This window comes from Leptosomus discolor, chromosome 6 (genome assembly GCF_034619465.1).
Source record: "Leptosomus discolor isolate bLepDis1 chromosome 6, bLepDis1.hap2, whole genome shotgun sequence".
Taxonomy (NCBI): domain Eukaryota; kingdom Metazoa; phylum Chordata; class Aves; order Leptosomiformes; family Leptosomidae; genus Leptosomus; species Leptosomus discolor.
In genome coordinates this window covers 20,488,966-20,561,054 of record NC_141396.1, presented here as the reverse complement: position 1 = coordinate 20,561,054, position 72,089 = coordinate 20,488,966, and the positions used below count along the sequence as shown (strand labels likewise).

Sequence of the window (72,089 nt, the reverse complement as noted above, 5' to 3'; positions counted from 1 at the left end):
GCTGGAAAACAAGCTGGCAGGGCTTGGGCTGTCCCAAGGAGGCAGGTAGAGCAGTGTCTTATTTTCATGACTCCTTGCTTAGCACTGTATTGTTGCGGCACTCCTGGGCACATCCAGGAGCAGACATGTAGGTGTAACGCACCTAGAGAAATGCAGGCCTTGAAAGACTTCAGGTGGGGCACAGAAATATCTACCTGCACGTGTAAGGAACAACATGCAGAGCAGATGAAGGTGTTGTCCTGCTGTGGGACATGTTCTAGTCCTTGTTTCACTGCTTTTGTTCAGCTGATATGACCCTGGGGCTGCTCTGTCCAGCAGATGCTCTGCACTTGTCTGTCCGGTGCCCAGAGATCAAGTTATTGGACTAACTGTGATAAGAATCAAAAAATTGTTTGGTCTATGGCTGCCAGGTAAGAACTGAACCTGCATTGCTCTGCTGGACAAAAGGTACTGTAAACAAACAACTGAAAACTCAATATAGTCATATTGCTCCCATGGGTTATTAATAGGCTCCTTGCTCATTAATGCCAAGAGAATTATAAACCATTTGCTTTCTACAACCAAGCAGTTTGAGGCTTGCATTTTCCTAGTTTAGAGTGCCATGTTTTCATTTCTGTTTATAATCAGTTCCACTTTTTGGTTTCCATGTACCAGGGACTTTTTGCATGTGATCGGCCCATTGACCCCTCGGGGTCTGCATACTGCTTCTCTGGGATTTGCAGCTAAGGTAACAAAGGAAAAAACTGTCTCTTTCAGTAGGGCAGAACTCCATTTCTTTCCCTGGAGAAAGTGTTAAGGGATGGGATCCAAGTCAGAAAAGGCTGAAAACTACTGCTTTTGTGTAAGGCTCTCACATCTGTATTCTCAGCCTTGCCAAGCATACAAAGTTTCAAGTGTATGTGCGTGAAAGATGGAGTTCATTATATATCCATACATTCATTTTCCGTTGACATATTTGTGCGAATTGCATACTTTTTGTCATATAAATTTAGAATTTCAGTCCAAATTGCTGTCTACAAAGTTCAGTGTGATCTGTTATTGCTTTACACTCACTGAAAGGAAGCAGCAGGAATTTTGGGGTTTTTAAATTTCCTGGGAGCAGGATAACAACATCTAAGTGCCACTGGGTTGTGTTTGCTGTGTGATATTCAGTAATTTTCCCCAGAAGTGGTTTTATTTTAATGACAGGCCATCTGATCCCAGAGTCTCATCTGAGCACTGAATTTGCAAATATATGTATTTATTATCATCATATTTGAATAAGCATAATGTCTATCCCAAGATTTGAGTCCTTTCAAAGCTGGAGTCTGTAAAGCACACTCATCGTGACAAATAGTGTTAACCCCAGCTGCTTTTGTGTGAAAGGCCTGTTTTGGATTTTCCAAGCAATCAGCCACCCCTCCTGCACTGGCAGCTACAATTTCCATAGGGGTCTTTCTAGTTGTGATTCAGCCTCTAAGCAGTTCACAAGTTCATGGGCTTACAGAAAGCAGTGCTATACCTGCCTTTCTTCATAGACAGCAGGGATGGGTTTATTTTTAGCACAAGTATTCCAGAAGTACATTCCTTCCGTCTTTAGAAATGTGTGGGAGAGACAAACACACATATACAGGCAGTTTTGCCTACATTAGTGGCAGTGGGTGCCTGAAAACTACTTTTCCACTGTCTGTTTTCATCCCAAATTTCTTTTCTTTCCAGTGTGCACCAGTTCTCTCCAATGTCTCGGTTCATAGGTGCCATGACTCACGATGCACCAGATTTTTGTGCATAAGTGCTCTCATGAGTGCAGGGCATGGGTAGCTGTTGAATGTGTGTAGTTTGGGACCAGAACTTAGCAGAAGTGTCCTGATGTTTGGCAAGACCAGCATTCAGTTTGGGATGAGTTAGGAGAAGTACTTGTGCACCAAAAGCCCAGGTCAGGAGTTTAGGAGAATGGGTTTTGCAAAATCTGCCTGCTGGATTCTAAGGTGAATGATACACCTCTCCCGGGTGGGGAATCCAAGCTGAAGGTTGGTTTGGAGAAAGCAGGTCATTGTCTCTCTGGGGGCTGGTAAGCTTAGGCTGCTTTTGGATCACAGGGAGGATTAGTTCATCACAAGCCTCCTGGTGTCTGGAGATTCTCAGGCAGCAGATACCACATGTTTGTTACCTTGCTCGTGCTGTAGCAATTAGCAGCTCTTTTTAAAATGCGCATGAACACGGGGCTGACATGAAGCCCTGCTCTGCCATGGAAGCAGGAGTTGGGCTGTAATTGAAGGTGATTCTGCTCTTCATTTTGTTGCAGGCTGTGGCTCAAGTCCAGCATGATGCTGAGCCCTAAGAGAGCCCCACGACTTTAGTAAGGAGCTCTGTGCACTCAGCATGGCACAGGATGCAATCTGTTGTTTGTATCTATCTACACTACAAAAACTTAGCTTGTTGACTCCACAGCATATTTCCCCTATTATTCAACATCCTATTGCAGTTAGCCAAATGAAACTCAATGCTGGCATGTGCCTCCCAGGAGGGAGGCTGGTCTTGTTTGCTTTGGAAGAACGGTGGAATGGGGTCCTTACTCCAAGAACGCTGGACACATTTGTCCAGCCCTGATGATGAAATGAGCTATTTATGAAAAAGCACCAGTAGGACAGTAATGTGTTACTCATGTGCATACTTCTTACACAGTATTTTCAATAGTGACCTTAATAAACGTTTTGACTCCCACCTGTAAATATAAAAATGCGGTGCTTTAAGGTTTGAATCACTGGCAGTAGTAAGCCAATCGCACAGCATTACTTTCTGTATTAGTTAACTCTGAAGCATTACCAATGGCAAATCTGAATGTAAAAATAGCTGATGACTGTTTGTTTCATCTGTCTGTTACTTGACACCGCATGGTTATTCCAATACGTATGTTTGCCTCTTCCCCACCATGATCTCCATTTGGTTTCCCCTTGCCTGATAACTATTTAAATACATTTTACTAACTTTGGATTCCTTGCTTACTTCACCTGGCTGGGCAGGTCTGCGAGGGCTCAAGGGTTAGCTACTCCACTTTTATTGTTTTATTTATTTTTCAGTGGTTGTTTCTATTAAGACAACCATGTTCAGAAGGAGAGTCCGAAACACATAAATAATGGGAAGTGCTAATAGTAAGCAGGCTGCTGTAAAATGTGCTGGGGCTTTGACTTAAGTGAAGAAAGCACAGCACTGCACTGTCCCTGATCAGGAAGCTGGAGCACAGAAGGTAAGGGGGAAGCATATGGGTGTTTTTAAAGCAGAGAGAAATGGTGAAGAATGGTGAGGTCTGAGTGTGTGAATGTGTGTGCACTCAAGGATCAGTTGTGTAATTGATCAGACAAGAGAAATCAAACAGCATTTATATCTTTTTTTAAGTGATTAGAGGGGGAAAGTCCTTTCATTTTCAGCTTTTTTCTGCTCTGAAAAATACAGGATTGTGTCTGAAAGCCTGTGTGTGGAAACAGCCATACGTGTAGATTTATATGTAGTGATTACTGTTTATGACGTATAATTTTTTGGTAAAGGTGTATGATCTTTTTAAAAGACCACTAAATTGCTATGAAGCTCCATTTAGTTGCCCTGCACATTGTGCTGTAAGCAACTTTAAGCAAATACACATTGATTTTATCTTCCAGATTATTTCCTGCCTACAGAGAAGATACTTTAAAAAACTTTAGTGATTTGTATAGGGGTTTGAAGGTATTTTTATTTCTTTTTTTGGAACAAATAGGAAGACAATAATTTAAATATTTTATACAGAGCAATTAGTATGCTACAGAGCCTGAAAAACTGAAATAGTTCAAATACCCAGGCACTGCTAAGAGGCCACTATAAATGACTGTGACTATGACTTGTATCCAATTTTAATCAGTGGAAAATTTCTTAAATGGCGTAAGCTTTTCTAAGTCCAGTTGTTGCAGAACTTCTTAATCTGCCATCCCAAGGAACTGCATTTTAGTAGCCTAGCTGCAGAACTCAGCAGCAAAATAAGAACAGAAATAATTAAAATTGAGCTTGAGAAGCCAAGCTGCTTATGCTTTTATAAACAGCCTGTGAACAGGCAATCCAATTAAATCTGAATAAGGAAAAGTTTTCCAGCAGCAGGCCAAAGCAACCGGTTCATGTACAACTTTGTACAGTATCAGCTATAGGGTTCCTCACTAGTCCTCTGCCATTTCAGGGAGCAGAGGCTAGGGAGAAGGAAGGTGAGAAGACATAAGAAGGAGAAACAAGCTTTCTGGACAGGATCAAAGTTTATGGCTCTTTTCCTTTACTTCTTCAAGGAATTGAACATGTAAAAAGTAAATGCCCTTGGTTAAATGCTTGAAGGATAAGTCCTGTGGGAAATACTAACAAATCAAACATTTTCAGTATATTGGAGCCCCAGAACAACTAAATTTCTCCATCCTTCCATGCTTGTCACTAAGAGGGTATTTACATACATATTCACAACTTAGTTACTAAAGCAGTTGTAACAGGCACTCACTAGTGAACTTCAAGGCCACAGCTGGGTAGAGGTATGCAGCTATAATTGCATCCCTGAACCACAAATCAAAAGCACATGGAAATTCCACTCTGTACCTTCTTATTCCTACCTGCTTCTTGCATTACTAGAGCTGTGCAAAAGGCCCATGAAAATGCAAATCCCTCCAAGACCAGGTAAAAAGCCAACTAACTCTTTGAGCCAGATAGGGAGAAAATACCACTCATCTGTATCAGTCTTTCTTTTCTTTAGTCTAGCTGAGTTTATACACAAAGAAAGTTGCTGGCAGAGGCAAATTCTGCAAGTGGTTTTTAGCTGCGGGCTTGTCTGTGCTGGCTTGCCTGCAGCTGGGGTGCCAGGTCACACAGAGCTTTGTCTACTATAAGTGAGAGAGTGAGTCCATTGCTTTTAGAGCTAGCGTACATGGCTTGAGGTAGTGTTGCATTTTGGGACCAGCGATCTATAAGCCAGCTGACAGGTGTGTGGGGAAAAGGAACATAGTGGGGGCTGCATGTGTGCTCTGATAGGGGAACTTTACCGTTGAGAAAAGGTTGTCCCTCTTCAATCGAACATGCGTATGTTTTTGGGTGGGTCAGTGATTGCTTATACATACATATTTATAGGTGTGTGTATATATATATATATTTATGTGTGTGTATTAAGCTTGGTGTTTTGTGACTATGTTACTGCTTGCCAGGTTTTTATGGCTTTCAAGCATGTATGGTCAGATAGACTGCCACTGAGACCCCCGTCCCTTGGCAGTCCTAGAGAAACTGAGGCAGCGTTGAAGCCATAAGAGGACAACCCTTCCCCAGAAGTAAGGTTTCTCTCTGTCTTGGGTTCCCCTGCCAAATTATCCTCTTTGGACAAGCCTAGATAGAATGTATTTAATTACAGTCCTAGGTTTCTTTATCATCCATCTCCTGTGCTCGCAAATAATGATATACAAGAAGGCATTAACTAGTAATGATTAATCTAAATCACCTGTTAACAGTCAGACCAATCTACTTATGAGCTAAGAAGGCCAAATAGTGTTGCATCTTTATTTTCAGTCTCTCACATAGTTACATCCCAGTAGTTTCAGGTATGCTTTCCTTGTTACTTACACACCATGTCTGAGGCTCTTTTGGCAACTGTGATAGAGCTATGACAGTCAGGTACACAAAGGCCACCTAACTCATACTTTCCACTTGGAAAAGATAGAGATGAAAATTCCTACAATTTTTTGAAAAGTTTCAAGAAGAGATGAATGTGGTTTACATTTTGTTGTACCTTAACAAGCAGAGTCAGCAAACAGCAGTATCTGGCAGTTTACAGCTACTGCAGACCCTCAGTCTCAGATGTGCCTTTAATTACCTTTACCTGGATCAGACACAAGGTGTCACATCTTAAGGTCAGCTTGGCTTGTCTATCAGCTTCATTATAGACCCTTGTACAATTCTGCACACTTGTGATGTTTTCTGTTCTGTTGAGATGTATTTTAGGTGTGTCCCTGTCCCCATCCTTTGCATGTTTCAGAGCATAGGGCTCCATTGTGCAGAAATCGGTGTAAGCGTCCAGGACCGTCTGGAATGTTGGTGCAAAAAGAAGCAACAGCATGCTCAGAGGGAACTGGACCCTGCAAGCCACATCCAGGGTTTGTACTGGGACAGAGGGGCAGCGTTCCTGATCGTGATGTTGTTGTTCACTGAGACTCTTTGTTTTGACCAATCTGCTTTGAAGTAGTGGTAGTAGGACTTAGTCTGTTTCTCCAAAACTGAGAAATTGTTCTTTGACCAGGCTTGTGAATTGAATGAAGCCTTAGACAAGTAGCTAGAATCCCCACTTGGGGTAGGGGGAGTAGAATTGAGAAGGGCTGGGGAAGAAGTGGCTAGTGACAGCACTGAGCTGCAGGTGATGCTATTGCCTGCTTGCAGAATTCTGCAGAGGGTCTGGGTGGTCTGGAAGAGCACTGTGATGACAATATCACTGAGGTCACTGAGGGACAGATTCAGCCTGAGTCATTGGCTTGTCTCTTAGGGCACAAGTGCGGATTCTGCTTAAAACTCTTGTCATTTTCCTTTCTGTGTTTTGCATATATACTTTAAGGAATAATCACAAGAAATGCCTTAGCCTGTGATTAACTGTAAAAGAATGAGGAATAGCCTTGGGGGGAACACCATTAAATCATAACAATAAATCAGTCTCTGAAGATGGAGTCTGCATTTCCCAGGGGAAAAAAAAAGCTCCTGTTGCACAGTGAAGAGGGAACTGGAAGGAACGTCCATCTTGCTCAGGAAAAGATCACTGTCTGGCTTTTGCTTCTCAAGAGGAGGAAAATAGTATGTCCTCCAGAGATAACACTGGGTGGCAAGGGCGGGTGGGCTCTTCCCTGCCCTCTCAGAGTTCTCCCATAGGTGCATAGCTGTCCCATGGCCATCTTCCAAACAGCAGGCAGGAGTAAGGCAAGCCACAGCTTTTGTCCTTCAACTGGAATGGCTCTGTTATAATCAGAAATGGTTGAGAAGCAGTTTATCATCAGAGCAAAGATGTTATGTGAAGGGATCGTTGTGCACTTGAATCGTATGCTGTGGCATGTATACAAGTGTGTGTTTCCCTCCTTGCCACACTGCTTGCTTAAGAACTGAGCTCTTTTGACTGCACTTGAAAGCTATAGCAAGGTGCAAGAAATAGCTCTATTCCTGCAGTCTGAGCCAGAAAACCTTGAAAAACAAAGCCTCCACCTTCTCTTCTCCCCTCTGGTACATATACCTACTTGTCTTTGGTAACATAAGACAGGTATTTCAGGATATTGCATGTCCCTAAATCCCACGGAATTCAGTGGGTGAGAAAACCACCTAGAACCTGAAACAATTTTGAACCTAGCATGTACAAATGTCTTGAATTCTTTTTGTTATAGAAAACAAATTCAGCAAAATTGTTGTCCAAACCCTCAAAATATCCAGAAGATATAAAGCAAAGAAGCAGGTGAGGCTACCAGTAAAAGAATAGTACTTGTTTTCTGCAAGCCTGTTATTTCCTGAGACTGTATCCTGTGTGAGTGGGTGTGGGTCAGACTCTTCTTGTCAAGAAGCTTAAACAGTCTAAGTGTAAACTTGACAGTGCAGATGGTATCGGTGCGCTGGGGATGATGAGGAGGGCAGTCTAAGTGGGGGATGGTTTCAGATTCCCCAGACTGGAAAGATAAGTGAGGCATGGCTGGTTGCTAGCTGCAGATTTCCTTGTGTAGGTCGCAGAGAATACACCTGCTTCGCTCTTTTGTCTAACATACTTACAATTTTCCCATGACAGGGGTTAGCACTGTCTGGCATGCTCCTTTACAAGGCTTCCAAGCCATGACATTTGTTTTCTTGTCCATGTATTTTTCTCCCTTTCCCCCTTTGTCATCTCCCATCTCTAGCCATTGTAATGCCATGGTACTCTACAACTTTCCCTCTACTGTGGGAAAACCTCCTTTCTCACACTCTGGAAGTGAAAACTCAGAAGCTTCCATCCTCTAAGCCTTGCTTAAGACTAAATGAAATGAGATGAATACCTGTCTTATCAGCCAATATCCTGTCAGTGCTCAGTGAGTGGCATGTACTAATGCAATGTCAGTTGTCACCTTGAAGGTGAAGAAGGCTTGAGTCTTCATGATCTCAGAGAGATACAGGTATCAAGCACCTGAGACAGAGCTGAGATCTTTGCAGTAAGCCAGTCACCTGCAAATATGGATGGATTTCACTATAAAACACAATGTCTTAGCTACAGCATCACACTCAGTTGAAGTGGGTTTTTTTGCAAAGGCTCAACAAAGGTACAACAAAGTACCATACCCTGTGAAGCACAGTGGGAAGGCACATTTTTGCCTTGACTGACAAAGGTTAAGCTCTTCTTGTGTGACTCAGAAAACATAGATTTGGTTCCCTTCCCTGCCACAGAAGCTCTGTTTGATCTTGGGCAAATCAGTCAGTTGAAGCTGGGCCTTAGCTGCTGATCTGTAAATGAGACAGAAATCCTGCTTGCAGAGGGAGAGTTTGTAAGGGTAAATAGCCACGAGGTGTTCACGTACCATATTACTGGGGAGCTGTATAAATATCTCAGTGTATAATGACTGACCTAGTTACGGACAGTGGCCTTTTCCAGTCAGACATTCAATGCCAAGAAATGCACTGTTTGGGTTCAGTTGCTTAAATGTCACTTGTCTTGCTGACTTCAGGTCATGGGAGGAGCACCCTCTCTTCGCCTTGAGATTCTTGGAGACTTGTACTGTTTGTCAAGTGCTGCACCTGCCCTTTGCTTTTGTTAGTCATGTGCTCTGTGCCTTTGACTTTCTCCATCCTGTCTGCATGTCACTGACTCTTCAAAGGCAGTGGATTGGGCTCAGGTAATGGAAGGAGTGAACAGGAGTTGCAAGAAAGCCTCAGTCCAGCTACAACCCTTTCTGAGAGACATCTCCTTCTTCCAGACTTGACAGGCCTCTTGGCAGTATGGTGCTTTTGGAGGACATTGGGAAAGGCAGTCTGGAGACCAGCTGGAAATAACTGTCGGGTCTTTGCCATTGAACCAGAAAGGGAAAGGTAGAGACACTTGCCATGATTCTCCATAGCTGTTGCAAGCAGTCCCTCTTCCTCCCATTTTTCTTCATGTGAGGTCTTCATCTCCCAGTGCTTGAAGATTTGTGGTCTGAGCTGAAGAGATAAGCTTCCAGCTGGGGCCTGGAAGAGGTTCACATCCTTTGGGGAAAGGGCACAGAGCAGGATACATAACACATGGTCATTAGTTAGGTACACTCCCTCCTTGCATTCACGCTTCCACCAGGTTGCAATGACCTTCCTTGAGCTGGGAGTCTGATGAGTCCCCGGTTCCAGCTCCCATGGCAACAGATGCAGTAGCTTCAGTAGAGCTCACTGGGAGCCTGTGAGCTCTAAAAGACTTTAGCTCTCTTTTCTTCAGGAAAAAAGTGGCATGATTACACAAATAAAATCACAACCATACTCATTTTAACAACATTTCCCCTAGAAAGATCATTGGAATTTTTTTTTAATCATTTGGAATATTTACTTAGGGAAATTTCAAAACAAGATCACACTCTCTATTGCAATACCATCGGAGTATTTTTTGACATAGAAATAAAATGAATGGTTTCAGTTACTGTTAAATAGCATACACCCTCTCTGACTTAATAGTACACTATTTTAACTGATATAGCCTATAGTGTAAAAATAGTGAAATAATCTGAATGATTTTTTTTTGATTCTGAATGAAATTTTGACATTTATAATTTGATTTCTCTTCAGAATCTTTATTCCATGTGAAATTTCAAAAACAATCTAAATGAGAACATCCTCCCACCACACGGGCACACACACACACAAGCACGCTTCCAAAAGATTACATTGTTCACAGGACGGCAATTCAAATTGGCAGCCAGCTCTGCTGATCCAGTCTGGGACTGCATGACATCTACCACACCGCTCTTAGGTCTAGGTATTCTAGTTAATATGGCAGAAGAGAGCAAAACTACTTATCTCAAACACACCGCTATTGTCAATGCTGAGTGATACAGGTTAGAAAATCAGAATTGCCCAGAGGACATGATTTGGTGCCATAGCAATATGATATTGGTTCCAAATCCCTTTCCTTCGCATATTGGCCTGAGTGCCACATGGGGGTGAGGTTTGGCTCTTCAGAGATGTTGGATTTCACTTTACTGTGGTTACAGTTACTTATGTAGCTGTCTGGATAGTGCACCAGTGTTGGCTTAGGAAGTGATGTATTTAGAGTCACCAGTTCTGTTCTCAGTTATTCTACTGACGTCAGTAAAATCACTCTAGATTTATACCAGTGTAACTGAGAACAAAAGTTGGCCCAAAGTCAAGAACAGTCTCTCCTCTGGCCCAGGACAAGCTGTTTGAGACACAATTGCTAGGCCAAATCCTTAAGGGCATTTGACCCAGTCTACACTGGTTTGGTTCAGGTGCATGGTTCCTTCGCCTTGCTTTCCAGTGCAATGATCAACGATCCAATGCTGGAATAGCTGAGGTCACCTTGTTCTATGCTAGTCATTTCTGTCAGCGTTTGGGATCTTCACCCTAAGATGGACAGATCCAATTCTCCACCTTCCATCAGCTGGAGTGGGTATTTGTATTTGAGCAAAGCGTTTCCCCTTTCCCCAATCAGAGAATTCACTTTGGCTGCCCTTTATGACCACAAGTCATAGGTGAAAGTGATCTTGTTGGATGAGGGAAATAGAGGTTCATGCTAATAGCTTTCATCTTACGATCATCTTAATCCAGATGTTGTCTTTCTTGACAGTTCAGGGGAATGTGGCTGGATCTCCACTGTCCCTCCTGCCAGGCAGCTCCCCTCCTTGGTGACGGTGTTGTGATCCTCCCCCAGTCCATATGCCCTGAGGGCTGCTCAGAGATGTGGTGTGCCTGGAGCAGCCCAGGCAGCAAGGCAGATCAGAGAGAGCACTCGGCTCCAATGCAGCCCAATATGACCAGCCCACACATCCTTGGCAGTCCAAGCAGCCCAGCACAAGGGATGCCCCAGTATTGTACTCCAGACTACAGGGGGTTTTCAGTTCTCCTGAACATCCTTGTGGCTCCTTGCCTCTGACAGGGACTCACAGGGTGACCTTTAACTCCCTGACATCTTTTTGTCTGTTTTTCTAAATGTGCAATGAAGGCGGCAATACAGTGGACACTGACCAACAGCAGCACACTCAATAGCTGTTCACATACCGATCACTGCTGCCATGCTGGATTTTCTGGTGAAAATCAAGAGAGGTCACTGAGCCAGCCCTGCTCAGGCTAGTGAGGAGCTGCGATCAGCTGGGAGCATTGTCATGGCCTGATGACACATAGCTGAACAGGCCCGTTGCCGTCCAGCCCTCTCATCTGATTATGAGCTCCTGCGTGCACCATGAACAAACATGTACCTATGCAAAAAAAGTCATCAAGTCTTTAGAGATTCTCCCGTTTCCCATTCCCCATGATAAGAAGCACTAACCATCCTCATGATGAGCCCCTGGAAGCCCAAAGCAGCAGTTGTGTACAAGTAGAGCATGCCACTGAATAAACCTCAGCCAGCAGCCACCATAGGGCTCTAAGTTTATGGCTGGATCTGTGGATGGATGCCATACAGAGAGCACCACATGAAGAAAACAGCTCACAAAGATTAAAAGAAAACAAACCTTCCCTCCATCTCCTTTCTCTTCCCATCCTCAAGGGAAACGTAGTGCTGCTGACTTCAGACTGCTATGCAACTCCCAAGGGTGCTGCCAAAATGCCACCGCAATGTCTCATGGCACAACATTGCAGCCAAATACGAGCCCAAGGTGGGTGGGGGAACCAACTAGCCCTTTATATATTGCAGCAGCAGTGATGTCACACACTCCAGCCAAGTTTGCTGGTTTGCCCACTCCTGTCTAGCGAAAAAAGTTGACATTCAGTCTGTGCCAGGTCAGGAATAGTCTCTGTAATTTAACCTCCTCATCACAACTTGCTAGGCACTTAAGAAAGCCGCTGAAAAAAAGCCTCCTATTTAAGAGAGGGGAGGTTGGTTTCTGATTAAGCTCCTTGAAATCTGTACATTCATGCAAGATCTTTCAGCAGCTCATATCAGATGATGCATACTGCAAACACCTCAGATGTTTCTCAGCATTTCCCAAGCAGTTCCAAATGCCCAGCATTGCTTTCTTCTGTCTTGAAAATACACTAAATTCAGAGATCCTTAAATGTTCGAAGTAGCTGAATCCTGACCTAAGTTCAACTTTGCAGTCCAAAGTGCAAAACTGCACTTTGCTTGCTGACTGCCACGTTTGTCTGAAAAGATAAAGAGATGGGAATTTACCAGGTTTTTAAGCCACCCATGAACACCCGCTTTGCCCAAAGTTCAGAAGCTGCCATCATACCTATACAAGAGATACCTAGATCAGTACAGTGCTGCTGTTTCCATTCAGTCCCAGCAGTGATCTGCACCTTGAACACTTGGTGTAGATACAGCTTTTCCAGCTTGAAACATTACACTGCAAGCCATTATGGCCTGGCAAGACAAGAATCTTCACAAGGGTTTCAGAGACAGAGACAGTTACTATTTTTTTTTTTAAGCAGTGGTGCTGAGTTGTTTTTGTAACAGTGACTCCATCTAGGAAAATAATTGCTGAGATTACATCATGATCTCCGTGTTTATTGTTACCCTACTCACTTTTCAGTAAATGTTCTCAGTTTACAAGGGACAAGATGTTTCTTCAGACCTCTGTCCATGAGATCTGAAAGCCAAGCTTCCTCCTAGTTCAGGCATCACCACCAATAAATAGCGATAAACATTTTGCCACTGGAATTTAGTCAACAGCCCCGTTGATGAGTGAGCCAGAAGAACATAATCACAATCTCCCACAGCTGTGTTGGCTTTGCACAGTTAAGAGTACCACAGAAGCAGTAAAATTGTAATTTAACCTCTGAGCAGAGAGATAACTGAGTACACATCCCTGCAATGAGGATGCCCTTTTACATCTGGCTGCAACCAGACATAGCATTGGGGGGTTTTTCTTTGTTTTTACTTTTTATTTTTTATTCAGACATCTTAAGTGGGCCACAAAAAGCTCTGACTGGTACAGGCTTATCCCTAAACTAATACTAACAACTGTCCTTCCTCAGGTAAGGTGTAGGACACCATCCCAGCAGGTGAGCCCTTGTTGCCACTTTTGCCAGTGTGTTTTGAATACCATGGGGTGACACAAAAATTTCCTTAGAGGAGACCCTTTCTTCAGGAAAATTGACTGTATCTACACCTACGTGCTATTTGCACTACCTCAGGGACAGGCAGTTCTTCTTGTAGGGAATGGATATATTGTTGCAAAGATTAAGCAAACTAGGCTGAACCCTGGAGGTCCTCACAGCAAGAGGACAGCAGCAATGTACGTTCACCATAGCTGAGCTTTCCTTTAGCATCTCGTGACTCTGGTTTATGCATGGAAGCAAAAGGCTGTTTTGTTTACTGCCCCTCACCATCCCAACTGTCTGCCGTTCCACTCCTTTACAACAGGGATGGTGAAAAGGATGGACTTTCAAACCTCAGCTGCATTAGTTCCCAGTTCACCAGACTGATGTCTGTCTATATTTGTTGGCAGTACTAAGTCATATACAGGCGGAGTGGAGACACACGTTTTCCTCTGCAGTCCCTCTGCACAGCAGGGATGTAGACAGCAGCAGGGAAGAAGTCATCCGGCACAAACTCTTTTTAGCCTGGAGATGTCACTCAGCCTTTACAATGAGCAGACTACCAGGAAACCATTGCTCACTCAGCTGTTAGTCCCTGCTGGGGCTACCAGAGAGTGTGTCACGGTTTGAGGTTGGGCCGGCCACTAACGAATTACAGACGCTCTCTACTAACCCCTCTCCCCTCCCAAAAGGGAAAAGGAAAGAGAACAAGAGAGAGAGACTTTACAGTTTGGAAAAGAAAACTAAAAGAGCTTTAATGGAGCAATAACAATAAAAGAAAAGATAATAATAAGAATAAGGAAAAAATGAAATATATACAGTATGTACAAATATATACAAAACCAATACCGAACCCAACTCCCCCCACCCTGATGACAATACGTCACCACCACACCACAGGGCTGGCACTGGGGCAGTCCCAAGCTGGACTCGGCAGCAGACAGGGATGGGATACAGGAGCTGGACTCAGGCACTGGATTCAGGGATGCACGGATCGGGATCGACGACAGAAGAACAGACAGAGTCCTCCTCAGATGTCAGCCATCGAAGAAGAGAGGAAGAGATGAAGAGAGTGAGATCCTCGTGATCTCTCAGCTTTATACTGAATATGACATATATGGGATGGAATACTCTGTTGGTCAGGTTTGGGTCACCTGTCCAGTTCGCTCCTCCCTGTAGGTGCAACCCTTGTCATTCCCAGCACCCCAACATGGAGCACAAGATTTAGCAGTGGCCTTGGTCACCATAAGAACAAGTATAAGCAAGGGCCTCTCTGCATACCATTCCTTGGTACGAACTATAAACACTAGGCCTTATCACTGCTGGGAGCAGTCACTGTCTGGAAAAACAGGCTGCTGTTTCAGAAAATGCCGTTAGTTAGAGGGGACTTAACTGAAAAGTTGAAGCACTAAAACAGAATTAGTTCTGATTTAGCCCAAACCAGGACAGCATGCTGGAGGTTGTGATAGCTGTTTGCTAGGAACCTGACTGCACTCCATGAGCTACCAAACCCTCAAGGTGTCTGGTTATTATCACTCTGGGATGGGTACTTGTCTCTTTTAGTAAGAAATCCTGTAAATCACTCCTAAAATGCTTGTAAAATGTGAATGAACAAAGAAGTGAATGAATACAGCACGAGACAATCGTCAGATCATGCAAACAAATGTCTTTTCAAATTGCAGAGTTCACTAAGATCAAAAAATGCTGAAGGTTGGAAACATCCCAGGACACTACTGCTGTCAAATCTACATCGCTGGACTATTTCTATCTCCTCACTAAAGATGGTCAGAAATGAAGCCAAATACAAGCATGAAAGGGAGTTCTAAAAATGAGAAGCAAAATTACATGGCAGGTATGTACCTGTATTTCCCACTCATATGACAATTAAGAATCAAAACCAAGAGCAGGATGGCCTTTCATTTGTCTTCTCTTTTTTTCTTGCTGCATTATACACAAAAACTCATGTGCAGTGCAGGGAGTGAAACTCGGTTTTGAAAAATCTTTGTACAAAGTCAAATGGAGAAGCTCTATTAAGCTAACTTTATTTCTGGTGTAAATCTATTGTAGTTCTGCATAAGTCATTGGAATTATATGGCTGGAAGGACAGAATCAAGATTCACTATGATACTTTGAGACTAAAAATAGTTTGGCTGAGGTTTTTCAAATAGAAAAGGAAGGTGAGGAATGTTTTCATTTGAAGAAACAACTGTGCCTGAGTAATTCAGCTGATTAAGCCCAGTTCCTCTGACTTTTCATACTTTAATGGCACTGAGTCATCACAGAGAAAAACATGCCCTTTCCAAGATTCTTACTGAGATGGGCCGAAGTGGAATAATGGATTTGGGCAGCTGGGGTGGCTGAAATCTTGATCTGGATTTCAGTTCTACAATGGATCCAAGCTTGAGATGGAGGCAGGTTCCACTTGTATAGAAACTAGAAACTGCTGTAGATGTGAACTGTAGTGTTTTAGCTTATCACAAGCTGGTGATGCAATTGTACTGGGAAACAGAGATACAGATCAGACTTTTAAGGACTGGGTTTTACCTAGCTCTTGAATATACTCTTAAACTGAGTCTCACTGTAGTTTAGTCAATACCCTGCTCAAGGCCTTGAATGTGAGGATAAATACTCATGACTTTACAGAGTAAACTTTAAAGAGTTTTAGTGTATAAATGTCAAGTACAGGTGAAGGGTCTATTTTGCTTTTGCTTGCTCCATCCAAGGATTCCCCCATCCTGTCTTCAGATCGATGTGAAGACAGACAAAAACCACAATGCTGTGGGCCCTGACTGTGCATCGTAATCAGGGATTAATGGAAACCTGTGATATTTTATAATCGTGTTGAATGGGTTACCTTTTGCTCTCAGCATTTGTGGAACTGAAAACAAGTGTTCCCTGTGCTGCTTTTGTGGGTCTGCTGAAGTCCCCTAGGCACTCCTGCCTTCTGCTGGCTAAGCCGATATTAGCAGCCTCTTCAGTTTCAATATACTAACCCGACCATATCTGGATATGGGTGGCTAAAGGATTTCACCCCATCAATATTTGCTTGGAACATGCTAATGCACATGTGGTGCTATTCTGCTTTCTCAAACAAGGGTTCTGCTCAGGGTAATTGTCACAGGAATGCTCCAGCCTGATATAGGAAGGTTCATCTCCATAGACTTCATTTCCTACAGTTATGAGCTAACAAATGAATGAGAATAGAATCTTCTATAATAACTTTATTTTTTACAAAATATTTTAAATTGTAAGTACGATATCTTGCTAAGTAAGTTTTATCAACCTTTCTTTCATTTTGGACACAGTGTGCAATGATGTGAGATTCTTTTTTTAAAGTAAGTTTTCTTCCTTTTTAATATGAATTCCTCCTGGCCAAAAAAAATGGCTAACCTTCTTATCTAAATACATGCACAGCACTTGGAAATGTTTATGGTTGGAGGTATAGAAAAGCAAGTACTTGAAATTTGGCTCTTACATCCTTGTTTAAGAGCCTAAGTAAAGAGGTGAAATTACTTTTTTTAATGACACTTTCCAGAAATTAAACCATCTATCATGAGCTACTTGAATTGACCAAATAACAATTATTTTTCATGCTGTTTATTGTGTTGCTAGCATCTTGTTTAGAATATGTGCAGGAGCAAATTAGCCTGTGACTGATACATCTGGAAAATGCTCTCTGTCTGATAATGTTAATAGAGAAAATGTTAATTCACAATTTTTGGCTTTGCAGAGAAGAAAGTTTCCTTCAGCTATTCTGTAAGATGAATCAATGTGCAGCAGCACCGTCTGGAGGAATTGCTTTGTGCTTGTGAATTGCAAACAGCTGGAATTAGCCCATACAGTAATCTGCCTATTTGACACCTGAAATTAATCCTTTTGCTAATTCATTCTTGACTCCCATGAACAATGCAGGGAAATAAGAAACATACAGAAGGACATAGTGACTCCTCAAGTATTGGGAGTCTCCTGGATGACACAGACAGAGAGGTGAGCAGCCTCACAGACCGAGCTTTCAAAAGTTTGTGTGTGGCAGAACTCGAAGACTCTTACAATGAACCAGATCTTGCCATTTCACCTGATTTTGCCCTCCAGTTCTCTGCTAAATTTCACCCAGGTACATTAAACCATGCCATCAAGAAAAGCAATGTCTGTAACAAGCTACCAGCAAGAAACAATGAACATACAATATGGGCTTCCACATTCCAGCAGTTACCAAAATGTGCACTGGAGGAGAAAATGATTGCTAAAAATAACACCTTTGCCACGGAAAGGAAAAAGCTGAATTTGCCAGTCCCTGGTCCAAGGAACAATAAACATGTTTCAAAAGTCTCCTCATTGATTAAGACGTTTGATAAGACTGCAGACCAAGGGTCAGGAAGTTCCCTGATAGCCATTAAGCAGCCCATCAAGAATAGCTTTCAAAAATGTAAACTAAATCATGGAAATGATATGGCTTGCTGGGGTGACACAGAAAATTTAATCATCCACAAGGAACTTTCTGAATTTTCTGAGGCTAGTCAATGTAGCCACTGTCTCAGTGGCAAATACGAGCCACAGAAAAGACCTAATAAAATAGACCTGACTTACTGTGGCTCTGATGGTTATTATCCTGTGCTGATTGAGATGTCAAAAGTAGCCAAGTCAAACTTTTCCCGTTCTTCTAAAAAGGCTTTAAAAAACAGAAGTGTGAAAGTTAATGAGCCAGCAAAAAAAGGTAATTTTCTTCACAGTGAGAATAGTGCTTTTGAATCATGGAATGTTCATCACAAAAAACTGACTGAAAAGGAGGAATTTGTTGACAGAAATATGAAAAAGGAAGGTCTTACATACCTGGAAGAAGCACCATTTATAAAAGGGTCCCACAAACGTGAACATAAACTGCCACCTGTCAAGACCACTGTTGCGAAGATGCAGGAGAAAGATTTTCAGATGAAGCCAACTGCAGCAGAAGCTGCTTTCAGCATCCCTGTCCCAGCTGTACGTGTACCTCAGGGCCCTCTCCCTTCAGAAACCGAATTTCCTGCTGCTATTCCTCCCACACCCCCCCCTAGGATCCATGCGCACCAGGGTCCTCCTCAGCCACCCCCTGTCCCACAGGCACTTCCTCTTCCACCCCCCACCCAGCAGGGCCGTTCCCCAACATCCCCTACCCCTGAAGCCCCTCCTGTGCCACCACCCCCAATGCCAGCTCAACTTTCCCCCTCTGCCTTGTCCCAGGCCTCCGTTTCACCCCAGTCCATGTCCTACAGGATGATTTCACCCTCACTCATGTCCCAGGCACCCAGCACACCTCCACCAAGACCCCTGGCCACCTTAACTGAAGAGGAGGCCCTCGATCCCCAACTGAGCAATACCTGTCCGCCCTGGAGGAGACAGAGGACTGCAAAAGAGGCAGCAAAGAGGAGACAAACTTCAAAGGAGAAGTTCACAGACAATGATGAGAAGTGCTCATTGTCTGAAAAGCTGACTAGTGCTGAACCTGGTCTGGATGTGACTCCTCTCGCTAAACAGGTAAACTCCACTGGATCAATCAGTCCCTCTTTCAACATCACTGATCTCTTAACACCCATCATACCACCAAAACAGGAGGTGGACACTGTTGAAAGCGAGCTATTCCCGCTGACACCTCCTCCCACTGACAGCACAGCATCGAGAGACCATGAGGGGAGCACATTTGGTGATTACCTATCTCGGGATAGTTACAAATCGAAAGCATCAAGTCTGTTATTCAACTTGAAAGATGTGCGTAAACGTGTTAAAAGCATTTATACCCCTTCTCCCCTGTTAAGAGCCTTGGAGGAGAAAAATAAAACTAGGGAAAATACACAGGAGAGTACAAAAATAAATGCCTCGCTCTTGACTTTACAAGAAAAAAGTAACAAAAATATTGCAGAGAAAGATGAATCGAGTGATTTAACCTCCGTATTGTCTGGCAGTGTTCATAAGAAGAACAATAAAACTGGTTTAACTGGACACTTTACAGACAGTTACCTGACTTTGAGTTCACCCCAGACAACAGCGGATGTTTCATTTTACCAAAATGGAGACAAGTTGCAGCTAGATGATTCAAAACATGAAGATCTGGTTAAAAACACAAGGGATAATGAAAACTTACTCTTGTTCAGACATGAATCAAATGAACGTGATTTAAGACAAGTTCTGCAGTATCCAGCACTGAAACCATTCAGTAAAGTCAATGCAGATACAACAGCTGGGCAGCCCATGCAAAATCCCAGTGTCCAGGGTGAGGAAAATGAGAGACAGGCTGCTATTCAGAATGAAAATTTTGCCTTCAAAACACTCCCAAGCCAACTCTTACCAGTAGAGGATGTCCCTTACAGTGACATCCAAAATGATATGGTGGTACCTGGCCATGAAGCTCAAGGCAAAAGAAGCACTAGTTCTTCAGAGCAATCTTTTGTGTCCACAGTAGAGCAGCCACTTCAGGAGGAGCCATTTCCACCAGTGTCCCTGATGCAGAACGCATGCCTTCAAGAAAGCCAGAGGACTAAGAGTGAAATGGGTGCAGACAGTAAGAAAAGCCACAAGGAGAAAGGGAAAGATGTTGGGGAAGATGAACTGCAATATTATGCTTGTATCAGCTCTAGCACTGGTGCAGCAGAGAAGAGGGAGGGGAAGGTTACAGGGAATGAACAGAGGAACTTGATGAAAGAGAAACTAAGCAGAGAGAAAAGGGAAGAGGCCAACAGCACGGATTCTGCTGCCGACAGTATAAGGGACATGACCTTTCCCAGGTCTGAGGAACCACAAACACCACCATCTTCAAGCTCAACAAAACCCAGTCTGTTTTTGATTAAAGATAACACATTCAGGTCACCTCAGGTAATAAGGACTGTCAAGCTGCCCCTGTTCAGGTCCTTTTCCCTGGATGATACAGTAAGCAGCAGTTATAAGGAAATGGAAAGTAGATTTATGCCCCCAGCAGAGCACAACAAGCAGCATCGAAACATGTTGCATGCACAGGAGGTAGGCCAGTTGGCATCGAGGCACAGAGGGCAGCAGAACGTGAGAGATGGAGCAACTGACAGAGGGAAACAGGGCAGTGAACCTGGATCTACTTCAGCAACACTGGATCCCAGTCTTCTGCAAGAGAGCTTGTCATTAGGGAAGCTGATGGAAGAAGACAAAGAGACTTGTGCTTTGTTAAGTAAATTTGGGAAAATTAATGAGGAAAGTGTCTGCAGAAGGAAAGAAAAGCCCCAGATTAGAAAGGCAAGACACAGCTTAACACAGCCAAATTTAGGTCTGGAAAATGACCAAGCACAAAATAACCACAGCTATCCCACGGAAAGAAAGATAAATTACTTCAAGAATCATCATTTATCTAACCGCAGAGGTGGCTCTTGTGCAAAAAAAATAATCACTAGGGAGACAATTTCCCCTGTGACTGGCTTCATATCAGAGGACCACACATATTCTCCTGTATCCCATGAAGCTGCAGAGGACATCCTACATACAGAAGGTGCACCCATTTTGTTAGACAGTCTTGCAGGCTCTGCTGTTACAAGCCCCAGGTCAGGCAGCACATTGCATTCTCTTGCTGCCAGTTCATCATCAGACAAACCAACCATTTCTGGCCTTAGAGAGACAGAGGATGTTATAAACCCTGCCTTGCTGAACATGGCACTAAAAAGCCAAGCTGATATGTCTGCAGAAGAGGTACTTGATTCAGAACGGAGGAATCTGCTTTCTGATTCTGCCAGGGAAGCTGAGAGACTGGAGCCCAGGGGACCTGGGGAGAGAGCGGCAGGCAAGCCCCCCGCTGTGCCACCGAAAACAGAAAAGGCTCTGCGGCGGGCCAAAAAGCTGGCAAGCAGGAGAAAGAAAATGCAAGAACTGCAGAAAAAAAACCATCAGTCTGAGCATACAGATGCTGCAGGGAGAAAGCCTTTTCATTCTGGACAGACACTAGCATCTCCTTCACCCTTGGGATATTCTCCTCTCCATGCTGCTCCTCACTCAACTTTTACTCCCACAGAAACCAGCACAGGAAGACCCAGTGGTGCATCAGCAGTAAGCCCTTCACCCTCTTCAACCCAGCGTAAACTCCTCCAAGACCCTGACTCTGGTCAATACTATGTAGTCGATTTACCAGCTGAAGTTAATTTAAAGACATTTTATGACCTGGAAACTGGCAAATATGTTCAAGTCTCAGTCCCTTCCACAAAAGGAAACTTATACCAGTCCCCCTCTTCAGAAATTATTAATTCTCCCTATGCCTCCTACCCTAGAGTGCTGCCTTTACCAGCTTCATCTGTAGCAGTGCTGAAGTCACCTTCTCAGCTCTCTGAAACTACCTGGTTAGTGCCAAGTGAACCAGGAGAACCAGCTGAACTACCTGAAGATGGCCAGCAGGACTACAGATACACTGAAGCTGTGGGTACTCAGCCCTATATTGAACCAGCCTCTTACTCCTACAGACAAGACACTGAAGAAACTCAAGTTCGCTTAGAAAAGGACATGAGCCCAACCCCAGATACTGACATAGTGTCCCTCACTGATTTAGATGATTTTGCTGCTGAAGGAGTATCTTGAAAACTGAAGTAACAAAGTATGCCAGCTAGTGTTTTTAAGAACTGTTTGGACAGACACATGCACACAAAAGCACATGCAGATTTGATGTTTGTACAACACTTTATGTCTGAATCTCACTGTGGTTTGAGTGGGAAGGAAATTGAAAGCTGACCACATTTAAAGATGCGAGGTGATAATCACTCTAAAGAAGAGTGAAAATGAGTAAGCACCAAATTATCAGTGAGTGGAGGGGGCAATGCCAGCTAAACAAATAAATACAACGGTATGAAGCCACTTCTTGCTACTGCTGCTGCTTTGCCATTACAGTGGCTGGGATTGCCAAAGCAAGTGTCCTTTTGCCCAGATACGTTGCATGATATATGACACAAAGTAAAACGTATGAGACCATCCTGTCCATCCTACAAGACCTAGGACAGATGCTGCATCTACTGAACTTTCCTCACTCACTGCCTGTGAACTATATTGACAGGTAGAAAACATATGGCTACCAATATGCCATAAACCCAAGATTAATTTTTTGCACACATTGATTGCCCAGATGTTATTGACAAGAAGATTGTATACTGGATGCACAATACAACAGCCATGTCAAAAAACCTTTAAACAACCAGAATACAGTTGCAGCTGCTCTAGACTTCCTATACACTTTTGCAGTGTCCACTAACATGCTGCTGGATTCTTTGTATTTCTTGATAATCTCCAGATAGGTACCCTAGAATCAGAGGTTATTTATAATGCAGCTTAAAACTTCAACTTATCTTGAAGAATGAAATCCCATAACAGTATTTAATTTGTTAGGATAAGAAGATATTTGCTTGTTATAATTGAAATGTTTTTTGTTTTGTTTTGTTTTCAAGCTCCCACTGAAATACAGCCCTAACTTTTAAAATACGAAGGACATACCTGATTTTCGTCTTCTGAGTTCTGTGATTTGGAAAAAAAAAAAAAAAAGATACAAATACAAAACATCCAAAGTATCAATTTCTAGAAAAGCGTTTCTTCGGGTTATGACTTTTCTTTGAAAAATCTATATCAAAATATCACTCATCCTTGCATGACCTCTTTTTTTATCATCATAGACAATGAGGGAATGTTGGTGAAAAGATGGAAAAATTTGATGTAATGTGCCTGCTTATAAATATCTATATTTGGAGTATTGATTTAACTTTTTCTCTGTCTCATTTTCATACTGTTTTCCCCAATTAAAACTGAAGTGCAGGAGCTCTAAGGAAGGATTTTACCAGTGACTTTCAGCCTGATTCACATCTTATGCTATTTTTGCAGGATTGTTTTCAGTAAAGCAACTGTTGACTTCCTGAAAAGAAATGGAAGAATCAGACCTTTTTCTAATAAATACAGTGTGGAAATGGGACACAGGCACTGCTCCACTCCCCCAGCTTTAATATTTACGATAGGGGGTTTCTTCAGTAAATTCCTAATTTCCCAGGACGTAGGCTGCTCTCAGGACACAGACCAAGACTTGGTGGTTTGACTCCTTCCCTAACCTGAACTCAGCTCCCAGCCTTTCTCCATCCCTGACAAAAGCCGTATGTTCAGAACCTGTCCCGATCCCATCAGAGACTTCCTTTCATCAGTGCTATTTGCTAGAACATTTCCGTTAGAAGGGCTGGAGAAACACTAAGGTCATCTCTTCATTGATTTCGATGGGGTTTGGACTTAGCCTTTAATGATTTTTCTAAGGTTCATGTCACCTGTTATACAGAGTTGTTCCAGATTTGCCATTTTGTGATTTGGCAGGCACAGTTGCAGCAGAGGTGTGGGGTGGAAATGGGAAAGCTTGTACTGGTTTCGTTTGGGTTTTAGGCACGTTCAGCCAGATGCCTGTATTTGAATAACATTTATTGTTCAGTCTCCACCCTTAAAAGTTTTCAACACCTGACTGGGTAAAGCCCTGAACAACCTTGGCTGGCCTCAGAGATGACCCTCATTGAGCAGCAGTTTCATTTAGAGACCTCCTGAGATCTCTTGGACCCTGAATTATCCTATGATCCTACTCTGCAAACATCAAAATTTTTAAACCAAATTTGACTTGGAACTCAGAAAATGCAGTCTCCCCTGGCAAAGGGCTCATTTTGAAAGAAACAAAAAAGAATTTGACAATCAAGAGTGTTTCAGGAACAAGGATCAAATTTCAAGTTGTTAAATTAAGGGATGATTCCTATTATGAATATTTTTCCTTTTTTTTGCTAAACAGACATGATGCCATTCATGTTGCACTTCTCTGTTGCTGTCACTATATACAGCATAATACCTATCCAGTACAGAGCAGAATGTCATCTACAGGTTAAAATAGAAAAATAGATCTATTAAAGTTTTCCATGGTAGATTTAGACGTTTAATCTGAAAGCCTAGCAGAGCGCACAAGCCATTTTTTGGTTTGATATTATGAATTTAAATACCCTTAACATCCACAAGTCAAGAAGCAGGCAGGCTCTCAGAGGGCAGGATAAAAGCTTGCTTTCCAAGGAAAGCCTGTGGATACAAAGTATCTGTGTGCAGATATAAAAGAATTAGTAATTTGATAAACAAAATATACAACTGCATTAAAAAAAAAAAATCCCTTTTCCTTGGTTAACTGTCATTTGTTTTGTAGATGTACACACTTCTCCTTCAGCACCCTTTTTTTGAGGGCCTTAAACTCTTACTGTGGAGAATGGGATCCTCCAATACACTGTTTCTAGGTATGGGAGGAAAGCAGAGTGTATTTTTCACTCTACTGTGAAGGTAAACTGAAATGCAGGAATCTGAAATGGAGCCAGTCCTAACTTGGATATCAAATACATTTCAAGTAGGACTTCTTTATTTTGGCCAATCCTTTCTGCTAGCTTAAGGGAACTGCATTCTCGGTGGACTGTGACTCTAAACATACACATGTCCCAGAGGGAATTTTGATCTAGAGAGTTTGTAGCTAAATGAAACAAACAGAACTGGGGAGTTTTGAAAGCAAATGTGAAAGTAGTTCACAACATGTATACAGAATTTTCCCTAAAGCACTTTGCCACAGGGTGTGAATGATATTATAAAAGTGTTGCTCCAGTTTGCAGCCCAGTATTGACTCATTTGAGTACAAACCCATCAGCAAACCTGCCTCTGGCCTAGACCATGCTGTTGGCCAGCTTCTTGCTAGGCCATGGGAATGTATGTGTGTGTACAAACACACACATACGCACATAAGCAACTCTATATAAATATTATATATATATGTAAATATTCCTATAAAACTGCCATTTGCATATCAATATAAAGCAGCACTAACGCCTGTGATGGTGAACACAAAATGTTTGTGCACTAAAAGGAAGCCAAATGACATCTTTTCAAATTACAAATATTTTTCTTTCCTTACCCTTTTCTGTTTGTGTTTGTTGTTTTTTTTTTTCTGTTATGGCAGTGGGAAACTAGGGTGGGAGAGGTCATTATTAGGCAAAATGAGAGCTGTGAGTTGAATTCTTTCTTTGGGGGAGGGAGGGGGCTATGGGAGACGTGCAATAGTCATGCAAGCTGTTGTAGGAAAGCACTGTTTCGTGATGCAAACAACAGTAGCATTAAATCATAGGTTACAGAGGTTTTGAGGCAAACTAAGCTGAATTCTGTCTTGCCAGGAGATGGTGGTTAAGATTAAAGAACACAAAAAGCTCTGCACGCACAGAAGCACAGCAGACTGAAGGGAACAGAGTGCCATTGCTTGCACTGCTCCCTTCCTCTGCACACTGCCTTTTTTGCATGTCGCATTTCTTGGTGCCCTGAGGCTTGTTTACAGTGGTGGTTCTTCCTTGGCTGAGGCCAAATCTGTCTTACCTAGTCCTTGGCTTTAGGGCAAGAACCACCTCCCTTTGAACCTTCTTCTCCTTCTGGGGCAACTGCAGTGCCTTACACTCCAGTTGTCACAGTGCAGATTTGGATTGGCATCCCGCAGCCATGGCTCAGTCCCAAGAGCTCGAATTCCCTTGTGCAAAATACTGGATTTGTTCTAGAGAGTGCAGTTTAATTGAAATAGCCTACATGCGTGGATTTTTATCAACTCCTCCTAGGGTGTTCAGTGCCTTCCTAAGTCATCTGTCCAAGAAAATGTGTGTCATCAGCATATTCCATCGATGCAACTGTATTTACAAAGAAGTAGTTATTTATTAATTAATAAACAAAATAAATGGGACTTGTTTTATAATACTGGAATGACTTCTAGCCAGCTTTTTCATCATAATTATATCTCATTGCCAGCAGTTTGCCAGCAGAATAAGTCAACAATATGGAAGTGCGTTTTTGTGTGTGCATGTATGTGGTACACAATTAAAAGATCTAGGACATGAGTGGATGCAGGGCTTCGTCCCCCTTCCTCCAGCTCCTAAAGAGAGAGAGCAGGAAGCTGGGCAGAAACACCTTTGGCCCAGGACTCCTGTGATCATTCCACCCCTTCCTGCTGTGTGAGGGCAGTGGTCTGGCCAGAGGACCCTGGGGATGTGGTGCCAGCACCCAGTCCAGCAGCACTGGAAGAGAATCACCTTCTTGCCACCACCCAGAGGACATCAGGGCTTTTTCATTCCCCCTGCCACCCACCTGGAGGAAGTAATCAGGTGTGTAACTTGTCTTTTTCATCGCTAACTAGTCCTGCAGACTGTATGTAGTCTCCAAGGTCTTGTCAGTGATGATTTTACATTTCGCCTCAGTTTCTGTTATTGTCTATTGCACTAGGAAACACAGTGGAGGCTCTTCTAAAAGTTCTTTTGGCTCACTCCTTGTCCAGACTAGCAATTTCATTTACATCTTCTTTGCTTTGATCCCTGAATAGCCATGCAGTCCTTGCTGACAGTGAAAGTGTTACTGTGGCTTGAGTATAACAGAGCATAAACAGAAAAGTTGGCTAGTTATGTTTTTACCAGAAATACATTACAGATTTGCATGTCTGCATTTGGGGGATAAACTCTTTCCTTTCTGAGTAAATAAAGAACTCTACGTTTGATTCTCTTTCTTACTGAAAAGCAGCATCAGAGCTAGTGATATTATACATGATGGATTACACGGACTCTAGTGAATACATACAAATATGTAATTTGGAGCAACTGGTGTACATAAGTCATTTTTATTAACGAAACTCTGTTTCAGAGCCTTATAGGAGATAGATAGAAAGAACAAGGAACACTTGAGTAAATTGAACTTCAATGTGGTGGGTTTTTTGTGAAATGCTCATTATAACAACAGAGGTCAATGATTAATTTATTTTGTCTTTAGGATGATTATTCTGGTCTTACGATCTTACATTCGCCACTGTACCCCGATATTAAAGATAATATTGTAATTATGGGGTTTAAATGGGTAGGGAACAGCTGAAAATGGCCTGTGGTCTTCCCTTGCTGCTTTTTGATACTCACAAAGTTTTCATGATGCTGATTTTTTACATTAGATAGTCAGGTCTTCAGTACTCTATGGCCAATTAGAGACTTGTTTCTAATATGCTATTGAACATACTTAGAAAGCAGCATTTCAATAGTGCAGAAGAGAAATCATTTATGTCCAAATTGCCTAAAGCTCTGTGTTTTTATTAAAGCAGATTTAACTCAAGCCTTTGGGGAAGCAGCTTGCAGTGCTAAAATATAAGCATTTTCCCATGTTAAAGTCCATATTGAATAAATCAAGACCTGAGGTACTTTGAAAGGAAAGGGGAAAGAGTCTGAGAAGCAGGGACAATCTTTGAAATCCCTCTAGCAGTGGAAAGAAGTTGAACTCCAGCAAAAAGTGAAAAATGTTCAAAACTGGAGGTATGCTTTGAAAAGCCAGGGCTAGGCTAACTCTTCCCTATGCTGGCTGGGACTCTCTTGTCCTGGAGCTCCCCGGTGCATTCACACTCCTGCCCACTGGTATTCAGTGTCAGAGCCTCATTGTCTCACAACTGCCCCTCAAGTTGCTTAAAACTGGCATAGGGAATGGCAGCATTCAGAGCAGACAAAAATGTGCCCCCTGCTTGTTGCTGTGTCAGAAATGCTAGTGTTGTCACCAACAACATGAAGCATTTCAGGTAAACTAAGGTGACTTCCTTCAGGATCTTCATTACATTGACAGGCCACAGATGGCAGATAGACTCTGAGATAAACAGCGATCCTTCTTTCTATTCCCAGCACTTATAAGCTGAAGAGGATGCATACTGGATCTGGCCCAGGAGAGACCCTTTCTTTGATTGCACTGAGATTGCTGAAAGTCTGTTGGCAGAATCAGTTTCTGATGGCAAGTGCTGCTTGCCTGGATGAGGTCTCCTGAGATTATGTCCCTTACCAAGGAATGTGGATGAAAACATTTCAGAATTATTCCATGCCAAAACTGGCTGTAGCTTTGTGAAATTTCCAAAGGAAAAAGTCAGAAAGAAATTAAAGGAGAATGTCAGTATGCATCATAATATAAGACAGTGTTGTTCTTGTTAATACATCCATACATGGATGTATGCCTATATAAAGATGCATCCATGTACGTCTACATGTCTATGTATAACTATAGATATAGTATTAATGTTCTTTTGAGGTGTCTGGACATGATCTAAACCATGACCTTGAACAGTCCTTTTCATCTCCCACCTGTCGGTCTGCATGTCCTGTTATTTGCAGGATCTGCCTCAAGGGAGATACATTTTTCCCCGGGATTCCCATGTTCCACTACCCCAGGGGGATGAATGTTTGCCTCTTTCCATATTCTTGCCAGGACTAAAGGGTGTACCTGGGATGCCCTCATACCTCCATCTCTCCTGCTGGAGAAGCGAGTGGTCACCCTCACACAGACTCCTCTAGCTAAAGGTGGTGCAGTTGGTGAGTCCTGAGCAGTCCCCCACGCTGGGCCAGATGGGGCTGTAAAGGGAGATGGAGAAACCCTTTTGCTTAATACTCCATGAAACCACTGCATTATCAACCTGAGACAACAAACATTTCTCCTGGCAACAGGATCAGTCCCAACAGTCCAACTGAGCAACATAACTGACCCTAGCACTGATCCTAATAACAGTAAACTTCTTACCTTAGCAACCAGATGAGCCCTAACATAAACCAAGCAGGATCAAATACCAGCTGGAGTACTGGCCCAAAAACCTACTGACACAGCCAAGTTACACGACTGCACCTTAGCAGGAATTTTCCAACAATACAGCTTCTCCACTGAAAAAAAATTCTGCTTTGACAACAGTGAAATTACTGGTAGAAAAAAAGCACACCTGGGTTGGTTTTTTTCAACTGCTGTCTTCTGAGTTGGGAAATTTGCTGAAAAGTTATTAAGAAGCCCTCACTTGCTTACATGTAGGTATAAGTAAACAGTCCTAAACCTTTTCTTTTGGACTGAAACAACTTTTTAAAGAAATCATTCATTAAAAAACATGTATTAAGAAACTAAAGCTAAAGTTTTCAAATATCTCAAAATGTTTCCTATAGTCCAAGTTGGTTTATTACCTTGTAGTTTGCTGGGCTGAATATTGTTTTGACTTCTTTTTTTCAGTGTTTGTTCTTTGGGTTGGTTTTTTTTTTTTTGTCCACTTTGGAATGAGGAAGAGATCTCACCATCACAAAGATAGCTATATGAGAGGAAAACAGTTTCTGGTCCAGTCATAAACAAGTGCTCCTAGCGCTGCTGCTACGAATGAGCCACTGTGAAGCTTCCTCTTGTGCTGGACTGTCCGTACCTCTTAATACAGCTGCCATGCAACCAGCTCTGTGCTGACAGATGTGTTATCAACACTGGGGGGGTGGCACTGTTCTCACTGCTAATTAACTGTGTTTTCAACTGGTAGAGGAACCTGGTTGTAGTTTTATATCCTTCTGGGCATCCAAGACATATTTAATGGTGTGCGACATCTGCATCCCTAGAGTATACTAAGAAAGATTATCTCATCATGCTCAGTATGACACTAACCACATGGTTTACACTTATCAATTTTTATGCCTGTCATCTGAAAAACCCAGACAACAGCCTGGTCCTTGAAAAGCTTCCAGCCACATTCATGCTGTGAGAGTGGCACTAATGTAAGAGCAACAGTATACTCATACTGTGCTTGAAGCACTCCTTTAGGGGGCACAGCTTTATCCGTAAAACTGGGTTTTGTACCACGGCAGTAAGACCACCCTGTAAATAAATCTGACCCAAGTGGTAAAACCAAGGTTTTATACGTGTGACTGCATCTGTACTATGGGCTTTTGCTGGGACAGCATTGTCAAAGTCGCGTACACCTCATAAGGCTGAGCAGGAGGAAGCCTGTGATGCCCAGAGGCCATAGATAAAACCACACAGATCCCAACGTGTGATTTTTATTCCAGCTAATCCTAGATCCAGGCTGAATCCAAACTAAACCCTCGCTCATTCTTGATTCCCCCAAACTAATGCTCACATTGCTGTGTATACATATTAAGTAACACAGCACACAGAAGACATCATCTTCCGTACCATGCTGGGCTGTTTGAAGACTTTTCTGTCCCTCACTGCTTATTGCTGTCTCTGCTGGCAGAAGTACTTCAGAAGGTCTTCCTGGTCTGCCTGTAGTGAGCCCAAAATGCTCCCACCTGCTGACAGAAATGTGAGGAGCTGAGCTCAGGAAAGTGAGGGTCCCAGGGCAGAGGGCAGGGGGAGAGGGTAAAGGAAGGCAATGTGCTTAAAAGATGTCATAATTTAGAAAAGTAACATCTGGTCAATGTCAAGTCCTCTTTGTAGCAGGTGCTAAGGTTTGCTTTCCTATGGGCCTTGCTAAACTGTTGCCCAGATATATATACCTTGACATGCAGGAGCTATTTCAGTTGGGCACATGTAGTTTCCAGAGACACAGACTATGAAATCAAGGCTAAATCACCTGCCCATGTTGTCACAGTAGGAACAAGGTGTCTTTAGTATCTTGGCTCCTCCTTTCCTGGCTCATTAATGTAATTCTAAAATGTAAGTAATAACAATGACTCTCATTTATTCACTCCTTTCCTGTTTTCACAGTTTCTGACAAACAGTGTATTGCAGAACAGAAGAGCACCAGTGACACTAAAATAATTTTAATGTGTACCTGGTTCATTGAGCCGGTGCAAAGGCATAACCCTTTATTCACTGGATTATTGTTTTAAAAGTTTGATTTGATATGAACTGGGTAGAAATTGGAAGACTTCCAGAGTTTCCCATAAACACGGGGCTTCCCAGCCACACAGCTCTCTAGACACTTGACATTTGTACAGAGCAGCAAACCTATGACGTTTTAACAAAACAAATTGAATCCAACCAACGCTATCTCAAAAGAAAATTTCAGCCCAGATCTAGTGATCCCTATGTGTGGGGCAAAGAGTGTCACTTGCATCTTCAGCTGTACTGCTCCTCATCTCAGGTGACGTGTAGACAAGGCAGTGTGGCAACGAGCAGTAGGGTGACACAGAAGCACTGAGGAGTCCCAGATGGCTCATGAGCCCTCACGAGCAAGCCTCCCAAAGCCATGGAGGCTGGTTCAATTAGTTACTAAAAAAGCAGACCCTTTAGCAAAAAATACCTCCCTTTGGTATGTCTGCACTGAAAAAAACAGTTACGTAGGGCTCAGGGTGTCTGGGCACAGTGCAAAGGGATCACTAGTAAGAAAACACTGAGTAAGAAACCCTCCTCCTTCCTTTCCTTCCAGCTTGGACCCAGGGTGTGAGCTCTGTCCCACAGCCATAAGGTAGGGATAAAACATTGTGCAGTGAGTCCTGGGCTTCACTGACAAAGAAATGGTTCTGTGGGGTGAATGAAGCTGACTCACCTTTTAGGTCCTGAGCCCTATGAAGGGAAACCCTACCAGAAAGAGATGAAGCTGCAGTTTGCATGCACACACACACACACACACGCGACAAACGAATGCCTGGCTGCTTGTTGTCTGTGTTAGTCGTCTGAACAACAAGCTGCAACATTGATCTGGATTGCTCACAGGTTCAGCCCCATAGGAGAATTATTCATGTATTTGGCTTTCTGAGGGGGATTTTGAAACTTTCCTTTCTGACCCCTATCGGATGGTCATTGTGAAATCCTTCCTGGAGGACCTCTGGCTCAGTCCCAGTTAGGTTTAGCTCTAAACACAAGTAATGATACAGAGGAGAAACAGGATCAGCTCTTTTCTCCTGTACATCTTCCTTCCCTGCTAGCAGCCAATTTCTTGTGCAATGCTACAGAAATACTTCTAATAAAAACAAACAAGTCCCAGGGATGCTCCTATCCCTTGCTGTGCCAAGGACTGGTGATCACATCAGCATCTTGGTTCTCAAGCGTCTGCCAAAACTTGATGGCTTCAGCCAGCACAACAGAGCAAGTGTGAGCCAGCTGTGGTATAACAGGCAGAGTTTAGGTTCCTGGGGAGTCTTCTTTGTAGAGATGGGCTTCTTCATTTAATGGGCTTTGGATCTTATTTAACACACCAGCTCATGTACAGTGCGGGTGTAAAGAAACTGTGTGCATATAACAAAAACCTCAGCCTATTCAATACCTAGGGGAGTCCTAATAAATTTGCCACTATAGCAAGTGTTAGTCTTTAGGGCCAATACTGAATGCTGGAGTTTAATAAACAAAAATTCTGAAGCAGAAGAACCAAAAGGTAACCCAGTTCAGCTGACAAAGCAAATATGATTTAATTATAAATCAAGTTTTCTCCTGGTCTTGACCAGTCCCAAGGACCAGTGTCTCAGACTGGTTGTGTCTGGGCTGCCATCTGATGGCTGCTCTCAGGGTGCATTTTCTGACCATACTATCAGGAGTCTTACAACCTGGGCTGAAGGGCACTGCTCAGAGTATACAGGAAGCTGCATACCAGAATAGACCTTGGCAGCTAATGAGCCATATATGTCCAGGCCATCCGTGGGAGAGAAGATGGGTAGACCAGTCATGAACAATGACATACTTCCAGGTGTCCACCTGTATATAACATTAATGTCACAATACCCTGGCTTGTGCTGGGGCATAAAAAGCAGGGCAATAACAACCACCCTGCCATTAGACCAGCCCAGAGAAGTGGATATTTCCTCTGTACAAACAGAGCTATTGCAGTCTAAGGTGCTCCTGGAGACTAAATGGCAATTTAGCTAAACTGTTAGCTGCCCGAGATCAGAAACAGCTTCAACGCTGCTGTCACCTTTTATGAGAAAATAGATATGCAAGGAAACTTGAGGGCCCATCAGAACAGAGTTGGGGTGGGCATTAGATCTGGAAGAGATTCAGCCTGCAGAAAAGAGCTGCCTTTTGTTGCTTTGCATGTGAGAACTCTTCTTGGCTAGAATGACACCAGTGGTGGTGGTTTTTTCCTTCTCTGTTTCATGTTATGGATGTTCCAGCAGCACTGCAAAAGTACTGACTACAGAAAGTAGTCATCAAAGTTAAATATTGGAAGAGTTATACAGGCCAATACTTTAAATCCTGGTGAGTTTTAACTATTACAAGTTTACCACAGGAGAATTTTCAGCTCCAAAAAATGATGCTCAGATTTCTGAGACAGCAAACTAGCACCTACTTGTCTTGTGGCAGAGAGCTTAGGAAGGCAAGAAGAATATTGACATTTTATTCTCAAATAAGGCTGGGTTTGCTATACGTCAATGAAATTCTCATTCTCATGGGCCAGATCTATGTAAAGGTTTCTTTGGTTGGTATGAGGAAAAGATCATGTTTTGCGGTAATATGGTCACCTGAAGTCAATATTTCAGTACAGTGCAAAGGAAGTTTTTAAATGGAAAGGATAAAGCATTGTTTATTGTACTCTACTGCTCTTTTATTTATGGCAGGAGTGTCAAACTCTTCAGTGGAGAAGTCTGAATTATGTACTCAGAGCTCAGGTATCAATTGAGGGCTTCTCACTTCCCCCGCTTCACACACTGCTTCTACCGCACAAACAGCCAGGCACAACATGATCTTTATCGAGTAACAGCTCTTTTAGAGGGAGAATGTGCCACAGCAGCACACCACAAGCACTTCATCTCCATGCCCTGCTCCCTCGTGGTCCACCCAGCAGCAAACTACTTCCTCCCACACTGTGCTGGCTTCTTCCTACTGCAGTGAAGCTGAAAGCTTAAGTGTACAGCATAAGTGCAAACTTCTCAGAAACACAGCACTACCAGCAGGCTTTTCTCCCTGGCCCTGACACGGCATGGGGTTGTTCTCTGGGAGGTGCAAAGAAAGTCAGCCCAAACTCACCAAGGGCAGCAACCTGTGGGGAACACAGAGGGGAAGGCACCGACTGCAAGGCGGAAGAGTTTCATGGTAAACCAAGATCTTTTTCTGCATGCACATGGCCTTCAGCATCATTGTAAATAATACTCTTAATAAAGAGCCAATTAGCCTAACAATCTCATTACTAACCAGCATACAGTGTGGGAAGGACTAGCCTACGGCGTAACTGAGTGAAGGTGCACTCTCAGCTTCACGTTTCCTGCTATAACGTGCGTATAAGGAGGCCTAAATAGATGTGCAACAGATAAAAAGCATGGAGAGCTGAGAGAATAGCATGCAAACCTATAAAGAAGGTCCCATGGCCTGGAGCTTTGCATCAAATCCCATTAACAAAACTCAATAACCCCACACAAACCCTGGGTACTGACTCCCCAGCTGGCCTTGCCATAGCCTCCTCAGTGCTGGGCTTGGCGCTGGGGTAGGGCTCTGCACAGAGCAGAAGGGACTGTGGCATGGGGACAACATAAGCTGAGAGCTGGCACCAGAGCTGGAGGCAGGACCACAGATTTTCCGCAGCATGGTGAGTGAGGGTGTTGGGAGCTGGTCTGAAAAGGGAAGGTGGGGATGGGGAATCTGGGCATCGTGAATGTCTGTGATTTCTTGAGAAAAGAGCCCAGGATTGGAGATGTTTTGTCAAAATCGTGCAAGTGACATTTGCACAGAGGCCATTGTGGCTCACGCTAGTGTGGAAATTCACAGAGAATCACTGCATGGGATCTAGTGACAACACAGCAAGCTGTTAAATAGAACATCTTTGTCTTACATCCATACATCAAACCATGGGCTTCCATTTTCCCTTTACAGAACTGAAAGAATATCACGCAGGCTAATTTTGGAATCGCTCACATGTAAATCATCCTCTTGGGCTTGGGCCTTTCACACTGGGGTTCAGCCTGAGTGACTTTTTATAGCCGAGTTATAAACTTTTAAATGCCAGATTTAATCAGACCTACTGAGATGGCCATTAAAGGAATAGTTTAAATGGCATAGCCCTGATATATGATAGCACAGGAAGAAGGTAGGTGGCTCATCTGCAGTCGGCAGTCTATCTGGAAAGGAGCAGGGTCTGGTGGCTAGAAGCAGGCACTGAGACACAGATCTCTTGAGTTTTGCTCTTGCCCTTGTGCTACTGCTCAGTGACCTCGAGCAGGTTCCCTTGGGCTGCACTGCCCTGAGCAGACAGGTGTCAGACCAGAAATTGAAAGGATAATGTGTCTCACCATGCCCTGATTTCCCTAACATGCTAATGAGGGTGTAAATATGTATCTGCTTCCTCTAGGGAAGTCACAAAAATTGCTGGTGAATTGGCCTAGAGTTAAATGTGGTGTTGTGCAGACTCAAAACACACAAACATGAAAGCTTCATTTATGGCTGACTTAGAGCAACCACCCACAAAATCATACAGAATAATTATAATCACAGACACATCAGACAGTGAAGACTCTAAAAGACTTTGGGCTCAGACTTAAGGGGGACTAATGCTGCTTTACTCCTAACAGGAGACTCTGCAAAACTCTGAGCCTCCTAATTTTGCAAGCTGTGAGATACCCAGCAGGTTCCAGCTGTGAATCTGAGAGCCTCCCTGACTCTGCAACATCTTTGTGGTCTAAGCAGAACTGGACAGTCATCAATACGAGAAGAGATGCTTGGACAGAGAAATTGATCTGAATGAAAACAGTACAGGAACTTTTCAGGGTCTTCTTTCTAAATTTATTCAAGTATTAAACAAACAGAAACTACAGCATGCATCAGATACTTTTCTTTATTGTACAACAAAACTATGGACTTGTTTGTAATTGCAGCATTTCCAGCAACATCAGGCAGACTTGTCGATGTTATCCAGTTTTGCACAGTCACTAGAGTGTCGCATCATGAATTATTAAATCAGTGCTTCGTGGTAATACATAATTTCTTATCAATTATTCATGCTAATGTGCGTGTAGTTTACTTAATTGTGTTATTGACGATCAAAAGTAATTTCCTGAAAATCCTCAAGGACAGAAAATTTAATCAGCATAACTACTTTTCAGATGCAATGCTGTTAAGTATTCTTAATTTGCTCAACAATTCACTTATTTATGTACCTTTCTGGAGGAAATACGAGTTTAATCAAACAATTAGATTGAAGAGTTAGTGTACAGAAGGGCTGAAGTTCAACTGAATGCAAGGTAATTACATTGAAATGAAGTCAGCCCTGCCTCTTCGGAGTGGATTTTTTTTTTCGTTTCTTTTTTTGAGGGGGGGGGGGGGGGGGCACAAAAAAATTGTGATTGGGAAGATCACTAAGAAAACAGTGATTCTCCCTTCTCCAGCCACTCTCCACAAGAAAGCACACAGCGATCGATTTTATTTTGATGGAAGAAAAAAAGTTGTTGCTGTTGTTTAAACTAAGCCATAATTTGCAGCCAGGGAAGCCACCTCCACCCACAGTCCAGCAGAGCCGCTCCTGAAGCTGAAACACAAAGGCAGATCACAGACTACTGCATGTTCCGCTCCACCCCCACAATTAGGACAGTTCAGAATTGCCAAAAGAAACACACAGTGTGGCAAAAGTAAAGCTAAATGACTCCATTTCATTGTAGGCCCTGTCAGACTTTTCTTTGTACTTGAATCCAAGGACAGACCCAGCAATGCCCCTCCCTGATAGCTTATGTCCAGAAGACACAAACCCAACCCTGAGGGAATGCCTGGTACCCTTCACTCCTGGAGCAATGAAGGTGCTTGGCGCTGCCGAGCCACCCCCTGAAGACCAGAGGTTCCACCCTTTGAATGGGTGCTGACACCAAGCACTGCCTCAGGGAAAGGAAATGTGTGTGCTAGGAAGCATGGGAGGGTCCTGCAAGCCCCAGAGAAGTCCTGGGTTCTGTGTAATTCGTGAGCTGAGATCCCTTAGGTGGGGGAGAGAAAATTTTGCTGCCAACCTTACTCAGGACTGCCTTTCCAAGCACACCCCCAGGCTCAGATCCTGTGAGAAGCCGAACACAACCCCATGTAAAAGCATGTGCTCAGCGCATTGCAGGAGGTCCTCAGCACAACGTGCAGGACCAGAACTGACAGAAAACCTTCCACCTGCCTCCACGTTACTTGGTCAAGTCTCAGAGCAGTGGTTTCACCCTGTTCTCCAGGGCCATCTGCGGACAAGCATAAGGAGTCTGCAAAAGGCACCTGAGAAAAGCAAGTCCATGTCACTACATTAAATCTGCATGTGCATTTCCCATGGAAAAAATGTGGGGCACCCCAGACTAAAATGTCTGCTCTAGAGCACCAGATCTTAGTCTGCTTTGCTTTGGGGAGTTTTGGGTCAGAGATAAGACTATATTTCCTGAGGCATCAATTTCTCCTTTGCACTGTGCCCGCTCTGTAATAATTAAGACACTTTCATATCTAGATTCATTACAACAAGCCTTCAGTAAATGGAATAGTCTGATTTCGGTTGGCATAAAGGAATATCCTTCCAAGCTTTATTTCCTCTTTATTAAAAACAAAACATGCAAGGACATATTTGCAGTGTTGCAATGCAGGATTATTTGTTTTCCAGTCTTTGTTTCCAAGAGAATGATGCTAAAATACCCCCAGCTTTGTGCAGATCTAGACACAACTGCACTCTCCATTAAATACCAGCATTACTGTTTGAAGCTATGAATGCTGCTCTGGAGTCATGTGTCTTTTACATCTAACCCAGGGAATGGCAAGAGTAACAGACTAATGTTCACATAGAGACTAATGCAAGGATTTTATTCACAGGTAAACTGATCTCAGGAATTTCCCAGTAATCTACCCCATGGAAAGTTTCACTTTTGGGGAAAAGAAGGGAGAAGGAAAAAACTACAAAGTGTTTTGTTCTATTTTCTGCTTCTCTTACACCTAGCTTGCCTGGGATAGATTTGGTTGCAGTCAAAATCCATCAGAAAACAGCAGGCCAAATTGGTGTATACCTACATATTCCTTCACCTCTGCTGTGCTTAGTGGGGTAAATGATGCCTGGATGCTTCTCCTGCCCCAGACCTCACATCTGGAAGCGCTGCCCTGCTGCCAGCCCTCCATCTCACAGGGATGAGAAGCTGAGATGTGCAGGAGCAAGCCAGGATCCTGGGCATTCCGGTGTCCCTGGGATGGGGAGGCGGGGCTAAAAACAGTGTCACGAACGTTTCCAAACACAGATAGTGCCAATAAATCAGAGGAATGAACCTACAGCATCAGAAGAAAAGCAAGGGTGCATGAAAGGCAGCCAGAGAGGCCACTCAGATTTGTCGGGTCCCTGGTGGCCCCATGACTACCTGGGGCATGGCCACACTGCAGTTCACCCTGCGGCAGACTCCTGGCAGCAAGTCCCTGCCCTGAGCTGAGGGGCTGGCGCTGGTCCAGTCTCATAAGTTCTTCTCCCCTTCCATGTGCTCCTTGGCTGGAGAGGGCTGCTTGTCCTGGCTGCCCTCGGGGCTGGGTTTGGTGGGAGGAGTGGGGCTGTTGCTGGTGGTGGGCAGGAGGTTGGCAGACTGGAGCACAGCCTCCGAGTGCTCCCGGGCCTTCATGCGCAGCGCAGCCACGCTGGCGGTGCGGTTGCTTTGGCAGCCGTAGGTGGGAAGGAAGGAGAGGCCCATGGGGTCTGGAACGCAGCACGAGCACAGCGGGCTCCCTGGGGAGGAAGGAGACAAGGCACCATCACTGATGGGGAAGGTCATGGGCACTGTCTGACTGTTCCCTCCATGGTCAATCTGGAGAGGGCAGAGATGGGGTTGGGGTCTCGAATGGCAACACTCCCTCCCCTATTGACCTGTAGTGGCTACATAGATGTTCTCCAGATCAGGGCTAGAAAAGCCAGATCCTGTTCTACTGAGACCCACTGTGAAGAATCTTACACTGTGAGTCATACAGGGTGACAACTGGAGTGATCGAGGGCAAGCAGAGTCAGAAGCAAGCAGTGAAGTTTAGATCACACATGAGACTTCCCCACAAGCAGGCTGAGCTCATCCCCTGTTCTTATGCCAAGCTGCTGCTGGAGGTGTCCCCTGCCCTCCACCTGCACACTGAAGCCTGACCAATTTGGGCAGCTGTATTTGTTGGGTGAGTGTGGGGGTCCCATCACTTATCTGCACCTGAAAGATTACTGCAGAGAGAAAGGTGAAAATATTCTTGTTATTACGCAGGCACTAACGACTTTCTCCTATCTCACTCTAAGATGAGATAGGCTTTTCCTTGGCCAGGCCCCTTCCAACTATTGGCATCATGTCTACCTGCAAGGGTCTGTTCTACCTTCACCCACCCAATGTCAGTGCCGCTTAAAGACGACACCTCGAGGAGAATGGCCTCCAGAAGTGATCCAAGGCCACCTAAAGCTGCTGTTGCTGACGTAGCCTGAGAGTCCCATCAGGAGAGACGGAGCAAACCATCTCTACCCTGGCATCTGAGACAGATGGGCTGTTCCAAGAAGGCAATAAAACCCTGGAGAGAGGATGAAATGGGTATTCCTCTCCCTTTAAGCCAAAAGGCTCCCCTGAAACCCACTGATGGAGACAGTCCTCATTCCACCAGCTGTCTTCCTGAGCTGGACCACTGCAGGCTCTTCATCTGGCTTATCTCTGACAATGCTGGGACTTGGGCCGGTTCCCAAACAAGCACACCTGAAAGTGTAGGTTGACTGTTGGGCAGGACATGCAGTCCATCCAAAAAGCCACCTTGGTACCTAGCTTAGATGCATCTATTAAATGAAGGAGAATATGTCAGAGGAGTAGGGAGGGGAGGCAGGGTGGGATGGCTGAGCTACTACTTTAATTCACTCTCTGGTGAGAAACATTCAGTGACACAATTTTCTCAGGGGTCTCAGAAGCCACACAAACTCCACATCCTCTTCCATGTCCCTGGTAAAATCCTGTCCCTTGCTGGTACACTGCCTCCCAACAAGAAACAGACCAGCCACACACATCCTGACACAATGCAAGGTTTTCCTCTGATCTTTCCAAGCCAAGGGCTTGCTTTAATTTCTGCAGCTAAATTTGAGTTACATGGCTCATGACTAAGTGATGGAACTAATAACCTGCAGGGAGCAGGTAGTCTTTCTTTTACACTTCTGCTCTCAGTAGTAACAGGTCAGCACCCGTCTGCCAGGGATGAAGGCAGATAGTTGTTTGGTTTTGGTTTTAGGATGTTGGCAAGACTTCTCTACAGTAATTGTCAGAGATTAGCAGCTTGCAGGTAACATTCATAAAAAAGTACTCTTTGCATTTTAAAAACCAGAATCTACAAGTGACAAGTTATTAATGTAACTGGAAAGTCTTCTTTTGTCTTGTAATACTCCTGTGATAGAGCATATGATCAGTACTTGACTAAAATCCTCCACTTTTTGCTTTTAGCACTAGGAAGGTCAATCTTGAATTTTGTGGCTGCATCAAGCAGGTCACAAGGAGGGTTTATAACAAAATCCACTCAGTAATGCAACTTACAGGTTTTGCCACCACCATTTTTTGCCCTGTTGAATCACAGCCATTTCAGGGGTTCTGGACAGCCACTGTTTTAACAAGAGGGAGAAAAGGAAGATTGGCACTACAGAGTCCCTACCATTTGCAGCAGGTCTTTAGCTGCAGAAGCCACACAGAAGTCTCTTTTTCAGTACTATTAAGCCCACTATTTTAAGGTTTAGCTCCAAAATGGGGGAGCATTGAGGCCTGCCTGTGCATCAGCTGTCTTTGCACTGCTGCTTTCCACACAAACTGAGACTTTCGAGCGCAGCTCTTCAGCTTCCGGGCCAAGGGGAGGGCTGGCCCGTCTGCGGTACCTAGTGCAGGACTGAGCACAAACATTGTCTGCTTAGTGGGAGATAGGGAGAAGTGGAAAAGAGTCTTCCCCTTTTCAAAAGAACAGGAATCACCTCCACCCTCTAAGAATAATTTTCATTTCATTGTTAGAGAGGGATAAAATATTTATCAGTCTTCAGTACCAATCTAAGCTCGTTGCTTAATAATTAGACCTGATATTACCTAGCGGTTCTGCAACCTGAGGGTACAGTTACCTATGGTGGAAACTAGGCTATGTCTAGCAATAATTCACCCATAAACCATTCCTTTCGTTTTCACTGAGGTTAAAACACTTGCAAACAACAGCTCACACATGAAAAAAAATAGGAAGTAACAAGTACCATTTGCTCCAGGGTTCAGCTAATATACCGGAGAGTTGGATTTAGACTTTTTTTTTTAATATAGGTTGTAAGGAAGGTTGAATCTATCTTACAATTGCTTGTGTCTGCGGGTGAAATCTATCGGACTTTGCTGGCACAAAAGCTGAGACAAATGATGGGAGACTCAGGAGCCCAAGGTCCCCACCTGCCTGTCAGTCAGTCCACGATGGACAGGGATGTGGCTTTCACCAAGAAAGAGACACCCACATATAGCAGACATCAATGGTTTTTTGCAACTCATTGCAGTAACCCTGAGTCCACAGCGGGTAAGGAAGGAATCATTCCTACATATTTTGCATTCTCAGAAGAATTTAGTCAACTAGCTCCCATCAAAATCGGTGAGCGTTCAGCTGTTAGCCCCAGATCTTGATCCAGCTTCCACTAATGTCTATGATAGTTTGATATTGCTTTAATAACATTTGGATCAAGTTGCTACAGTACAGACAGGGTACCACTTTCTTTCTTTCTTTCAGGAACTTACTGCCTCCTGTACACAAAATTAAAATATACAATTAGATTTCCATTAACTTACAGCAAATTCTGCTGAATTGATCTGAACCTCCTTGTATACCTATATGAGATCATACTTTAAATGCTCAGCCTGAACATAAATACTTAATGTAATAAATACAGTCTGAAACATTTGATCCACTTGGCAGTTTAATTGATCTGCTACAGAGACTGACAGGAAAAATTAAATTAGTTCTGTCTTGTCTCTGCCAACATCACATTTCAATTGTAACAATATCTGATCTACAGTTTTTGTTGCAAATCCTTTTCTGCAGTTCCAAGGTACGGTTTCAGCTGAGAAGAGTGGGGCGGGAGTGGGGCCCATATATGTAAGTATTTAGAATATGTACTTTGCATTTCAACTCAACAGTTTAAAGAATTTAATAGATAGTCTTTCCAAAAGGCAAAACCCCAGTTGCTTTCCTCTTGCAGTATTTGTGCATATCAGCTTTTGACGTGGACAGCTGAACAACAACCTAACATGGAGAGAAGCAAGGAAAAATTCCCCTTTAAAATCCTCACCTGTCAATGCATGCTGTTTAGTTTTCAAAGAAAATATTATGTTTGATTTAAGTATTATTGTCTTCTGATAGTAGTCACATTCATTTGTTTGAGTTCTAAATCCTCATAAACTCTGAAATCACTTTCACAAGGATTGGAAGGTCAACAACAACCTAAAGTTCATAGTGTAATTTACCAGTGAGAGCTGATTCAAAAGGAGCTCCCTCTTGCTCTTCGTAAATGACACCGACAGTCTGTCTATTAAAGGCTGAGGCACAAGCAGGAAAAACAAAAGCGGCTTTAGTCAAACCTTCTTGAGCTCTGAATCAGGAGTTTCAGAAGAATAAGAAAAACATGAACTTAAAGCCTGAAATGGAGATGCACCAGATGTTCCCAGTATGATTTAGGGTAGCCTCAAGGCTGCTAAAGTTGTGCTAGATGGTTCCTCCCCTTCTAGTGCCTAAGGTGGTTAAGTGTGGAAGGCAGCCTGTGCTGCCCAGAGCCTGGAAGAGCACTTCAGAGCTGACAGCAGAGTCCAAATGTTATAATTTCACATCTCCTTGGCTTGTGAACCCTATATGCCCAATGCAAACAACAAAGAGCTGATGATCTAGCTCAGTTGCTCTAGCAGAAGCCTTTTTGTGTAAATAACAACACTTGCACCGGAGGTTTTGATTCTCCTTTATTTGTGCCATGAGTACTGTTCTAAAAAAAATAATTCAGAAGCCAGGACCTTGCCTCTTTCAACAGAAAAGCTGACAGTGAAGCCAACAAAAGCTGAGAGAATGGAACCAGTCCTCTGAATACTGTCAGCTCAGCAACCATTTACCACTCTTCCCTTTCACATCAAAAACATGATCTAACCCTAAATCCTGATGACACGTGTCACTCCAAGAGGGGTCAATAGGAACCCCTGCACAGCTAAGGTCGACTAACCTAGTCAAGATTAGTCCTAGAGGAACAAGGCAGCACCCATTTCCTTCCCATGGCTCTTAGGGCTCCTGCATATTCCCTAATATTTGTGATAAAGACCAAAAAAATCTACCTGCAAGGTAGTGCAGTGCTAGAGTCGGGGACCTGTGATACAGGAATCAAAGTTATTTGCTCAAGGTCTGTGCATCTGCAGCAAACTAAATATCTTAAATTCTCTAAAGTCACAGTGGCAGGTAAACTAGGGAAAATGCCAAACAGAAACACTTCATGTATTTGCTATATTACATGAGAAAAGTCAGTATGTCCATAAGAAAGAATGACAGAGAAAATAAAGGACACCAAGAGTTCTGATTCCCATTCCTCAGTGTTATTGTAAGCAGCGGTTGCTTCAATTCAGCAAACACCAGCTCAAGGGTAAGTTAGGTCCTTGAACACTTTTTTTCTCAGCCTTGGCAATGGGAATTGCCCTATGGAATTGGGCAAATTCTCTTCGACTTTCCATAATAGAAATTGAAATATAATGGATGGGCAGTTCTAGTTGGTGTGTTTTCTTTCCTGAATACTGCAATTAAGCCTCCCTGAGATGAACAACAGCAACCACAGCAGCAACAAACTATAAAAGAGCCCAATCAATGGTGCCCTGGAATATCCACTTTGATGTGCATAATGAAATCCTGCTTCTCCATCAGTGGTGTGGAGGTGCCGTGAAAACCAACCAAGCTGTAACTTGCACAGACCAGAGCTGTGGGTGAATTATGAAAGTAATTCCCTGGCAAGTGTAATCATTTCTCTTCCCATACACCGCATTCGTCACGGGGTCTGGGGAAACTTCAGCGGAATGTAACAGACACGCTCTTGGCCTCAGCCACCAGAATGGTAGAACACTTTCACTAAAAAACGGAGATTTTTGTTTACACCCATTAATAACATCTTCTACATTAATGAATTGCATTCATGCTGTCGTCCATTAAGAAGCTACTTTGAGGTCTCTCTTTGCACAGAGCACTAGTTTCTCCTGATGACTCTATTGTTATACAGCCCATAAATAAAACAAGTATTTTCCCTTCATATTTGAGGTCTGCAATTAAATCTACTAAATGGACTGCAGATGCATGGTTTACAGTAAGTGATTCATCTTGGAAGATCATGGAAATGTCGAAATCACCACAATGAAGTAGCATAGTTGTCAAATTAGGACAATTTCAGAGAGTAACGAACACCAGAAATTTCATCTATGTGAGCCAACCTTTTTCCTGACTATGGCCAGCAGTGAAGAACTAAAACCCTGAAGTAGGAAACCCTGTATACCACAGAAATTATTATCTTATGCTAATTTTTTTAATAAGAAATTGTATTTCCTGAAAGAATAGTACGTAATGAGGTGATATGGTAGTTAACAGATGCTTGCTGCTAAGTTCAGCATTGGATGTGCTAAACTTCAAAGAGAGAAGGAAAGGAAAAGGTCTGTTGTATTACTGAATAAAGAATATTTGATAGAAACAGAGAAAAACTGTCCAGTGGTAATATACTCTTCTCTGGAACTGTATATGCTCTGAATTACAGTTCTGATTGCTATTGCATAGCCAGCCTGCCTTCTTCACAGGTCATCCTGCAGCGGTAATACCATCCAGTTGAGGAAAAAAAAAATTCTGTTTCAAAGACAGCGGGGTTCATCAGACATAGTGCTTAGGGAGAATACCTTTGTTCTCATTCACCAGAGCAGATGTAGTCTCATGCTCCAACAATATCCCCCACTTACCTAGAAATGGCATATGTGGGGTTCAGATGAGCATTGCTTGTTGAAGACTTTCAGAGTCACACGAATCACAAGGCAAGCCTACAGTGCACTGCACAGTCTTTTCAAAAGCAAAGTTGCAGGCTCAGTGCCTGCCCCATGCTAGGCTGAGATTTCTCGTCTCTACCAGACCAACTTCATCATGAACTATTACAACCTTATACTACAAAACAGATCCAGGAACCATGTGCCCTACACGCTTTATGCAGCCTTGGAAATCTGGGTCTGGAGCCAAGCAATGAAAGTAAGAGAAGGAGGAAGAGAGGTATTAGCTTCTTCACAGAAGATAGAGAAGTCTCAGGTGGCAGAATGAAAATGGTCCCTGAGAGCGTAAAATAATTATTAATTAGTTACATCACCATCATCACTTGTTATTCACTGTATTGATTTTAATTGTCTCCTTCTAAACCATCAGTCAAATATTACTCACTGACACCAACGAAATGTTGGCTTACAAGCCCAACAAAGCATGTCTTGTCTCCTTCCTCAAAAGAATAAGAAAACAACCTAGACTTCCCAGTAGTATCAGGTGTGCTGAGAATGCCCATTTGTCTGCAGGCAGTTTTTACGGACTTACTGAAGAATATGATTCACTTTACTGGCCAGGATTATCCTCCCAATGGTAGGAATACATATCTATTCACAGGATCCACATAAAGGAGCTGCATTTAATTTGACATTTGCATAGAATAAAGCAGGGTCATGCACCCGTTCGTAGTGAAATGGTGCTTTGATTCTGGAGCAACTAATTTGCTTTCAAAAGCACAAAGAATTCCTGGTAGTTTCAAAGCATGGACAGCACAAGAGAGATACCAGGAAGAGCTTTGATCATTTCACTCTTCGATAAAACTTGCAAAATCTTAGAAAACCTCACCACTTGCTGAATTTCACCTTATTCAAGCAATCCAAAAAAGAAACAGCTCAGAATTTTATTCACTGTGCTGAGTTTGAAGGGATTTCCTGTGGCATAAAGTCCCATGTCCTTGGAATCACTGTGGCAGAGTCCTGTCAGCATTTCTGCTGCAAAATGTGACTAGGTTCTCAAAGGAGAGGCTTAAGTCACTTCGTTAAGACACATAAGGACACAGACTTATGCTCACCCAAATGTAGGGTCAGTTCTTTGACAGACCTGAAGTGTACAAATCAGCTCCTAGCTCAAAGGGGGAAATGAGAAGGGACAGTCAAACAAACTGAATTGAGCAAGATGAAGAAGGTCATACAAAGGTTTTGTGAACACTGTCTCTCCCCTTGTCCTTTCCTTCTTTTCCATAACCAGTATGTCTTCCTCCAGACTGACATGTGAGCTTAGTTGTGCTCTCGAACACACTGGTTTAGATGAACCATCATTCACCTGGTGTTTCCACACCAAAGAAAAACAAAATGTGAATCAGGCCTGTGATGCTTTCGGTCCACTCAGAACCTCTAAAGATTGTCCTGCTCATCATCACCAGTTCACGAGACTGAAGCTCAAGGTCTGCTGTGCACAGCCCCTACCCCAGCGCAAGTGAATTGCTCTTTTCTCCAAATTGCCCTGTTTCTCCAACAGGGAAAGAGGAACTTGTGGAGATGAGCCAAGGAAAGAGAAGACAATACTCCATATATAAATACCACAAGAAAGATGCTACAATTATTCTCTACTTGTATAAATCAAATTTGCCACTTTATAGAACAAATTCTTCCCCCTTAATCTCAAAGCCAAAATTTGAACATTACTGAGACTAACTGCAGCAGAAAAAGTTCTCCCTTCAAATCAGCAGCTCACTCTACCAGTACCTTGCAAGTATAACAATATGCTGACAAGCATAAGGAGCTCCTCAAAGCTCCTGGTAGGTGGATATGCAGATATGCAAACCTGCAACTGGATTTCTTAAAATCAAAATAAACTACGTTATCTTGCACATATCCGGAGATTTCTACTGCCAAGCAGGAAATACACACCAGGCATCTCAGCAATGAACTGCATGTGTAGCTGACAACATTCATGAAGAGAATATGCATGCATCTGATAACTGGTCATCCCCATACAAATTATAAAAAAGTCTATATTTACATTTAGGACCAATTTTTCAGGGACACTGACTTTTAGCCTGGACAGCAGTCTATCTAATAAGTATCTCTGCAAGAGATTCAGGAACAGGATATTTCCTGCCCCCAGGCTGTAAAATTGCTATCAAGCAAAAAGGAGCAAATTATTAATTTCTCAATTTAGTGGCCAAGCTGTAAAATCACAGAAAAGAATAGCTGGAAATCTTCCAAATAAGTAAAACTTAAAAAAAAAAAAAATGAGCCACTCATGACAATTTTTTTACATTCACTCATTTCATTTTGCTTGGCCTTTGTTTATTGGGGTTCTTTTTCTTAAAATTTAGCTACATCTAAACACGAAACAAGTGAGAACAACATATTGATGCATTTAATTATGAAAATGCTTAAATGTAAATTTTAAGAAAATTTAAGAAAATCTTCCATCGAAAATTATTCACTGAACACAACCCCATTTCCACACCTTTCAAACTGCCCGGTTTATTTATCAATGAACAATCTTTTTGCCTGAAGAATTTCACCTCTATCTACTCCAGAGAGGCTGTTTCTGCCCAATGGAAGAAGCTGGAAGTCTCTGCCCCAAGACTTCGTAGGGCAGAGAGCAGAGACCAAGACATCTCATGCAGTCCAACAGCTGCTGCCTGCTTACAGGGGTTAGGTTGACAGTCATCCTTTAAGTTTCAGGGCTCAGGTCACACCTATGTGGCTTTTCTTGATTGAAAATCACAAGTCCTTATCAAAATAGCAGTAGCTGTATGGTGTGTCTGGTTTCAACTTTTTTGGAAAGACAGGAGGGAAGGGGAGCAGGGAGCAGGAGAGTGGACTTAATGCAAAACTCAGCAGTTCCAAGCATTTGCTTCGGGAATATATGTTGGCAATGCTGATTTAACTGGAGATACTCACAAAGAGCATGAGGTATGCCAGTGAACAAAATGAGAGGTATTAGAGGACATTTATGTTCACAGTAGAGGGTCTTAAACTGGGAAACTTTCTTCAAAAATTATTGCACCACATTGGGGCACGGAGCAAATGTACGTGCCACTTTGTGCTTGGCAGTGCTATAAGGCTTTACATCCTATAAATCTATAAATTGAATTCATCCTGCTTACACCCTTAGTCTTGTAAATTGTTAGACTAGGAACAGCTAATGGATCAGCTGGTGATTTATTTTTAAAAGAGCATACTGCTGCTTTTTGGGAACTGAAAAGGATATGGATACTGGATATACTCTTCCTGAAGCCTGAGTCCCAAGTAATGAGGAATTACTTTGCATCCTCCCCTGTCCCCATGCACACACTTTATTAAAGGGGACCTACTGTTCAAGAAGAGAAAGGTCTGGCATTGTACAGAGATGTTCTGCAAATAAACCGCATGCGAAGAGTGGATGAGGCATCAGTAACGGTGCCAGATAATGTATAATGCAAAAGGATGTGTATAACTAATTTATTATTATAAATCTGACTCTTTAAAAAAAGGCATATGCAAAGAAAACTTTAAAGAAGCAAACCCTACCTGCCTTGCTCCTTGAGACAAACCCTAATCTCACTAAAACTAACTGTCTGAGTGAAAGGAAGGATCATCGCCACAAATGATGCTACAGCAGAAGACTCACTCCTGTACCTGCAGCATCGGTCAGTGCAATTACTGCCAATCATAACTGAAAGAAGGATCCATCACTTCCCAAAGGCTTCCCGACTGCCTCAAGTGGGACCACGCCACTCATCTTGAAAGCGCCACTCTTTGAGCTTATGCCTGAAGTTAAACAAAGTCACTCACCTTTTAGAGAGGCGACATGGGATAAAGCTTGCGCATAGGTGGCTGTGTTGAGAAGAGTTCCCGGCAGGCAGGAAGGGAAGAAAGGTCCTGTAGGACCCACTGCTCGACTCAGGCTGATGGAGAAGAGAAAACAACTTCCTTACAAAACCAGAACTAGCTGATTCCAAAGAGAGCATTTGTGCATGCTCACAAACACGTTGGTGTCTCAGCTCCAGCCAGATGGGACCAAGTCTGGATAACAGTAGCCTGCTGCAGCCACCAGCTTCTTAGCATGCCCACAGGGAGCAGTGAGTTGCACAAAAGACAGTTCATCTCCTAACGATTTGGGCTGTATCTAAAGATGATACTGTGTATGTCGAGGCTTAGCAGCAGGCAAGTCTGTATGTATGTACATATGATGCATGCTAGCCCCAAAGAGAGGCAGCTGATAACATGTATTACTCTTACCTCTGCTGGATCTCCAGACCCTCTTTTTTATTCCTGGTTTGTTCTGCTGGAGAAGGGGAATTTAAATTCCTCGCAGGAGCAGCCACCTCAGCCATTGTTTCCTTAGAGCCTTCTTGGTCAGGAGCACCTCTCTCTGTTTTCCTCCATTTAGCTCTTCGATTTTGGAACCACACCTGGAGCAGGAGAGCAATCCAGGCTGAATACTGTGTTTAGCCGCATGCAAAGCAAGGGAACTGTAAATTCTTATTCTAGTGAAATCAGTCATTTAGAAGCTTGGCTAAAACTTCCTCTTATTTTGTGTCCCCATTGTTATTCTAGTTGAGCTTTAGGATTACATTTGTATCTGGAATATTTCTGTGTCTGGAAAAGAAGGCAGGAATGTCTAAAGACATTCAAAAGGCATGTTAAAGATAATTTAAAAAGAAAATGTAAAAAGAGTTTTGGTGTTACTGTGCCAGTTAGCAAAACATTTAAACATGTGCTTGCCTTTATGCACACATTTAATTCTCACTGATTTCTATGTTTTAACACATCTAAAAGCCTTTTCTATAGGGATGAACTTAAATACGTATCTAAGCACACTGATGAAACCGTATATAAGTCTTTAAATGAGCTCCTGCTAGAATCAGTCAGAAATTAAAAGGTATGTATTAGTCCATCTTATCCAGCCGATTTCCTGGAGAGAACTGATATTTGCTGTTATTCCTTTGATGTATTTGTCCAGTCTGCATTTAGAGGACTCAAAAGGTGGTAGATACTAATTTTGGAAGATCATTCTGCAGTTTAATTCCCTGTAATGCAATATAAATATTCATGTTCTTGATTTTATCCCCCAACTTTTAGTCCGAACACTTTTTTTTTGCCGTTTACCTTGGAGCTGATGCTCTGAAAGGACCTTATGTGAGGTGGAAAATACCAAGCCTCTCTTGAGGTCAGGAAATTCACATTTTAATACATGACTTCAAGTATAGGCAAGATTGTTATTATTATTATTCTCCTCCTACAGCTCCATTTTAGTTAGCTGCCTTTTAATTGCATGTATCAGCAAACGTTGAATAATGATTTTATCTATATTCTAAATTTAGAGCAGTTAAATGCAAAGCAAAATGCAGACACTTTCTTGTGCCTTAATTGAATGAAGGTCACAGCTATAACAACATTTAATTGAGCTATTTTTCATTATCATATTTTAATGACTTTGCACTGACAGTTCGCCTGCTTCTGAGGAAAGAGCATGATGAAGTCGTTTATTTCCCTATTTAGTTATTGTTTGACAACATCATCTTCGATTAAGACTCTGCTTTATAGCACATTAATCATATTTGAATGAGCAAGGGGTATAAATGTAAACATATCTCCCATCCTCTGTGTTTCCCCATGTCCCTGCATGAAAGCAGGCTAAACAAATGCTTGCATCTATTGTCTGTTTGCATAATAGCCAACAACAAGGCTAAACACCAGTCCTCAGCAGTCTAATTGTCACCACCCCTATCTCACCCTTGCACCTTTCAGGAAGAAGTTATGATCTTCCACTTCTGAATGCTCAATAATTGTCCCATTTATCTCAATTTGCAGTTCAGTCTTTAGGCACCAATAGCTGAAATGGTATTTTTTGTTATTTTTTTTAAGCTAGTACCTACAATGCAGTGGCAAAAGGAGATTTTCATTTCCAAATAATAATCAGTTTAATTTACCCGCATATGACCAATGATTCATGTTCAGATTTAATAATCAGGATCGCATAATCTGATTATAGGAGAAATAATTTGTTTACAATCCCCAATTTACTGCGGTGAATTCCATTATCTCTCTTCAGCCATTGGGTTTTAAGAGATACTAACATGACCCTAGGGAACAAAAGGCAAGCTATTATATTTCCTACAATTAGATCTTTGCATAGTCTTAACCCCAAGCACCTAAATAAAAAAAAAATACAAAAACGGTGTGCAGAACAGCCCCATAAATAAAATTAATACATAATCGTGTTCAAAAAATGGTTTGCAACTCTGTGGTAGATGCCTGCAGTTATAGAGATCCATCTCTGACAACTGCAGTATTGCTGTTCTTAGCAGAGCTTGTAGACACACAAAGTTAATCCTTGGATATGGAAAAACAAACACCTGGATCAGAAAAAAAAAAAAAAAAAAAGGAAAAAAGTGGAGAGAAAGAAGGAAGGAAGGAAAAGAGTAGGGGTGGAAAGAGAGTAATCTTAGCCAATAGTATTTATCAGATCATATTGAAGGTGTGGGAATTGCTCTGCAGGCTCTTTAGCTGTCTAAATTAAGTGTTTAGAAAGAAGGTGAAAAGGAGAAAAGTTGAAGAGATGCAGAAGATGTCTTCCTGGCAGCTGGGCTCCCTGCAGTTTGCTAACCCCAACCCCATTGCTCGACAGTGGTCATAGTTACTTTGGAGAATCACGTCTCAGCCTTTTTCTCTACACACACCCCCCCCCTCCAAAAGCAAGGAAATGGATGTGCATTGATGTAATTTAGTACCTTGGAGACGCGGACAAATTAGTGTAGAACATTATCACTAGTTAATTATGAATGACCGATTAATCAACCTAATCTAATATTCCACATTATGTTGATGTTATTAAAGTGCATCATGAAAATGACAGATCGTCTTCATTTGCGCTCTTTGGCCAAATGTGCACTCTGCAGTCATGATGTCAAAAAAAAAAAAAAAAAAAAGTTTGGCAGTTTGAATACCCAAGAGTTAAATAATTCCCCAGAATGTTTACCTGCACCCTGGCTTCCGTGAGGTTGATTTTCATCGCCAGCTCTTCTCTAGTGAACACATCGGGGTAGTGGGTTTGAGCGAAAACGGCTTCCAGTGCCTCGAGCTGGTGGAGGGGAAGAGAGCAAACATCTGTCAGGGGCAGAGCACAGCTCGGGGCGCGGGCCGGGCCGGGGAGCCGCCGCCTCGGGGGGCGTCTGTCCGGCTGCCCCAGGACAGCGGGCCGGGCAGGGAGCCGGGCGGTGCAGGGCGGGGAGCGGGCAGGGGGCGACAGGTGTGCAGGGCAGGTGGCAGAGAGGAGAAGGCTCCTACCTGCTGCAGGGTGAAGGTGGTGCGGTTGCGGCGCTGCTTCCTTCGCAGGAACCCGTCGTCGAAGTCGCCGGCGGAGTGACCTCCGAAGGGGGCCGCGCCTGCGGGCGGAGAGCCGCGTCAGGGGCCGCGGGGCGCGGAGCCGCAGCCCCCGCAGGGCCCGGGGCCGGGAAGGACCGGGAGCCGGGGTGGTGGCTTGGAGCCGTTCGGGAGCGGCACAGAGCGGGCAGAGAGTGCTGCCCCGTCTCCGCGGGGCGCGGAGCCCCGAGCACCTCGGAAGCACCGAGGGAGCCGCCCGGGCAGGGGGTAGCCCATCGGGCTGGGGGGCCCTGCCGACCTGAGCTCATCCCGCTATGGGTGAGGGGCAGCGCGCGGCGGGAAAGGGTCTTTTTTCGGGCCATTCGTGTTTTAAATGGGCGGAAAGAAGAGGCTTTGATCTAGGCGCGGTGAGGGCAGCTCCAGCTTATAAGCCCTGCCTGCCTGCCGGGGGAGCAAGGGGAAGCCCCGGTGCTTGAAAGGGACAGGACTGGGGCCGTTGGCATTTTCTCCCCGCGCTTCCACACATCCCCCGTGTGCTCGCCCTCATCCCTTGGGGGCGAACCGCGAACACGGGGCTTCGTGCTGCGCCGAGCCGCACCGCTGCCCCCACCGCTCCGCTCGTGGGGCTCGGACACGGCTGCACCGCCGGGCCGCGGCAGCGGGGCTGCAGGAGGGAGCCCCTGCCTTTCCCGACGAGTGGTGTCGAGGGGCCCGAGAAGGAGAACAGGGAACTGGGAGTGTGTCCGTGATCGGAGACCGGGAGTGGGCAGACGGCCCGCCGGGATGCAAACCACCTGCCCCGGAGCAGACCCCAGCTTTCGCGGCTCGCTCCGTTAGGCGTCACCGGTGCACGACTGAATGCCTCGCTCCCTTTCTATTCGCTGACAAAATAAGGTAAAAAATCCCCAACCAAAACCTAAACCAAACCAAACAAACAAACAAAAACAAACAGATTAAAAAAAAAAAAAAAAAAAAAAACACGGAACAGAAAACTGCCCAAACCCACAGAAGGGTTGCTGAGTGTCTCCAGGACCCAACTCACAGACCTGCCCGGTGGAGCGCCTCGGTCCGGGCCGGCCCCACCTCGGAGCACAAGGGCTGGAGGTTGCCGCTCATCTCGCAGCATCATTTGGAAGATAAACACGGCCCCCAGCCCGCTTCTCACCCAAGCGGACGGGTGGATGAGGCCCTGGGAGACACTCATCAGAGAGTAAAATGCTGTCCTGATGACCCCCAGAGCCCAGTTACTTTACCCCGGCACAGCTGGGCCTCCCCAGGTGCCCGAACCCACCGAAAACGCTGGCCGGAAAGGGCTCTTCTGTTGCCGCTTCCTCAGTTTGGTGATGGGTGGGTGGTTTGAGGTGTTTGTTGTTTTTTTTGTTTTTTGTTTTTTTTTTTTGACGGAGTGGGTATGTCTGTATTTTAGTTTTTTTTTCCTTGAGATGATTTATGCAGTTTTCACCCTTTAGCAGGGCAGACTGGTTGCCCCTCCGCCCCGCTTCTGCCCACGCCGAGAGACCCCGGGGCCGGCCCCGGCACGGCGCCCTCCGTCCGCAGCCCCCGTCGCTGGGAGAGGCCGCGGCCCGCGGGGACCCCTCCCTGGCTCGGGCGGCCAAAACCCGGCATCAACCCCAAACCGCCACCGGAGAAACAAACAAGCAAGCAAACAAACAAACAAGAGCACGTTTCCAAAGCTGTCTGCCAGAAACTAACGAACAAAGCCTCTCCGGCGCTCGGTAGCACAGGCGGGGCCCGCAGGCAGGCTGGCGGGGCGCGGAGGGACCCCCGGCACTGCCCTGCCCAGCCCCGCTACCCCAGCCGGGCCGGAGACAACTTTGGGGAGGGAGTTTCCCAACCGGCGACCCGCAGACCAGCTTGGGTCCGCTGACCTCGGGTCAGCCGTGCTTAAAGCGGGGGTGACCCTTCTCCAGAGCACGATGAAACCACTGGATCAGCTCTTTCTGGCAGCGCTACAGCAGAGCAAGCCCTTTGCTCGCTGGGCAATGCCCGTGCAAGGAGCGGGGTGGGCGGGCAGGGGGATTTTAGGGGAACGGGCCGATTCCCCCGCCGTGCAGCCGCGGCGAGCGCCGGCAGTGCCCGGGCACGGCAGAACAGCCCGCCCGGGGCTGAAGTTGCGCGGCAGAGGGGTGCTCCGGGGATGCTTCCCGCACTACGAGCGCTGGAGAGGGCCCTGGGCATATGCGGGTGTACACAGGGAAATCCCGAAGGTTGCCATATTTTTCAAAAAGGAAACAAATAAACAAAATTTAAAAAAATAAACAAAACGCCCTGATCTATAACAAAAAGGAGAAATCCTCCCAAATATTAATTTTCGAGGGGGGGTTGTTTGTTTGTTTGGGGTTTTTTTTTCAGTCTTGACCCGTCTTTCCCCATCCTCCCGCAGAATGTTTGTAAAATAGCATTAAAGATTTATGCGGTCCCTTTGGCTGGAGGGAGGAGGCGTGACCACGTCCTGAAAGTGTCCCGATTACAGCCATGACACCAACATCTGTGCTGGGAGGGGAGAAGAGCATCTCTTTGGTAGCCTGAGGCTCAACTGCGGGATCGCTATCCACAGAGGGGAGGCAGGTGGCAAAATGAAGGGGGTGGGGGTGTAAAAACAAGGCCTTTCCAACAGGAATCAAATTAAAAAAAAAAAAAAAATCATGCAATCCTTCTTTCCGTCCTGTGACAAGAGAGGAAAGCTGGGCGAGGGGAGGGGGGATAGGGTTGTGTTTTCTCTAGGAAAAAGATGATGCGCTTTTATATTCATCTGTCTCTATAGATCTGTTTTATCTCAGCACGTATCTATACCCCGACAGTGTCGGAGCAAGTCAGACCCCGGTTTCCCCTCCATCCTCCAGAGCACACCCACACACACCTCGAAGCTGAGCTCTTGTACTTACACGTCTCTGTGCGGTAACACTCACCCTCTAGCTGCGGGGGGCAGTGGAAGTAGAACATGGCCCTGCGGCTGGGTTGGGGCCCGCTGCCCGCCGCTGCGAGGCCGACGGCGGCCGGGGCCGGGGCCAGTCCGTGGGGCGCGGGGCTTCCGCGCGCCCCCTGCACCGACACAGCGGCACCAGCTCCCCAGCCGGGCACTGCCACGCACCGCCGAGGTGACTCCTGCCGACCTGAAGACCAAGAGAGAAGGAAAGAACGGAATAGGTGAATAACCAGAATAAAGCACCTAGAGAAACTCATTGATAACCCTAGATCCCATCCCAGAGGACGCAGAGAAAGTAGTGCCTAACCCTGTGCAACGAACTGAAAAAGCCAAAGGCAAAAAACTCCATGGTAGGCGCACAGTAATCAGAATCAGTAAAACTTTGTTGCTTCTCTTCTCTTCTTTTTCTCCCCCCCCGCCCCCCTCCCCGCCCAGAATTGTAGATTATCTACCTCTTGTTTATCCATCCACCCACCCATCCATCTATACATTCATCTATCTGTCCATCCATTCATCCATCCATTCGTCTAATCATCCATTTATACAGTCATCTATCTATCTATCTATCTATCTATCTATCTATCTATCCATCTGATTATCTCTGATATCTGAATATCAAATATTCCTTTCCGGAGCAAATAATTACATAAGGGAAAAAAATGCTTATAGCTAAGAATGAACCATTTTTTTGTAAAAGAATCTAAATTATTCTGCCTAAATGAAACAGCAATAAAATCTAAAAGCTGTCTTCTTTTTAAAGCATCCAACACACTGGGAGCTGTGTTCGGGTTGGAAACCAACGTCCTCGGCAAGAAAAAAACAGCTATTCAAATTCATATGCAGTCATATAAAAAAATCCGGAAGGCAAATAAAAATAGTAATCCATACCTAAACCGAAGTAAAAATCACCAGTAAGTTTTGGGGGTATTTTGCACTGGAATAAGGCGCTGTGAGTTGTTGGCTGCAGAGACAGAAGGGCTCTGTGGAGTTCTGGAAGTGGCCAGATGTCTTTATATCTGTCTACAGCATGCTCTGCCTCTCAGCACTTGCCTTTATAATCTCACGCATAATTGGCCTTAATCTGATTATTTCCAGCGCTGTCTACAGTGAGTAACTTGGATAGGTCTATTGGGCCCTACAAATAGCCCACGTGGTGTGCAGAGCGGGGAGGGGGGGGAAGGATGAAAAGAAAAACCCCGTCATTTCTCAGCAAACACCAGGAATGTGAACAGCAGCAACAAAATCCCATTATTTTCTGAGCTTCGGCGCTCCGGGGCTCAGCGGCCCCCGGCGCCACCCCCTCCCTCCCATACACACACCCGGGTGCCCCGGCTGCGGAGGTGGGGGGGCCCTGCCGGGCCGGGCCGGGCCGGGCCGGGCCGTGCCGGGCAAGCCCTGCCCCGCTGCCCGGACGCCGGCGCTGACAAAGAGCCGGCTAATTGCCGCCGGCTGGGTTTTGGGGGGCCGCTCTGTATACGCCTTGCCTTTCCAAGCGATCGTACCGCGGCAAAGTTTGATTTTGTTCACAGCGAGGGGTCTCTGGATTTATGCTCGCTTCCCGTCTGCAAATGATATGCGGCGGGACCCTTTGCAATTACTTTTAAAATGCATCCGAGACACAGGCTCAGCGGAGAGAGATGGCCCTTGCCTCAGCCCGGGTGAAAATTAGACTTTAAAGTACCCAGATGAAATTTTCAAGTCAGGGACGCGGGATTGGATCAAATCACATAAACTGCAAAAAAAGCAAGTATAATGGCGCATAATTGGTTCTGTAATAGCATTACACAAGGATAATAGCCTGTTATGGCCCCCTGCACATTAAGTGCTTCCCTGGCGTAAAGCCTTTATGATATTAAAGGGGGAATATAATGATATTTTGGTTATTAAATGCGTGTAATTAATTTATGCACCACTGAAAATAAAGTTGGTATTATGACCCACTCAAGATGCATCAGAAGATGTAAGTCAGACAACTGTTGATAAGTTCTGGTGTCTATGTTTCGTCTAGACTGCTGATTTTATTTTGGAACAATTGCTTCTCCGGCAGACTACACAAATTTAATATTTTATAAACATTGTAATGTTCTGTGCAGGAAGGGCGAGCAAATCTACACAGGCTCTCTTAGATCTGATGGGAGTTTAAAAACATAGTACTTTCATACCAGAGCAAAGGAGATGGATACGGATGATACAAGTGTGGAAATAGATAGAAATTTTGAAGAGACAATGTCTTTGGAAAGTTATTCTGCATATATGATCTCATTAAATAAACACCAACAAGCCTTAGAAATATCACCTGCTCTGTTTTTCACACTAGGCATAGATGTGGAAATTCCCCTAATGTATATTCAAGCTGAAGTTCAGTCCTGTATAGCATTATTTTAGCAAAGCAAGGCAAAATTAATTGCACCACAGATCCAAATTGATCTAATCATATACATTCACATAAAATTTTAGGATACTAGTGATAGATTTAGAAAGCTGCATTCAAACATGTTTATACACATACATATATATATATTTAGATGTATACAGATACATAAACGTTTTCAGCGATATCTCTGTTTGACAGCAGATATTGACTTACCATCCAGGCAAGTCTCTGAACAGCAAAGTATACTAGAAATTCAGATGGCTTTTACAGCACCGTGCAAGAATGCAAGACTGATGTTCTGAATCCAGCCACACTCCTTAAAACAGCAGCACAAGCTTTACGTCAACTAACCTTAAAAAGAAGAACTTAACCCAGAGGTGCTGGCTGGATCTTCCCTGCCAGCCTCTTCATCCAGAGCTTTAAAATCCACGCAGGGCCAGTACTGCAGGATCCCTTTATACAGAGCCAGATGTGCCTTTTCCTTTTTCTCTGACGTCGGGAAGAGAGGAGTGAGAGAGAGTGTTTTGTCATAAAATCCCCTAATAAAATAATAATAACTTCATTATGGCGCTCTCAGGCCTTGCTGTAGTCAGGGGGCTGCATTTCTGTTTTGGCTCCAAGACTCACTTTCCCCAGCAGTTTGAAGCCCGCAAGTTCAGCGTATTGCAGGAGGTAGAGAGGGTGAAATGGAGCACGGGGAAGCACTCCAAGTCGCTGCTTTTTAAATAGAAGCAGAAGGACCCTGAGCCGGGCGAGACTCAACTTTCTCCCAAGGAGCAGCAGCTGCAAAACAAGGAGATAACTAAGCAATATATAATCCCCCACCCCTCGCCAGTTCCGTGCCTGTTTAATTTTAATGTACGAAACGTGAGGTTGACATAATTAAAAGTTAGCTCTTCGGAGTCGCGGGTGCCATTCTGGGGCGGCCGCAGCCCCGGGGCGGCGGCAGCGGCGCGGCGCGTTTCAGCACCACGGAGAGCGCCCGCCGCGCCGCGACCCCCGCACCGTACAGCATCCCGCCCTCCCGCACTGCACCGCACCCCCTGCACCGCACCCCCACCGCACCGCAACCCCCGCCACACCGCAACCCTCCGCACCCCTCCGCACCACAACCCCCTGCACCGCACCGCAAACCCCCTCACCGCACCGCACGCCCCCGCCCCGCCCGGCCCGCTGGGGTGCAGGGGTGTTAGTTCCTTCCCCGGGGGAAGGCTGTTGTCAGGGCTGTTTCTGGGTCTCTCCGTGTCCCCCTTCTGTAGACGCTTTCCTACGAAGCTGGGACCATGGAATAAAAAAACCTGTAAATAGCTTTGGATCATGGCTGGTATTTCTCTGGTAGTTCCTCTCACCGGCCTACCAAGGGCAAGCACTAAAACCAAGCTGTATCATGCAATAACATACAGAGGCAAGATACAATCTTTCAGAAAAAAATCCCTTTTTATGCAAAGTCCTTAAAGTCCCTCTCACATACACCACTTCTTCTTCTTCTTCTTCCATTACTATTAGTAACATCAATATTATTTACTAGGTCTGCAAGGAAAAGTCCAAGTAAATATAATTCTAGATAGACGTTTTGCTGACTGTGTCTGCCTTAAAGCAGAACTGTTCCTGTGCTGCACACACAAATACACCTCTTCTCATTTTTCTCCCATGACAATAAAAGCTAGGACTGAACTGATGAGCAAAATCACTGAATGGATGTTTTCCTTGAGAGTGCTCAGCTTTGAGGGGATCATCTGTAAAACTCAAGAAAGTCTAAATGGCTCAAGTTTGATGAAATGGCTCTCTTGCCTTTCCATGTCCAAACACTTCCTTTCCCATGATTCTCAATACCTGACCACAAAAAAACCCAGGCTAGCAGCTAAAAGGTTATTTTACCCTAATTCATGTGCAGTAAAATGTATTTTCCAATTAACCAAATTTGCCGATTTGTCCCGCTTGGACACTCTTATAATTTATAATGTAAAAGTGTTCTTTCTTTATCTAAAGACCAAGGTGACTGCTTTTAATTTTCTGTAACCTCTTTACACTTGATGTTCACCAGACTCATAATGTTAATTGGCTTCATATACGGATCATCAGTTTAATGAAGGAATAAATCCTATGTTGCTTTATGTCCCTCTGTTTTAACAATGATTGCTTTAATGAAGAATGTGACGTGTTTGAAATCAAAGCTGCAGGGTTTTTTTATGGTAACGGAAATGCCTATTTAAAGCTAAAACCATGAGGTTTCCCTATTTCAAAAACTTTTAAGTAATTTTCCATGGAAAACACTGACACATTCTTCAGCAAATAACTTTTTCTTTGTAATTGTGAGCAGAGACTGAGAATAACACAGTTTTGCAATATAAATGTCCCAATTAGGTTATGAAAATATCACTGAGCTGACTTTGTACCACTCAGTTTTCATTCAGAGTTTAAGTAAAACCCCTAGTGAGCTAAAAGGACTTATGCCTGCCTAAATAAGGAGTATTTTCGGGTAACTAATACATCTCCTTGTCAGTCTGTATTTTCATTGTTCACGGATAGATGGAGAAAATTATAGGGGAGAAAGTATTGTCAGTTCACACACAAAAGCTCTGTATCGTTGTAATCTATTTCTCCCTGTGGGGATTTTAGGATTTCGGGAGCAAGGGTAAAATGTAATGAAACATGGGCTTGTAGAGGTAGGTGACTGCAAATCAGAGCATCAATTAGGTCAAGCTGGAAAGCAGCAATTAGACCCAACTGCACATGCCAGTTATACTAGCTACAGCATGTTTAAAATGTACAAAGCAAATGCATTCTGGTAATTGAACTTTTACGTTCCTAGTCCCACTTATAATGAAAGTAAGCCTATTTTTTTTTTTTTTCTCTAATGGGGACTGCATATACTGGATTTTTTTTTTTTTTTTTCTCATTTGAGAGCTGCTGTCTGGACTGAAATTACATGACCCTTAGATATGAGAACACACAACATAGAAGAGGAAAGTCTCTAACCGGAGCCTGGGCCAGGGCTGAGCAACCAATGGATTTGGACAGAAATTTCATGACATGGCAGAGGAAGCACATGAGCATGGAAGGATATTACCTTAAATTACATACCACTGAGAAGTCGTTCAGTGTGCCAGGCCTGATCCCATGGCCTCCTGGGTTTATGCCCCCACAAGTATTACACTCATTCAACCCAGGTCGTACCAAGCTTCAAGTAGATACACGCGCATCTTCTCCCCCGTCCACCATACAGTGTTGTGTCTAAGAGAACTATGTGTTTCCTTTCAGAGTTGGCGAGGACTACAGTCCTATGGCCAGGACTGTATGAACACACAGAAGACAGCCCATAAACCATACTTTGCCTTCCCTCTCCACAGAAAACAACAATGTACGTTGTGGCATCTCTACTGGCACAGAGGATTAGTCTGCCAGGAGTCTTACTGAAAGCAACAGTTCTCTACCTGGAGCTATGCCTTTACCAAACCTATGCCTGGTCCCTGTGCTGATTACCATTTGAAGTGACTCAGAGTGCAGGCTGGGACTATGCCAGGATTTGCTGAGGCAAAACAACACTAGTTTTCAGGGGGATTGTCTGGGTTTTTTAGTGAAGATGTCACATAAATGTGTTTCTTCCCAGATGTGCTCTTTCCCATTGAGTTTTCTGACCAAGATCTGTGAGAAAAGACCAAGGGAGCAGCTATAAGAGTAAGAAAAAGCAGTAGCATTACCTGAAGTTAGGAAAATGAGATACAGAAAGACTAATCAATTTACTCAAGTTGTCCATAATGGACAACTACTGCAGAACAGAGCAGTAAACTCAACCTGTGTAAATTAACATCTTAAACATTTGATCTTGCCTTTGGATAAAAGCTTTTTCCAGAAGCAGCTGCTCTGGCTTAGCAGAATCCAATGTTTTCAAAAATTGAACAGATCTCATATAAAGGTGGATTATATGATTATTGACATTATTTACCCAGGTCAAAGGCAGAAAAGTGATTTCCTATTGCCTACAAGGTACCCAGAGCTACTAGAAGATTGAGAGCTGTGGAGGTCAAAGTTGAAATTGGAAAGACACATGGTACCTCAGATTCAGGTTTGCACTTTCTTTGGGTGGTCCTTATTCTTCCACGGACTTACCAGTTTATTTGGAATTTTTCGAATGCTTGGAAGTCTGCAGGAACTGGCCTTTGCAATATATATCAGTTTATCCCTCCTTTGTTCTGACAGAACATATTTGGGAACAATACCATATTTTCAGAAACAGCTGCCGAGTTTTAGGTTCCTGATCCATGTAGAGCCACTAAAATAATGACCTGCTTTTCAAGATGTTGACTATTGTCTGGGTCTTTGGAAATCCTGAGAACAGCTCACAATTTCCAGAGGCATGGTCTCTTGACTTCTCTGCAACTCCTTGTGTTAATAAGACAGGGTAATTTTCTTTCTGGCAGAATAAACTTGTCTCAGATCTCTAGCTGAACACAGAGATGGTCCAACAGCATGTTTACACTAGCTGCATAGGTATTTTGATGCTGTCATGGTCTTGTTCTTTGCCAAGTATGATGAAGTCAAATCTTTATCTTAGTATCAACAAGGCAAACTTTTGTCCTTATTCTGTGAAAAAGCACAAAGAAAGGATTAAAACCTTCCTTTCTCCCTTTTTTCTTCTTCTTATGATGGGTGTTGACATAGTTTGTGTAACACCTCCTCAGTCCTTCAGCCCACCCTTCTGACCATGTTTAAGTTCATCCCATCCCTGCTCCACCTCTTAATATTTGAATCAGTGGGAAACTAGGACTAGGTCTTCTCCACTTAAATCTCTCTGGAGTTATTTCCAAGGAACTGGATGCCCTGTGCAAATGAAAGGCATTACTGATACACTGATAATGGCGTTCACTGATGTTCAGAGATTTGTTGATTCAGAGATGAGATGGAACCATTTAAACAAACTGAATATTACATGAATGAAGGAAAGGAGGAAATTGCAATTCATTCTTTGGGCTTAAGAACAATGCAGCGTAAGGTCATGCAAAATTTAAAGGCAGGGTCCTAAAGCATTCTAAAAAAAAATTCAGCTTCAGAGATCATTCATATAGTCTTTCAGACTTCACAAACTCCAGCATCATGAACCTTATCTTTCCTAACATATTTTCTTAAAACAGAATCACAAAGCCCTTCCTCCACCCTTTCCTATGCCCTCTGTCCCATATTCTTACCGTACAATACAGATCCTATCACTGTCTCACGCACCTTGGAGAATGTGGTGCAATAAATCTGGAAGGCTTGAGACAAGACTGGAAACAGGAACAGGTTATCACACATCATGGAACTTGTAAGGTCACTTTCCTATCAAGTAAGAGGCACAAGCTACCCTGTGGGCTTCTGTGTAGAGAGAGGGCACACAGGGGTTACCATGGAGTGTTGATCTCATCACAGCATGTGGTGAAGAAGGAAAGGCTGGGCTGTCTTGAGAAGCACAAAGTTCTGGGCAGCTGACCGACTCCTTGTACCTAAGGCTGGCCTTGCTTGAGAAACAAGTAATATATTCATGAGCTGTCATCTAAGAAACAGCAGAATGGCTGTGGTCATGCAGTTCATCAGTTTGCTTATGCTGCCTCGATGGATGGGATCAGAGAACCCTGCTGGCATTCTCTGGAGTTCATTTAGGGTTTGAATGTTCAAACCTTCATTTTATTTTTTTTTTAATAGGTTTATTTTCTTAGCCTGTCCTTGTGCAAGTTACATTTATGCTTTCAAAGTTTACATTCACATTTTATATGTGCATCTGAGTTGCAATCACAAGTCTCAGAACACATATCTCTTGCTGCCTAGAATGACAATGAACTTGTTCAGAATGTTTTATTTTCTTTTTAAAGATTAAATGTTCAGCTTTGAACACTGAAGCTGTTCACAGAAGAAAATACCCTAAAACGCCCTTTTGACATTTTGTTTGAAAATAATAAAAGTTTTCAAAATGTCCAAAAGGTACTTGCAATGCAGAAAACCCTAAAATAATTTCAAATTACAAAAGTAAAATTATATTGTTGAAATTAGAATAAAGGATTATGAAACTATGAAAAAAAATTTTAGTAAAATTTTTCTTTTAGCTTTGTGGCATGCAAAAATTTGAAAGCTCATTTGCCTGCTTGACCCTGAAAATTCTCATGCAATGGGGAAAATTATTTCTGCTGATTCCTGCACAGTACCTACTGCAGGAAAGCAGTGAAGCTGAAAGGTGTTGAGTCACAGAGGCTGTTGGTGTTCTGGTGTGTGACCATGCTCTCTCCTGTCCATTTACCAAAGGCTGCTGTGACTTTAGTGGCTGTGGACCCACCCTAAGCATAGCACATCAGCTGTGGCAGCAGCCTCCAGGTCAGGGAGCTGGTGGGCAGCTGGAAATGGCAAGTGTGCTGCAGCCTTTGATTTCCATCCACCTGTACACGAATTTTTTGCTCCCAAAGCTCTCAGGCCAGTTTGAAAATGTCACTTAGTGACTGCCTATCATCACTATTCTGCCACGGGGAAGCTAGTCTTGTGGTACAGCTCTAGGACTACCAGGCTCTTGTAGGACTCCAGGTAAGCCACTCAAGGTGGGATTAATTTGATCACATGTTGGTGTCTGTGTTGTCAGTATCTGAAGTTGAGTAAGGGAATCTCAGCACCACTTTCTCTACGTCTCAGCCACCAGCCAGCCCATACACATGAGAAGCAGTCCAACATCCAGATCATCTTGGTAGAAGTCGCTACTAACAGTAATAGGACCTGAGCCTGTAAAACAAGGGCTGAAAACACAGCACCTGTGGGAATGCGCCCTTGTGGATCAGAAAGACTGTTGCTCCAATAATTATAAATTATATTTGGAAACAGAAGATTATTCTAATCTGGGAGAAATAATCCTAGGAATTCTCAAGACATCTCAGAAATTATATGCTAGTTACCTGCTGACTCATTTTCCAACAGAAAACTAGAAAGCAGTTTTGCATAGTTTTACAATACCATATGAAAATAAACCAACTACATTAATTTTGTAATATATGCAATCACTGAGCCAACCAGTGTGAACTTTCCAGGGTAATATGTAAATGTAAACAAGTTCACTCAGGAACTGTGAATTTCCAGAGAAACATTAGGGGATTTAGAAATGTTTTTGCATTCTCATAATCTGAAAATAAATGTGAGGGTTTGAATTTTTTTTTTTTTAATCAAGACAATATCTTCGTGACAAAAGAAGAAGAAAAACTCTGTCAAAACCCGGTGCTAAGACTAAATACCACATTTAGGAATTGGTAAGTTATTCAGGATAGGAAGCATCAAGAACCATGCGGAGTTCATCAAATGCAAAGTCTTGCTCCTGGGAGGGAAAGGACTTGATCATATGTACTTGGTACACTTACGCAGTGCTGAAGGCTAATCCCCAGCCCCCTTTTGGATTGCATTAGCAAGTGCATAGGCATGCGGTCAAGGGAAATACTCATGCTGAGAGTGAGTGTGCATTGGGACAGGCGCCAAGACCTTGTCAGATCTCCATCTTTTGAATGGACCCCTGGACAGGATCCCCAGCACCCGCTTAGACTTTGAAGTCAGCCCTGCTTTTGTTGCAAATCTGCAGTGGTAAGAAAATCGTATCTACACAAAGTTAGATAAGTAGAGATGTCCTTTATTATCGATGCTCACTGTGCACACCAGGGACATGGGATCCTTCCCAAAGATGTCCACCTGCACATTGCAATCAACAAATATTTATATATTAATTTCATACATATTTAGTCTATATAGTGCATCTTTATTATCATTTGCTCGATGATTAGTTCTTCTTTCCTTGCTTCTGATGCAAATTAGTGCGCAGCCTCAGTCATAGTCTTATATTGTTCTCTTTTGAGTAGGTGGTACAATTTGGGCAGGTGGTCTGTGAGTCGGAGGTCTCGACCACTCCTCGAATTGACCATGTTTGGTCAAGGAACGTGTCCTTGGCTCGCAGGCTCTTGGCTCGTACTTGCTTTGGTCATGATTCAAAGATTATACACAATGGGCACCATCATAAATCCTGTCTTGCTGACATCTTGGACTGCAATATACTGTCCTTGTTTCTAACCACTAACGGATTATTTGTTAATGAATACCTTAGGTCTGGAATTTTACAGGAGTATGCTAGCAGCATTGGCAATACAGATTTTATTTTATATTTGATCATTTATTCCATTTTAGACTTATTTTCCCAAAATAATAATTAATCTCTCCTACTAATATCCACGAAATAAGATTCTTGATATTCAAATCAAGATGGGAAAAGTAAGGGGATTTCCAAGCAGTATCCTAATATCCTAAATCTGGTGATTGCTGCAACACTTTGACCAGAAAGTTATACAAAGATGATATCCAGAGGCCCTTTCCAGACTAATCTTTTTCTGTGATTCTATTCTTGAGTATTCTTTTGATAAATCAAGCACGGGAGTATTTTACAAACAGCAAACTTCCATTCTGCCAACGTGGTGCATAGTCCTCTTCTTTTTGTGGTACAGAAATCATAAACCTTACTAAATAAACTGAAACAATTCTCAGAAGGTATTGGTTGATCTAGTTAAGTTAGATATAGAGTGGATTATCTAATATGCTTATGTTTGGCTGTTTTTTTTTAAACAGAGATGATGTCTTAGATCTAACAGCAAATGTCTGTCTCTCCAGTCAAGAAAACAGAGTTTTAACTCCTATTGCTCAATTCTTTTTCTTGCAACATCATCTATTCTAGTTCTGATTTTTAACCGCTGAACTCTTGATACCTTCCACTTACAGCCAGGACTCCAGCAGTAAAATGGGAATCCCAGGAATAGCTGTGGAGATGCAGATTTCACCACTTATTCTGAAAATTGTGATAGTTTACTCCCAGCAGCACTTTGGCCTGTAGGGCTTTCACTGCCAGTAAAGCTGGACCAATGCTTATCTTGATTTAACGTCAGGGAATTTTAGACATGCTTTGAGGAAATTATACTTAATTTTTTAGCCTATGGCTTTTGAGGACATAGCTTCCTGGCCACCAACACTGGCTCAGCACATTCAGCAGAAAACGTGTCATGGACAAACTGTTGTTTCCTATGTGGATCACAGTACAGAGCCTATACTGATTTTTAAGTACATGCACCAGTTTTACGTTGTGTGACAATTCTGTTTAATCTGTTAGTTAACCAAGCAATATTTCTGTGAGTAGATCTGAAACAGTGTAGTGGGATTTACGCCATAAGGTTGCTTTGTGTCATGAGGCCTGGGTTTACAGCATCACCAAATCATGGTTTCAGTTAAAGGCCAGTCACTTCTCAGTAACACCTCATTTTCCCACGTACAGGCAAAACTTGCAGCTTTTATTTTCCAGAACCAAGACAGGCTGTGATCTAGCTCTGAATTAGGCCAGTTAGTATCTTCATGAATCTATAGCTGCACACATCCTTGTGAAAACAGAAAGTTATCAGTCTCTCTTATTCTGTAAATGGCTTTTAGCAATAAACCCAGTAGAAGAAAGAAAACATTTAATTAGCTGCTTTAAGGCACAATTGTCCCATTCACCAATGGTCAGTTCACACCTGCTAACTACTCTCCTTGGAGGTGAGCAACACTCAATGCCAGAAAGGGAGAAACAGCCCAGGTGTGACATACTTTTGCACAAAGCCATTGAAATGCACTGTCTGGATGTGGCAATGTTCTCAAACGAGCCCCGAGCACTCCACCTCGGCTATGCGTAAGTAGCACCATCCTTTGGGAAGCAGTTTGGGATGAAGCAGCAGGGCGGCTGCCTCTGAACATGAATGCATGTGCCCACGGGTGTATATAAGAAAGAACCCGCAGGTATACATGCATTTGCGTGTATATATTCTCATGTGTGATCTTAAAGGGACTGGGGACAATCTGGAGGGTTCGGTATCTGTGGGAAAGCCCTGCAACTCAGGATAGGCACCCAGCTTCTCTCCTGTCTTTGCAGCAGACAAGCTCCAGGGCCATGAATCAAATACTACCCTCCATGGGTCTTTCAAGTAAAGCACATAAATGACCTATTCCCTAGACAGAGAACAGGAACCATAGTCACTACTCCAGGCAGTCTGGAAACAACTCAGAGCATTCCTAACTGCATGCCTCATAGAGAACATAATTTTCAAGCCTGCAGACCAGATAGTACAGAGCAGAGGCTTTTCAGCTGCTTACAGAACTGCTGTGCTCCAGCTTCCTCAGGGCAGGCACATTTAAGTTATCTCCCCCCTCACAAAGAAAACCATCCCAGACAAATTTCCCCAAGCCCAGCCCTTCTGCCTCACCTGCCCCAGGGCATCCCCAGCATATCCTCCTCCTGCTTCAGCGCCAAGAAGCACCTTCCTGCCATCTATACCTCATGACAAGAGCACCACAGAAATCCCCTAAACCAAATATTTCTACAAACAGGAGACCATGGAAGTCTGATCTTTTGTAGATTTGTGTGCTTTACTGCTAGCTCTCCCCCACAACACACTCAGATCTCACTACCATCCCACTGCAGTGCTGCCAGGGCTGGGTTTAGTGCTCTCCCCACCTTACGCAATAATGAGTGTGACTGCACGTACCTCGCATACCTGGACCTCTTTAGTTCCAAACGCCAAACTCTTTATCATGGGGTTGAGCATAACTTGGATTCTCTTCCTAGGCATTGTCTGCATCTTTCTGCCTGTGAAATCCTGCTTTCCATGTGCCTGTCGATATAAAATGCAAGGTGTGTTAATTTACCAGAGGAGAATCACACTGATCCCATGCTAGGGAGAGGATGCAGAGACCCATGAGGTGTCAGAGATCCAAGCCAGCAGACCTTGAGTTGCAGAGCTGAGCACTGTAAGACGCACCACTGCGAACGGCTAATAGGGCACTCTGCTTCCAGGCACCAGCTGAGCCGGCTCAGACAGCCCCACGCCTGCTGTAGCTGTGCCCCCGCTGAGGCTGGGAGCTGGAGGTAGGGGAGAGAAGCTGCACGGCTCTCAGTTCTTTAAGGTGGGGCTCTTTCCCTGTATACCTCCGAATTTCAGTCTCTGGGGTCTTGATGTTCTTAGTGGCATCCTGCATATAAAATCTGCAGACATTCCTTTTTGTTGCTGCTCTTTACAAGGAGAGCTCTTCAGGGCCAGCTGTGCTCCTTTTAGTACGGTGTTTATCACAACGGGGTATGCTATCAGCCTTGCTTTCCCTTGCTGCTGTTGTGATGCAACATGGTACAACAACGCACAATCTGAGGCATCAATCCTTTTCCAGACTGTCCATGCTGAAGACTATCCCTATTCCCTCCAAAACCCTAAACATATGATGTTCTGATTAAACCAAGACTTCAAAGTGTAGCATTTCTTAGTTTGGAATTCTTATTTCAGTTAATGAATAACAAGAAAATGTACCTTTACGCCAAAAAAAACCAATCATACTTATGCTTAATTGTTATTCCAATTACAAGTTCTGGTGTAGTGTAAATTTTTTCCCTTGGCATTATTATGAACCTCATTTCCTTACAAAGTCCGGGATAAACAATTCCAATATATTTTGTTTTAATTATCAGGGTTTAATGGGGCATAATAGACTATGTTGAGTGGTGCAGAAAAAAATAATTTAATGTGTGCAAAACTACTGAGTGCTCCTAGCTTGACTGTGCATATTTCACCTATTGTAAGGCAGCATTATGTTAGCTAATACTCAGTGTGCATATAATTTATTTATTAATCATACTTGCTTTTCAATGGAAAAATTTCCTTTTTTTCCCTGGCATCTGAAGCAAGAAGAAACCCATTAAGATACCCTGGAAAAAATGGACAATTCTCTGAGTTGAGCAGTGAAGGATGCAGCAGATACACAGCTGATGATGCTGGAAGCATTTGTCATGACAGAAGACTGGAGTGTGTTGGACGCAGAACCTGCCAGTCCATTCCCAATGCAGTCCTTCTCCCAGCATTACTTGGCAGTAGAAACTTCTGGCTTGAGTTCTTAGGACCCCTACCAAAAGAAGCATAGATAACATCAGCTGAAGTTACCATTAGGAAATGACCTTGTCTGGACTCTCACTGTAGATACATTTTCCCACCCCTAACATGCAGTTCCTACAGACTTAAACCACCACAGCTATTTCTGCAGTGAAAAGAGAAAAGTGCAAAACAGCAGCCTGGGAAATAAACCAGTAAAGTGAGATTATCACCCTTTACACTTTTGAAGGTCCCTTTGCCAACAGCACTGAATCCAACAGCTGATGCAGCCGTTAGCACCACCCTGCTACTAGATTCATATTTTACTTTATCAGAGTGACCATATACCAAGATCAAAATACCCTTTTAATCCCCCCCCCCCCCCCGCACAGAAGTTTTATGTAGGCAGATGATGATTTTGGCCATTTGTCTGGGAATTCTGAACACAAGGCAGTGTGGGCAGCATGGTGCTGATGGGCTGTCCTGCAGAAAGGACGAACACTTTTGTTCTGCCACGTTGGGCACATACAGCAGGTTTGAAACATGCAGTTGTACTGGAGTCCCTGTGCTTGCGCTGTATAGCTCACACACCGCCAGTTCAACATGTGGTCTGCTGGGTGGAAATACAGGAGCCCTATCATAGCCTGTTTCCCTGGCTTGGGGGAATCAAGCCTTTTGTCCCTAACAGAAATGAGCTTCCCAAATGCTCCACTACCTGGTCCAGCCCGGACTGAGGACCTTTGCCTTAGCTGCTGCTCCCAGCAGCAAGATCTACTCTCAGAGCTGTTCTGACATGAGTGTCACAGCTCCATTGATACTTACAGCAGCCTCTGCAGCCTTCCAAAAAAACAACTAGGCAAAGAGAACTCTTCTCTCCACACTGACCCATGTATGCCATCCTTTCTTTTAAATCCTTGTCTCGCTCAGGCTCCTCTACTCCACACATTCCAGGCTGTAGTTCTGATAAGCACATGCCCGGCCTACACATACGGGGCATAGCTTTCTCATCCATGTATTGTATCTGTGAATAACAGTATTTCTTTAGTCCTGGCTTTCTAACAGTGAAATTTTAATGAAGGCATCCCAAGATATTACAACATACATGAAAATAAGGCCTTACACACCAAGAAAATTGAAACCATCTCAGGTATATTAAGTTCAGGACCTTCACAAGGTAGACTTTGTTACAAGCACCACATGCGACAAACCTGAAGGGCTTTAATCTCTACACCTAAGTCAGAGTTACACAAAGCTTCAATGCTTCACTTCAGAAATAATTACCGGATCCTCCCTGAAGGAAAACACACTTATTCTGCTTATCCATTATACTCCTTGAGACGGAGTCAGAGGACTTGATACAGTGCCCACTGAAGCCATTGGGAATGTCCCCTCTTCTGGAAAAGTATGTGATACATGACTCTAGGAAGGAGGTTCAAATACAACACAAAAAAACAGACCAATGTTATACCACATTTACTTGAAAATTAACATTTTATATTACAGATTAAGTTAATATACTCCAAGTGTTTAGGCTTTAAATAAAATAAATTTATTACAGACACCACTATTTACAGAAAGAAAAACATTTACATAATTATTATATTTTTGAAATCTCATTGGAGTAAAAAATTTCTCCATGAAGTTTCTATCCATGGGAGATGTCATGTTCTGTAAGAAGTCAGCCTCCTTCAAGGATTAATGGAGACAAGAAACCTAACCAGGCTTAAGTTACAACTCAATGAGTTGACTGAGGAACTGCAATGGGCTGGTTACGTGCATTAAATTGTAGCAAGACTGAAAGACCTCAAGGGGCCCCTTCCAAGTCTATGTCCTATTCTTCAAGGAAGAACAGAAGGGAATCAGTGAGAACCTTTCATCAAACTTGCCTCAGATACAGGATCAGGCCAGCATCCAGCATGTTCTCACGGACCTCCAAAGCTTTGTGGTCTTCCTTCTTCCTGCTGCACTACGAGGATTCAGACCCAAGCTTAGGATCCCACTGTACAGTCACCGTATAAATAAATACACAAAGGCAATCTCTGCTGCCACACAGCCTAACAGCCACAGCAGGCTATGGTGGGAATGATTTTACAAACAGGGCACTGGCTGACCCCTCATCCTACAGACCTGTAGCCCTGAGCGGCAAGCCAAGTTTGCCAATTCTCAGACAAATACTGACCTTTGTGTTCCCTCGGATTGCGTAGCAAGTCACAGCGGGACTTACAAGGAGGTCTCTGCATTTGGTAGAGCTGCATAAGGAACAGGGGGAAGAAGTGCATTTCCTGGCAATGCATGAGCTGCAGATGGTGGAGGCCTCTGAGATCAGCTCTGGGCAAACACCTATCCTGAAAGCTCTGTGTAGGAGTGTACATCCCCACTGGATCATGCAGTCAAAACTGAACGTGTTACTAACAGGCCTGCACCCCATCCTGGATTGAGGCAGGATACCATGCCTGTCACATCATGGGAAGTTCTGGGCCTCAATATACAGAACGAGACCTTAATTTGAACACTCAACAATGTGTTTCAACTCCTTCACGTAGTAAGTTCCTGGTTTTAATGGTTTCCTCTGGTGTACGGCACTCAACAGATCTCTCCATGCAGGTCAGCATACCCTGCAGAAGCCCACAGCTCTTTGAAAGCCAGCCTTAAAT

At 43.7% G+C, this 72,089-nt stretch overlaps 2 protein-coding genes across 2 annotated transcripts; one reads left to right on the top strand and one right to left on the bottom strand.

Annotated features, from left to right (window-relative positions):
- Positions 1–17,097: 17,097 nt before the first annotated feature.
- Positions 17,098–21,747, top strand: C6H10orf71 (chromosome 6 C10orf71 homolog). The gene has a single exon (XM_009959019.2). The coding sequence runs from the start codon at positions 17,098–17,100 to the stop codon at positions 21,745–21,747; it is 4,650 nt and encodes a 1,549-aa protein (XP_009957321.1).
- A 16,556-nt stretch (positions 21,748–38,303) lies between these two features.
- On the bottom strand, positions 38,304–55,160 carry DRGX (dorsal root ganglia homeobox). The gene is made up of 6 exons (XM_086467208.1): positions 55,127–55,160; positions 52,161–52,258; positions 51,853–51,954; positions 49,110–49,282; positions 48,663–48,775; positions 38,304–38,569 (listed from the first exon to the last, which is right to left on the bottom strand). The coding sequence occupies exons 1-6, from the start codon at positions 55,158–55,160 to the stop codon at positions 38,304–38,306; spliced, it is 786 nt and encodes a 261-aa protein (XP_086323334.1).
- Positions 55,161–72,089: the final 16,929 nt, after the last annotated feature.

Coding starts and splice junctions, on each gene's coding strand:
- C6H10orf71 (XM_009959019.2), top strand. CDS start 17,098: ATGCAGGGAAATAAGAAACATACAGAAGGACATAGTGACTCCTCAAGT.
- DRGX (XM_086467208.1), bottom strand. CDS start 55,160: ATGTTCTACTTCCACTGCCCCCCGCAGCTAGAGG. Junction 48,776..49,109: donor GGTCTGGAGATCCAGCAGAG/GTAAGAGTAATA, acceptor CTTCTCCATCAG/CCTGAGTCGAGCAGTGGGTC. Junction 38,570..48,662: donor CCATGTCGCCTCTCTAAAAG/GTGAGTGACTTT, acceptor CTTCCTCCCCAG/GGAGCCCGCTGTGCTCGTGC.